Here is a 71,872-nt window from a genome sequence, read left to right as displayed (position 1 = left end):
ACGGGAGCTGGAAGTTAATAGCGCAGAGGAGACAAGGCTCGATTCTTGTATACGCACGGCCAAATACCTTGCTGTTTTGCGCAGGTACTACAACAAGAACGTTAAAGAGCGTTTCTTCGTGGTCGGGGACTTAGTCCTAAAGTGAAAGATGAACTAGGCTGGTGTCCACAAACTCGCAACCCCATGGGAGGGACCCTTCATAATCAAGGAAGTCACACATCCAACGTCTTACAGGTTAGCTCACCTGGACGGCACGGACGTTCCAAACTCATGGCACATCGACAAGCTTAGACGTTTCTATGCTTAACTACTGAGATATGTACTCTACTTGTATTTTTGATTCACTTTAATAAAGCAATTATGATTTCTCCGACCACTCTAATGTGTCACTCCAAATTTTATGGTTATTATAACTTAGCCAGTACAAGCCGACCACCACTCCTTCTACGGTTTTCGGAGCCGACCCTGTCTCCGGTTCCTCCCAACACGTGCATGGGATCTGCTCTCTACATTGCGGGTGATCGGTAGGTCCTCCCTGGTTTGACTTGTTCGCGTCCACGTGTGCATAGGTCATAGTACCTCACACTCTGGCCACATGCCAAACTAGAGCCGCACAAACTCTTCGGGATGATGTGTCGAGCAAAACGGTACAACTAAACAGAACGTTAACACGTTCCCACTTAGTTACACCAACAAAAATTTCAAGCTTAAATATGTTTTGTATAAAGCAAACAAGCTTATAATGATATACAGTTACGTTATTACAAGCTTGCCTAAAGAGGCTCCAGTTTACAATAACACAACTATGTCCTCCTTCTACAGCTCTAAGCCTACTACATTGGCTGGTCGGGGCGCATGGTGTTTACTGCCTGCCGCCTCTGATACCCTACTCGAGTGTCGGGGACTCTTGCGGTAGTCGAGCTGAAGGGGATGGCCCCGCCGGTGCCTGGCTGGTCAAGACCGCAGGCTTCGTCGGTTGGCTTGCAGCTGATAGCATTTCCAGCTGGCTTGTCGATGGCATACCCTGTACAGGTGCTGTTCCACCTCCACACAGGTTAATATCGCCAATTATCTTTGACGACAAGTCCAGTTGGGTCGTCCGAAGCTCTTCTGCCTGGTCTGGGTCTATCTCCTTCGGGTACCCAGCCTCCAGGCATTTGAGATCGATCAGGGGGTAGTGAGCACGCACCATGCTTAGCACATGGGCACCTGTGTACTCACCTGCCTCCTTCACGAACTCTTAGAACCATCCCCATGCTTGTTTGCACCTCTCGACTAGTCCGAGCTGAGGCGTCCTTCGCTCTTTCTCTATGAGCGCCGGGTCGATAAGGTCGAGGACGGGCACAATGCCAGTTGCCATTTCTTGGCACCGCTTGTTCCATGTGTCCCGCTCCTCGGTGGCCTTGAGGCATCGTGCTTTCCAGTCGTCACGCTTCTTGATCACAACCTCTAGGTGCCTCTTGGCATTGACTTTCAAAACTGAACGCAGTACAAGACATCAAATGTGATGACACAATAAGGCAAGGTGGGTGACAGAGTGAGAAAGGTGGTCTGGAATGCTTACTTTTCAGGTCATCCTTCATTTTGGCAGTATGGTCTTGGAGTTTAGACTGGCTGCGTGCCAGTTTCTTGTTGTCCTCCTTCAGGCGACCACATTCTGTGGTCACACGGCTATTTTCCCCCTAGAGGCGGGTCACTTCAGCTTCTAAACCTGCATTACAGCTGTTACTGCCAAGAACACAATAACACAAGTCCTGCACTTGCTATGATAAGGCAAAAACTTACTTGTTTTCTCTAGCTCTTTGTTATTAAGCTGGCCGACCAGGTTTTGGTTCTGTGCTTCTCGCTTTGTCTTCTCCTGGTCAGCGGCTTCAAGTTGGCGCCATAAGCGTTCCACTTCGGCCGCCAGTTCCTTATTGGTCGCCGTGATTCCTTCAATCTGGTCAAAGCACCTTTTTTGGTATTTTGTGGTTTTCAGCAAGTCCTGCATACAGACAAGCTAAGTCAGATAGTTCGACCACATAACAGGGTCAAGGATTCAAGCCAAACATACCTGGACTTCTGTCACCAGACGCTTGGCCGCCCGTTCGACTCTTAAGGTCTCTTCGACCTCTGGGATTTCCTCATGCATAACCCATTCGTCGTTCCGATAGCGCGACACATATACATGTTGTCGCCTATCTTGGGGGTGGCCCAGGACCTCTTCTACTTCTTCTTCTTCAACCTCCTGTTCGGAAGGCGGCGCTGGTCTGGAGTCTACAGACTCCACGACCACCAGGGCTTTTCCACGAGCCGTCGCATCGGCAAGAACGCTCTGGGCCACTTCTGGCTGCTGCTCCTCGACTAGATCCGGTTCCCTTGGCGCCATGTTATCCGCCTCAGCAAGGTTCGTGCTCGGAGCACTTGTACCCTGCTCGGTTGTCTTCTCAACCAGCCGCTCGGGGACTGGCGTCTGGTCGTCTGCCTGCTGAGGTCTAGGCGGAGTTCCTACTACGGGCTCCTCCACGGCTGGCTGCTGGGCAGTTTGTCCCGTTGTTACTGACGACGTTGCGCCACACCCGGCTAGCTGGTCGGGGCTCTCGGTGGATGCCGATCTAATGCATCAGAGACAATTTCAGAAGATAATAGTATCTAATGCCAATTGCAAGCTTACATCAAAAATATAAATACTTACAGTTTCGACTTGTGGAATGATGTGGCGAAGGAATGTCTCCTCGACCGCCCCTGCTCTGCTTGCTCGGCAGTTTCCATCGGGGCCCTTTCCACCTCCGATACAGGCGTCGGGGTATGATGCTTGACGTTTCCTTCGTTTGTCCTCTGTGTTGCAGTGGTCGGTGATGTGACCACTGCTGGCCCAAAGGAGCCGGCAGATGTCCGCGTCCTCTACTTCGTCGTCCGATAGGTGGAAGATGGCTTGGCGTCGTTTGCTGGTAGCCAGACGCTTGCCAGCGGCTCTGGTCGATGCGTCCTCTACAGTCTCGAGTACCGCCCAGTGGACGTCGTTGGTCCTGGCGCTGGTCTGGGTGGCTGGGCCGGTAGCTTGTGGCCACTCTACACTGGGGGGAGGCGACACGAACACTGTTGCCCGGTCACGACCATTACACTGAGACACAAAACGGGGACAAACAGTTATTTTCTTGCCACAGCATGACTCTACAGTTGAAAGGTGGCATCATTTACCTTTGGGGGAGGTTGAGCCAGCTTGAAGGCGTGCTCGATGGTGTTCAGCCCGACGTAATTGGGATCGGCCAGGTTGAACAGCTCTCCAATCCTGGCCTTGATTTCCATCTTGTCAAGCGGCTCCTTCCTGGTCCTCGTTGGATCAGCGCCTCCTTGGTACTCGAAGCCAGGATGAATCCTCTTCTGGCAGGGCTGGATTCTTCGACTGATGAAGTTGCCGACCACGCTTGGGCCATCGAGCCTTCCCCACGGGATCATCCTGAGCAGTTCGGCGATCTGCTCCAAGTTCTCGGGCTTCTTCGACCAGCTATTCTTCTTTTCTGGAATCAGCCCCACGTCGCACATGGTGATGGTGTTTGGCTCTTCACGGATGTAGAACCACTTCTTGTACCACTCATCCAGTGAGGTGTTCCAGGGGCAGTGCAAGTATTGAGCCTTCATGCCGCCGCTCCCTTTCTTCCGAAGACAGAACAGGTGGCGAAAGAGGTCGAAATGGGGCTGGAAGCCACCATAAGCCTCGCAGAGATGGATGAAGGTGGAGACAAGAAGAATCAAGTTGGGATGCAGATTGCAAATCCCAATCTCGTAATACAAACAGAGACCCTGAAGGAAAGGGTGCACTGGAATCCCAAAACCCCGCTTGAAGAAATCTTCGAAAACCACAATCTCACCTGGTTGTGGATCGGGGAAGCTTTCTCCTTCCGGCGCGCGCCATCCAGCGAGTGCCTTGTTATGGAGCACCCCCATGGTGATGAGGTCTTCGATGGTCTATTCGTTGCTCCGTGACTTCCACCACTCCCTCGCCATGACTCTGCCTTTCTTCTGGGCGTCTCTCTTCGCCATTAGTCTATCCTTTCTAAGGGGGTAGATGCGGTGGCGAAGGGGCTGGCGGTGATTATCGGAGGAATAGGGTTTCGGCAAGAGGGAAACGAAGGATGCGGTGGCGAATGACAATGGGGAACGGTGTCAGTAACTTACCAGATCTACATTATAAATAACAAAGAGTTCTGTCGTTTCGTCCACCCAAGTTTCTTGGGAGACGTGCGCACGCGCAGCGGACGGTTGTTCACACCACCTCGAGATCTACGCCAATAAACGCGCCCCTTCGTTTACAGTGTACGCGCCTCTTCGATGATAAAGTGAGAGGGCCCACACTGACGCACCTCCATACAGGTGCCAAGCGACAGTTTGCCAGAAAGAGTAAGCGGGCAGAACGCCATGCTATACCTGTTTGCTTTTTTGACCAAACGTGTCAGATTGGGCTTGGCAGAATAAGGTGACAAATAAATACACCAAATAATCATACAAGCGGCGCACGCGATCGTGGACTTCTCAGACCACTACTATGCTCGGGGACTGCTCCGACCACGGTGACTTTTTTTATGACCACTGCTGTGCTCGGGGACTATCCCGACCACTACTATGCTCGGGGACTGCTCCGACCACGGTGACTTTTTTACGACCACTACTATGCTCGGGGACTGCTCCGACCACGGTGACTTTTTTACGACTACTGCTGTGCTCGGGGACTATCCCGACCACTACTTGGAGTTTTGCTTTCCTCAACAACATGTGATTTGTGCTCACATACAGTTGAGAGACATTTCTTTAGACCTTGCTACAAGGCTCATACTTCGCCTTCCAGCAAGCTCGGGGACTACGTCGGTACGATGCACCTGTCGGTGCATCTTATTTGGCCTATACGACAATCGGATTATTAACTTCAGTGGAATTTCTTTTTAGACCCTGGCACCACGTGCCTACGTCACCTACTACCAGGCTCGGGGACTAAGTGGGCACACTTCACCTTGCGGTGAATGTGTTTGCTTTTCGACCCCTACGCTTCTGATGTTCAAGGACACTATGCTTCAAGACCACTTATATTTCTTTTCAGAAATACAAGTGGGCACACTTCTCAGGATAAGAAATCTTTTTCTTTTTTCTTAAGAGCACCATACATTCTTTGGACAACCTACTTTTCCGGTGATGACGGTGGTCGGAGGCATCAAGGGCTCAAGCCTCACTTGTCGGAGAAGAGTAAAGTGGCGTGTCGCAGCATAATATATGATGCTCGGGGACTAGCTGTGGGGGTATTAACCCCTATACCCTTACGGCTAAGTTCGGGCTGGCCCGGATCGATGGGTTCGGACCACCCGAAAGGCGACGTGCAGCCCAGTTAACCTGATCGGAGTCCCGCACAAGGAATCAAGATGGATTTGGTGACCAAGCAGGATCTTGGTCGGTTAGAATAGGAATCATTATCCGGCCACATATGGCAATTATAACTGACTAGGATTAGTTTTCAGATCTGTAACCCTGCCCCCCGGACTATATAAGGCGGACAGGGGACCCCTCTAAAAATCATCCTTCATTGACATACAGCAATACAAATCAGACGCAGGACGTAGGTATTACGCCTTCTTAGCGGCCGAACCTGGATAAAACCTCGTGTCTGTCTTGCGTCACCGTCTTGTTTGGGGCTTGCGCACCTGTCTGCCGATAATCTACTACCTTGGGCATACCCCTAGGTAGACTGCCGACCATATTTTGTCGACACAGCATAGTGCAGCACGGGTGTCAGTCGTAGGCACAGCGCCGAGCACAGCGTCCGGTAACCCCCGCCCCGTCCCGTCCCGGATGGCATGGCATCGATGTGACTCCCATCTCGTCGGCCACTCCGCTGTATCGAGCCGTCGTTCGGCTGATGTCGCGGGAGTGGTTGGACGTGTTGGTTGGATGTGATGTCCTCGTCCGAGGCGTCATGGCGTGGGGCCTCGGACGAGGCGGAGAATCGGTACCTCGCCCGGGGCCTTACGCGCGGGGCCTCGAGCAAGGCAAACAATCGGTACCTTGTCCGAGGCCTTATGGGCGGAGCCTCGGGCGAGGCGGAGAATCGGTACCTTGTCCGAGGCCTTATGGTTGGGGCCTCGAGCGAGGCGGAGAATCGGTACCTCGTCCGAGGCCTTAAGGTTGGGGCCTCGGGCGAGGCGGAGAATCGGTACCTCGTCCGAGGCCTTACGGGCGGGGCCTCGGGCGAGGCGAAGAATCGGTACCTCGTCCGAGACCTTACGGTTGGGGCCTCGGGCGAGGCGGAGAATCGGTACCTCGTCCGAGGCCTTACGGGTGGGGCCTCGGGCGAGGCGGAGAATCGGTACCTCGTCCGAGACCTTACGGTTGGGGCCTCGAACGAGGTGGAGAATCGGTACCTCGTCCGAGGCCTTACGGTTTCATTTTGGGCCGAGCCCGGATATTGTTCGAGGTGGGCCGGGCGGTCCAGCCGAGCCTCGGATAAGGTGGGGGTTTGACGGTGGTTGTCTCTTGGCTTCAATTTTTACAAGGTCTAAGCGATTTTTTTGATTTTTGCTTAGGAGGGCCCTTTTTATGGTACCCGACAAAGTGGTTTACTATAACGTTACGGTAAATATCCTCATTTGTTATAATAAGTCAACTATCGTAAATATGTATTGACATCATCGTAAATTTGTATATAAAATTATCGTAAATAAAGGTGGCTACATAATAGCATATTTTGTAGCTGGCTACTGAATATACTTTTCCTATATATAGATATATATATAACCATAGTTGCAAATGACTCCAAAAATATGCCAGCGAATTTTTTTTCCCTGCATCATTGTATGCATCTGCTCAGCATCGATACCAGTAAAGATCACCACAACAATATGACCGTACGCAGTACGCACGGGCTGTCAGAATGTAAAATGTCAGGCGGTCAAGAGCCAAGGCGCATCAGTAAAATAAATGGTCTGAGCCAGCAGGCCACATATACAGTCTGTGTACATGACAGTCTTTAACATCCGGCCACTACGTAAAAAATGATTTTTTAGTAACGTAACAAAATTTTTTTAGGGGCAGCTGGTGATGTAGCTACCTCTACAGTGATGTGTTAGGGTGTCCAGACACCAGCCGTCCTTACAAATAGAACAGCAGGGGCGGCTAATGATACGAGCCGCCCCTATAAATGGGGTTTGATTTGTACGGGCGACTCAATCACCAGCCGTCCCTGGAGTCGCTATTTGTAGAGGCGGCTGGTGATTGAACCACCCCTATAAATTCCCCTATATATATTGCTCCGATTTGTAGGGACGGCTCAACCACCAGTCACCACTACAAATGACCCACATATAAATCAGCTGCAGCACCTTCTTCCTCCTTGGGTCACGCACTCCAACCCGTGAAAGAAATGTGGAGAGGCCTTGGGCACCTCTCAAAAATTGCTCCACTAAGGGAGAAGGTTTTGGTCTCAAATCCTTTAGTGGAGAGGTTGTAGAAGATAAGAAAATGCTATTCCACACTTTTTTGAAGTTTTAATGGTTGGTTAGTGGGTAATTAGAGTTTTGTTTTTCTCTCTCTTCTATGGTACTTGAGCTACTTATGAAGCAAATTAGACCCAAGTTTTAAATGTACTAGGGTAAATTAGGGAGGGGAACAAGATCATACCCTTATTTGGTCCATGTTTCTTGATTTTAGTGAACAATTAGTTAGTTTTATGAATGTTTCATGTGCATATGGATCTAGATCTAGGGTTTGGTTTTTTATTAATTTTGTTTTTGTAAATTTATGTTTGATGAAATTGGACTAAGGTTTGTATGAAAGATATTGGGTAAAGTATAATTGTTGCTAATTGTTGTCTTTGAAATTATTTATTATAATTAATAAATATGTATTTTAATTAGATATGAATAAATGGGTCATTAATTATTTTTTCTCTACCACGGTGTGTTTGTATACTTTATGTAATTATATTAGATTTATATTCATATATATCTGAAGTATATATATAATTATTCTCAAGTAATTATTAATTTGTTTCGTTTTTATATATATCCGAATAAGTAGTCATTTAATATTTATTTTGTTGTTGTTGTAAAAGATGGAGTACAGGAACTCTTGGATGTATGGTTCGTTAAGGTTCAAGGCAGGTTTCCGTGAAGAGGTGGATAAATTTATTGAAGCCGCAAAGAAGCATGCAACGATATTAAAAGAGAATAAGGATATAATTATTTGCCCATATAAAGATTGCAAGAACCGTATGGCATGGATAGATGTGACTATCATCAGATCATATTTGATTATGCGAGGATTTGTTGAGGACTACACAGTGTGGATTCATCATGGTGAAACGGTTATTGTTAATAATGAGGATGAGGACGAATACGGTGACAAAACCATAGAATCCCTGTCCAAATATTCAGCAGAGCTTGATGTACGAATGTATTTCGAGTTTGGCAATGAACAAGATGGTGATGCTGGTGGTTGGGATGGTAACGACGAAGGTGATGCCAATAATGATGGTGGAGCACGTGTCGGGGATGAAGATGATTTGGAGGACATGATTCGAGTCCTTCGACCAGAGATTTTACTAAATAGCCCAAAAGGTCTAGAAATTTTGAAAAGAGTGACAAAAGCATCGAAGAAGACTATGTATGGTGTTGAAAAGGGTTGTCCGACACATTGGACATTGCTACGTTTTGTGCTTGAGCTGCTCATCTTGAAGGCTAAGTACGGTTAGTCAGACTGTAGTTTCAATGATCTATTGCATCTCCTATCATGGGTGCTGCCACAACCAAACTCAGTTTCCGCCAACACATACCAAGCGAAGAAGGTCATAAATCCATTAACAATGGAGGTTAAAAAAATCCATGCATGCCCCAACCACTATATACTTTTTCGTGGCGAAACGTTCAAGTCATTGGATAAATGTCCCGGTGTGGGGCTAGCCGGTACAAGAACAATGACCTTTATAGTGGAGATGAACCCTCCACGAGGGAAAAAATAAGAAGGGTACAAAAAAAGTGGTACAAGAATCTCAGTCCCCACAGGACACTCCATTAGGCAATGATGTAAAGCAGAGAAGAATTCTTGCCTTAGTAATGTGGTACCTACCAGTGACCGACCGCTTGAGACGTATCTTCCTAAACCCTAAAGAAGCCGCACTCATGACATGGTGGGATGATGAGCGCAAGGTGGATGATGATAAGATTGCACACCCGGCTGATTGTAGTCAGTGGCAAAGGTTTGGTGAGAAGCACAGAGAATTCAGCAATGACCTAAGGAATATACGGTTTAGCTTGAGCACCGATAGAATGAATCCCTTCAATGAGAGGATGAGCGACCACAGCACATGGCCAGAGATCTTGACCATGTACAATATCCCAACATGGTTGTGTCAGAAGAGAAAGTACCTTCTCCTTAATATTCTTATTTCTGGCCCTAAACAACTAGGCATTGATATAGACGTGTTCCTCGAGCCTTTGATGTAAGAAATGGAGAGGCTATGGAGGCACGGGGAGCAGATGTACGATGCGTTCCGAAAGAAGGACTTCATATGTCGAGCAATAATATTTGTTACTATCAGTGATTACCCCACGTTGTTTGCTTTGTCTGGACAGATCAAAAGAAAGACAGGATGCTTGGTTTGCTTGGATGGTACTACAAGGTGTACCTAGATGTATCCAAGAAGATAGTTTACCTAAGGAACCGACGCTTCTTAAAGATAAGTCACAAGTACCACAATAAATTATTCTTTAGATTTTATGACAACGCCCCAGAGATTGAACCCCCTCCGGAGAGACGTCATAACGGAGAACAAGTATACAGAATGGTGAAAACATAGCGTCATCTATGGAAAGAAGAATCTGGATGGGAGGAACAGAGATAGAAGCCAGCTCCTATCGAAGGCGTACCTTTCAAAAAACAATCAATCTTCTTTCAGTATCTCCCTTATTGGCCAGACTTAGAGGTCCCCCATGCCATTGATGCTATGCACGTGCAGAAGAATGTCTTTGAGAGTCTTATTGCTACCTTGATGGACACAGGCAAGTCAAAGGATGATCTGAAAGCACCGAAAGACATGGTATAGCTAAACGTGATGCCACAGCTTCACCCGGTACCTAAGGCTAATGGAAAATACACTCTACCCGCGGCGTGCTTCAACCTAACACTAGATGAGAAGAGAGCTATATGCACTTTCCTGAGGGGGATCGAAGTCCCGACTGGGTTTTAGCAAATGTGAAAAAGCTAGTGTCGATGAAGGACTTGTCAATAACACACTGCAAGGCTCATGATTGCCATGTGATGCTGACAGTGTTTCTACCTATTGCAATTAGGGCTATAAAGCCAGAGTTCTTGAAAATGGCCATCACCCACATGTGCTACTTCTTTTCGAAGATCTCACAAAAGACGATTGGCAAGCAAGAGTTGAGTGACCTACATGAATTTGTGGTAGAAACACAAAACCAACTAGAGATATGTTTACCTCCTGCTTTTTTTATATAATACCACATCTCATGATTCACATGGTTCATCAAATACAGGCGCTAGGCCCTTGCTACTTGCATGAAATGTGGTCCTATGAGCGGTTCATGTCGACTCTAAGTCGATGCGTGCATAATCGAGCATACCCAGAGGGCTCCATGATAGAGGGTTATAGTACTGAAGAAGTCGTCGAGTGCTATCAAAAGTACCTAGAAGTACAGAAAGGGATTGGTAAACCCGATTCTCGTCATAAGGGTAAGCTAGCTGGGAAGGGCACTAGTGGTAGAAAAATGTTCATCAACTATGATTACAAAGAGGTGAGTCGGGCGCATTACAGTGTCTTACAGAGTATATAACTGATGCAATCGTACATTGATGAACACTTGGCTATCATTATGGCAGAGAGAAATGGTCGTTCGGATGATTGGGTCATGAAACAACACAAGCAATGACTAACTACATGGTGGAAGGACCAAAACATACCGCCTGGAAAAACCATAGTCTCTATTACCATCAGTAGGTAAGCGGAGGGGCCATCGAAACAAGTGATATCTTGGAATGCTTATGACATCAATGGGTATACGTACTATACCCATGCAAAGGATAGTAAATATATAAACCAAAACAGCGACGTTCGAATAGAGGCTCTCGATGGATTGGGATGAAAGATCCAATACTTTGGCATCATTAAAGAGATATGGGAACTTGACTATAGAAGGGATATAACAGTGGCCCTATTTCGATGCCGCTGGATCAAACAACATCAACTGAATGAGATCGGATTGAGAGTCCTGGACCTCAAGAATCTAGGCTACCAAGATGACCCTTGGGTGCTCATTTCACATGTCGCACAGGTTTTCTATATGTCTGACCCACAAAGTACTCTCCCTCCGAAGAAGAAGACAAAGCATGTGGTTGCCTCCGGGAAACAACACATTATTGGAGTTGATGGTGTAGATGATGTTGAAGCTTACAATAACTACGATGAGATGCTGCTATTCATAGACTTTCCTAAGAAGATCGGTGTTGTGGAAAAGAACCTCCCCAAAAACAATGCCATGAGAACGAAAATGTGTCAAGGGGAAAGTCATTACAGCGGGCTAGCTAGTTGTTGAACGTGGGGTGTTTGTGTAAGTGTGTGTTTGTAAGACTTCATTTATGCATGCATGTGAGACTATATATTTATGTACGTGTGTAAGACTATATATTTTTGTATGTGTGTGAGACTACATTTTATGCATGTGTGTGATACTACCCTTTACAACATTCAGATGACACTATTTGAACATCCACACTATTACTACTAAAACTTTATGAAATCACTTAACACTTTATAAAATGAAGAAATGACCAAAATAAAAGTAGGAGATCTTGATGAGTTATACAACTTTTATATTCATCACCTTTACAGCTGACATCATTTAGTGTTTGAAAATCAAGTTTGAAGCTATCATTTTCTGAAATTTAAAATTTAAATTGTTCAAAATTAGTGACAAAGATAGATGACTAGACTAAAATAATAGAGCATGATTTTAGAAAATTTTATGGGAAAAACCATCACGTTTGGAGTTAGTATGAGGGAGAAAAACTAGTTACAAGTTTCAGCCACAGATTAAAAAGAGAAATCACATTTGTTCATCATTGATCATCATGAACAGTTGTGATTTTTCTTTTTAATCTCTGGGTAAAATTTGTAACTAGTCTTTCTCTCTCATACTAACTCCAAATGTGATGATTTTTTTTCTAAAATTTTCTAAAATCTTGCCCAATCAAGTTAGTGTGTTGATTTGATCATTCTTTTCATTTGACAAAGTTTGAGCACTTCAAATTTTTAAATTTAAAAAAATAACATGTTCAAACAAGATTTTCAACTATTAAATGATTTTAGCTGAAAAAGTGATGAATACCAAAGTTGTATAACTCATCAAGATCTACAACTTTTATTTTGATCATTTCTTCATCTGACAAAGTGATAGTAAACATTGTTCACAAATCAATATGTTTCTCGTATAGTTCATGAAACTATGAGTCATAGGTGAATTTATAAACAATGTTTACTAATACTTTGTTACATTAAGAAGTAACCAAAATAAAAGTTGTAGATTGTGAGGAGTTCAACAACTTTTATGTTCATGACTTTTATTGTTGAAATTATTTAAGGTTTCAAAATTTTGTTTGAAGTTGTCATTTAGTGAAATTCAAAATTTTAACTGTTTAAATTTAGTCAAATAAAAATATGATCAAAATAAAAGTTGTACATATTGATGATTTCTACAACTTTTGTATTCATGAGTTTTTCATCTGAAATTATTTACTCTTTTAAAATATTGTTTGAAGTTAAAATTGTTTGAATTTCAAAATTTGAATTGTTCAACTAAAGTCACATGACAAGATAACCAAAATAAAAGTTGTATATGTTGATGAGTTATACAACTTTTATGTTTACAACATTTTCATTTTATTTCATTTAATGTCATAGAATTGTAGTCGAAGTTTTAAAATTTTAATATTTAATTTTTGTTTTTTTTGTTTTCTATATTGTTTTGACTACAATTGTTTATATATATATTTCTTCATATATAGAACAATACAAAATATTATATTTGTGCATTTATATAATTTTTTTATATTACTTTGTGTTTTTATGATATAAAAAATATAGAATTTATAATTTTAAAAAATAGAAAATATTTGTAGGGACGGTTGGATCAGGAACTGCCCCTACAAATGCATTTGTAGGGGCGGCTGAATTAGGAATCGCCCCTACAAATAGCCCCGAGTATAAATAGGAGGGTGCACGGGAGTCATCTAGTCTGGGAGTTGTCTTGTTCCTCCAACGCCATCAGGCTGCCCCGTGCGCCTAGGGTTTTCGCCGTCGGCCCCGTCGTCGGTCCTACGCCCGCGCCTGCCCACACCAGCCCCCGGTGCTCGGCGTCCTGCACCCGGCCCCCGGCGCCTACCCCCGTGCGTCGACGACGCAAGCTCCCGGCGCCACGCGCCCAGTGAAAGGTCCTAATGGCTAGAGGGGGGTGAATAGCCTAATAAAAATTTCTACAACAACACTTAACAAAAGGTTAGACAATTTTGAGGCGAAGCAAATGTTGCGCTAGCCTACTAAAAATACAAGCCACCTACCATAATTTTAGTTTAGATAGTGTATATTCACACAAAAGCTATGACACTACCCTATATTAGTGTGCTCTCAAAGGCTAACTAAAGAGCCGCACCAACCAAGCAAGCAAGCTCTCACAACTAGCTACACTAAAGAGCTTGACAACTAGTTTTTGATAATGTAAAAAGAGTGATCAAGAAGGTTATACCACCGTGTAGATGAAGGAACCAATCAATCAAAAGGATGAATAACAATGGAGACCAATCACCTCGAAATCAATGATGAACACAATGATTTTTATCGAGGTTCACTTGCTTACCGGCAAGCTAGTTCTCATTGTGGCGATTCACTCACTTGGAGGTTCACGCGCTAATTGGCTTCACACGCCAAACCCTCAATAGGGTGTCGCACAACCAACACAAGATGAGGATCACACAAGCCATGAGCAATCCACTATAGTACCTTTTGGCGCTTCGACGGGGAAAGGTCAAGAACCCCTCATAATCACCACGATCGGAGCCGGAGACAATCACCAACCTCCGCTCAACGATCCTCGCTGCTCCAAGCCGTCTAGGTGGTGGCAACCACCAAGAGTAACAAGCAAAATCCATAGTGAAACACGAACACCAAGTGCATCTAGATGCAAAACACTCAAGCAATGCACTTGGATTCACTCTCAATCTCACTATAATGATGAATCAATGATGGAGATGAGTGGGAGGGCTTTGGCTAAGCTCACAAGGTTGTTATGTCAATGAAAATAGCCAAAGGTTATGAGCTACAGCCGGCCATGGGGCTTAAATTAAAGCCCCCATGAGATAGAGCCATTATATCCTTTCACTGGGCATAACACGGGCTGACCGGATGCTCTGGTCAGTTGATCGGACGCTGAGCCCCCAGCGTCCGGTCACTCGTAGTCAGCCATGTGTCTCGACTTCAACGGTCATCTGCCTTGACCGAACACTGCTCCTGAGTTGACTAGACGTTGAACACCCAACGTCTGGACATTTACAGTAAGGCTCCAAAACCGATTTTTGCCTACCGGACGCGTCCGGTCATGCTTGACCGGACCCTACCAGCGTCCGGTCACACTGTGATTTCTTGCTATGCTGACCGACAACATGACCAGACATAGTCCTTCAGCATCCGGTCGTAGAGTGACCCAGCGTCCGGTCATTTGACCGACGCCAGCATCTTCGCTGCTACATCTAACCGGACGTGCCGGTCCAACTGAGGCCAGCGTTCGGTCACTTCCAATGACCTCCGTCTTTTCTGTCTAGGGCGCCAGTGGCACCGTCGGACTGTCCGCACTCTATGGGCGGACACTCCGTCGGTGGAGTTACTTACCCTTGCACCTAAACTTCACCACCCTTGATCAAATGTGCCAACCACCAAGTGTATCACCTTGTGCACATGTGTTAGCATATTTTCATAAACATTTTCAAGCCCAACATGTTCTTCATGGCATTTGAAAGTTGAATGTCTCTAACATCTTCCAAGTTCTCATTCTCTACTTGTGAACCCTTGGTTTCATAAAATTCAACATCACGAACTTTCTCAAGAGTACCACTATCCAAATTTCAAACTCTATATGCTTTGCTTATAGTGGAGTAACCAAGTAGGAATCATTCATCACATTTCTTGTCAAACTTGCCCAATCTTGTGCCTTTCTTCAAGATATAGCATTTTCAACCAAAGACAAAAAAATATGCAATGTTGGGCTTTCTACCATTTAAGAGCTCATATGGTGTCTTCTCTTTTAATCGGTGATAATAGAGGCGGTTGCTATAATAGCAAGCCGTGTTGATAGCTTCGGTCCAAAAGGATTGACTCACAATGTACTCACTAAGCATAGACCTTGCCATATCAATGAGTGTTCTATTCTTCCTCTCAACAAGGCCATTTGATTATGGAGTGTACTTGGCCGAGAATTGATGTCTAATTCCAAATTCATCACATAACTCATTAATTCTTGTGTTCTTGAACTCATTACCATTGTCACTTCTAACTCTCTTGATGGTTGTTTCAAACTCATTGTGAATGGCCTTGACAAATGATTTGAATATTGCAAACACATCACCTTTATCCACTAGAAAGAATACACATGTGTATCTAGTATAGTCATCCACTATCACAAAACTATATTTGTTACCACCGATGCTAGTGTATTGTGTTGGCCCAAATAAATCCATGTGCATTAACTCAAATGATTTACTAGTGCTCATCATGCTTTTCTTAGTATGGGTGTTTCCCACTTGTTTTCTGGCTTGACAAGAGCTACAAAGCTTATCATTTTCAAACACAACATCTTAAACCTTTAACTAAGTCTTGCTTAACCAATTTGTTTAATTGTTTCATTCCAACATGACTAAGCCTTCTTTGCCATAACCAACCCATGCTAGACTTAGTGAATAAGCATGTAGATAATCTAGCTTCACTAGCATTGAAATCAACCAAGTATAGATTCTAATATCTAAAATCTTTGAAGATCAAGTTAGAGCCATCTACACTTATGATCTCTACATCATCTACCCCAAATATGTATTTGAATCCAAGATCACACAATTATGCCATGGATAGCAAGTTGAAGTTCAAGCTCTCTACTAGCAACATATTGGATATACTCATGTTATTGGATATTGTAATCTTACCAAGCCCTTTGACTTTGCCTTTGCCATTGTCACCAAATATGATACTATCATAACCATCATTGTCATTGGTGTTGATTGAGTTGAACATTCTTGCATCACTGGTCATGTGTTGAGTGCACCTACTATTAAGAACCCAATACCTTCCTCCAGCTTTATAATTGACCTAGAAAAGAAGATCAATTCTTTTTAGGTACCCAAGCACATAAGCAAGCGGTCCTCACCACCATAAGCCTTAGCCAAGGTGTGAGTGAGCTTATTGACCTCCTTCTTGAGGTTCTCATTCTCAACCACTAGTGAAACATCACAAGCGAGACCATCACTACTAGATGAGGTAGAAGTAGAAGTACTACAAGAAGAGTTAGTGGGAGGAACAATGATAGACATAGATAATGATTCATTAATTATGTCACAAGTTAAACCTACATTGCAAGTTTCAACATGCTTCTTTTTATTTTGCTCATCAAGCAAAGATGAATGAGCCTTTTCAAGCTTTTTGTGAGCTTTGCCAAGCTTTTTATTGGCTTCCTCTAGCCTCTCATGAGATGCATTGAGCTCATCAAAGGCTTGCTTAAGGTCTTTTAGTTCCTTTCGCAAGCTTTTGCATTTCCTTCTCTTGATGTCAAAGTGTTCTCTAGCATCTTCTAGCATATCAAATAAATGATAATTCATCTTTAGTGGGTTCATCATTATCACAATCACTATCATTTTCATTTTCATCTTCATTTTTATCATCATGTTCTTCATCACTTTCATCATCACAAGATTGTACCTTAGTGGCCTTAGCCATGAAGCATGATGAAAATTCGAAGAGAGAAGGCTTCTCATTGATGGCAATGCTTGCAAGAACCTTCTTCTTGGTGGTCTTGTAATCATCACTATCATCAGCATCATCACTTGAGAAAGCATCACTATTCCAAGTGACTATATATGAACCACCCTTCTTCTTCTTGAAGGCCATCTTGTCCTTCTTCTCTTTCTTTTCCTTCTTATCCTTCTTGTTCTTCTTGTTGTCATTATCATTGTCACTATTGTATGGGTATTGAGCAACAAGATGATCTTTGCTTCCACACTTGAAGCACCTTCTTGACTCTTCTTTGTTCTTGGATGAAGACTTCTTTCTTCTAGCACGGTAGCCCTTCTTCATCATAAACTTACCAAATCTCTTGACAAATAGAGCCATCTTCTCATCATCATCATCATCATCATCTCATGATTCATCTTCTTCACTTGATGTTTCTTGCTTTGCTTTGCCCTTGGATAATGTGGCTTTGAATGCTACGCTCTTCTTCTTCTCATCCTTCTTCTCATCTTTCTTCTCCTTCTTTTCTTCCTTCTCATCATCATCTCTATATGTATCATCGGTCATTATATCTCCCAACACTTGGTTTGGTGTCATGGTGTCCAAACCACTCCTCACTAGAATAGTAACCAATGTATCAAATCTTGAAGATAAACATCTCAAGAACTTAAGTGAGAAGTCCTTGTCCTTCACCTCTTCTCCAAGTGCTTTAAAATCATTGACAAGCACTTGAAGCCTATGAAACATCTCCGGCATACTTTCATCCTCCTTCATCTTGAAGCTTGCAAAGTTTTCTTTGAGGATGTATGCCTTTGCACCCTTCATGGCTTGAGTGCCCTCAAATGATTCTTCCAACTTCTTCCATGCCTCATGAGCTATTTCAATATTTTTGACTTGCTCAAATATTCTTTCATCAATTGCATCATGAATAGCACTTAGAGCAATGTCATTGTTTTGGAGAAGTACTTCTTCGGCCACGGTGGGATTCTCTAGATCTTCAATCTCAATTTTGGTTTCTACCATCTTCCAAACCTTCCTATTGATTGACTTAATATAAGTTGTCATCTTGGCCTTCCAATAGGGATAGTTGGAGCCATCAAATTGGTGTGGCTTCTTGGTGTTGTTGATTTAAGCCATTTTAACATCGAAGGTTGTTAAGCCTCAAATAATAGTGACCTCAGCTCTGATACCACTTGAAAGGTCCTAATGGCTAGAGGGGGGGATAAATAGCCTAATAAAAATTTCTACAACAACACTTAACAAAAGGTTAGACAACTATAAGGCGAAGTAAGTGTTGTGCTAGCCTACTCAAAATGTAAGCCACCTACCACAATTCTAGTTTAGATAGTGTATATTCACACAAAAGCTATGACACTACTCTATGTTAGTATGCTCTCAAAGGCTAACTAAAGAGCCGCACCAACCAAGCAAGCAAGCTCTCACAACTAGCTACACTAAAGAGCTTGACAACTAGTTTTTGGTAATGTAAAAAGAGTGATCAAGAAGGTTATACTGCCGTGTAGATGAAGGAACCAATCAATCTCAAGGATGAATAACAATGAAGACCAATCACCTCGAAATCAATGATGAACATAATGATTTTTACCAAGGTTCACTTGCTTGCTGGCAAGCTAGTCCTCGTTATGGCGATTCACTCACTTAGAGGTTCACGCGCTAATTGGCTTCACACGCCAAACCCTCAATAGGGTGTCGCACAACCAATATAAGATGAGGATCACACAAGCCACGAGCAATCCACTAGAGTACCTTTTGGTGCTCTGCCGAGGAAAGGTCAAGAACCCCTCACAATCACCACGATCGGAGTCGGAGACAATCACCAACCTCCGCTCAACGATCCTCACTGCTCTAAGCTATCTAGGTGGTGGCAACCACCAAGAGTAACAAGCAAAATCCGTAGCGAAACACAAACACCAAGTGCCTCTAGATGCAAAACACTCAAGCAATGCACTTGGATTCACTCCCAATCTCACTATGATGATAAATCAATAATGAAGATGAGTGGGGGGCTTTGTCTAAGCTTACAAGGTTGCTATGTCGATGAAAATGGCCAAAGGTTATGAGCTATAGCCAGCCATGGGGCTTAAATAGAAGCCCCCATGAGATAGAGCCGTTATACCCCTTCACTAGGTATAACGCGGGCTGACCGGACGCTCCGATCAGTTGACCGGACGCTGAGCCCCCAGCGTCCGGTCGCTCGTAGTCAGCCACGTGTCCCGACTTCAATGGTCATCTGCCTTGACCAGACACTGCTCCTGAGTTGACCGGACGCTGAACACCTAGTGTCTGGTCATTTACAGTAAGGCTCCAAAACCGATTTTTGCCGACCAGACGCGTCCGGTCATGCTTGATCGGACCCTGCCAGCGTCCGGTCACACTGTGACTTCTTACTATGCTGACCGACAACACGACTAGACGTAGTCCTTCAGTGTCCGGTCATAGAGTGACCCAGCGTCCGGTTATTTGACTGACGCTAGCGTCTTTGCTGCTACATCTGACCGGACGCATTCGGTCCAACCGAGGCTAGCGTCCTGGTCACTTCCAGTGACCTCCGTCTTTTCTGTCTAGGGCACCGGTGACACCGTCGGACTATCCGCACTCTACGGGCGGACACTCCACCGGTGGAGTTACTTACCCTTGCACCTAAACTTCACCACCCATTGATCAAATGTGCCAACCACCAAGTGTATCACCTTATGCACATGTGTTAGCATATTTTCATAAACATTTTCAAGGGTGTTAGCACTCCACTAGATCCTAAATGCATATGCAATGAGTTAGAGCATCTAGTGGCACTTTGATAACCACATTCCGATACGAGATTCACCCCTCTTAATAGTACGGCTATCAAACCTAAATATGATCACACTCTCTAAGTGTCTTAATCACAAAAACAAAATAGCTCCTATGGTTTATACCTTTGCCTTTAGCTTTTTGTTTTTCTCTTTCATCTTTCTAAGTCCAAGCACTTGATCATCGTCATGGTATCATCATCATCATGATATAATCTTCATTTGCTTTATCACTTGAAGTGTGCTACCTATCTCATGATCACTTGTTAAACTAGGTTAGCACTTAGGGTTTCATCAATTCACCAAAACCAAACTAGAGCTTTCACCCGGCCCCTAGCATCCCACCCCCGCACGCCGACGACGCGGGCTCCCGGCGCCCCACGCCCAGCCCCCTGCCCCCATGCACTGATGACACAGGATCCGGTGCCCGGCCTCCTGCGCTGCCCCTGGGCCCCGTGCATAGCACGGGCGAGCTCAACCCCACCTACCATAAGCTCCCGACGCCGCCCCTAGGCTCAGCTCAGGTAAACCTCACCGCTTCGCTCTTCTCGTGGCGCTGCCCTCCTTGAATCTAGGCACGGTTTAGTTGTTCGAAGAGGGGCTTTGCTTGCTCGGTCGGGATGGGAATTGGGAACATCCTATAGCTTGACGCAGGTATAGATTTGCTAGATTCCTAATTGATTCACATATGTTTCTAGTTCAAAATCATGGGGGTATCTAAGGCAGCTTGATCCTAGTTAAACTGATGCTCATGGGTGCCTGAATGTTTCTGTTATTTCTGCTTGCACTTCACAGTGAGGAGTGGATGTGTAGGCCTGGAGCTGGATCCAACATTGAAAATTTAAGACACTAGCAATAGTTTTTATGAGACATTCAGTTCTCAAGTTAATGATGCGGATTTGTTTGTGTGTATCTGTGAACCTCGTGTGGTTTATTTGCGTGTTAGTTTTTCAATTGTCTTACTGCAGATAGAAAGCTATATATCACTGAAGAAGGGGGGTGTTTATCCAATTTCTCATGGAGTTCGTAACACGTGGAAGGCTGGATGGAGTGTTGGTTTAGTCTGGTTGCTTCCTATTACTTTGTTTTGCATTGTTTTGTCCTTGGTCAACTATAAGGCAAAAGTTGAGATGTGATACTGAATGTGACGATTGTTCCGATATGTGTGAGCAATTTCGATGGGCATTTTTGTGATAGTAACACGAGCTTGGGCATTCATATACTGCTCGTGTTACTAACACGAGCTTGGGCATACATATACTCAAGTTGAGATTTGGGCATACATATACTCAAGTGCTTGTTCGATTATGTTTCTTACTTCTTACAAGACAAAAAGAATAGAGTGCTGCACTACAACAATATTCACATCGGCTTAGAATTAGTAGGTCTTAAAATCCTCAAGGATGTATTGGAGCAACCACTTGAGTTAGAACTTAGAAGGAACATCCATCTGTAGTTTGGCATGATGGGCACACTGACTAATGACTGCAATAGTTGTTGGGCCAGATCTCAGACTCATGTCTGCTCTGTACACTATAGGCTACTATACTAGAATTTGCTACTGTTGTTTGATTTGTGCTAAAATTGTTTGTGTTTTGCTGAAGCTATGTTGACATAGCCACATATATGCTTCCTAAAATTCAAATTACCTTAGCTTCAGTATATGTATGCCCAAATCTCCTAGTGTGCCAAGCTGTTATGATGGAATTAATGGTGAAAGGTGTTCTGCTACTAAACTTTCAAACTTTCTGACAAATCTAGAAATTAGCTCTCATATCCCCTAGACTTTCTTAGTCATTATAGAAATTTTATATGGGTAGACTGTTGGTAAATGAGAAAAATGAAAATTTATTGCTTCCAATTCCAATGTAGTGTGTCCTAAGAGTCCTTCCCACCTTTTTTCTGTTGTCTTGTGCTACTTGCTCTTTACTTATGTTCAGTAGGGTCGGTCACTTGATTTGAACTTGTTCAGTAGGGTTGCTCTTTTTCTGTTATCTACCAGTAATTTGCCTAACAAAAGTTCTAATATATGCACATGGCTCTGCAGTGATATATATTCTTCTTACATTGTCATTTGTCAGTATTATGATGATCCTTAAGTTTTAGTAAAAATTAAAAATACACTATTGTGGCTGGTGGCTACTAATCTTCTCTGTACTTGCTGTCTTCTCTATACTCCTTTTCTACTACTACTCTCCTCTACTCCACTCTACTCCTCTCCTCTCCTAAGCAGCTGTTGCTTTTTTTTGCTACTTCTACTACTTCCCTACTACTACTGTCTACTACTTCTGATTGTCCAATCTGCTTATCAAGTTTGGAAGATATTAAGCATATGATGTTCATGTGTGATCGAGCAACGTCAGTATAGCAGCTATCCGATCTGCTTACTTAGGAGTAGTGTGACGAGGAGGAAGGCCTCGAAGGAGAGGCTACTGAAGGCGAAGAAGAAGAGGATAATGATGATGATGACTCAGAAGAGGGATATGAAAGTCCCGAGGATCCTTTCCCACGTGAAGCCAGAAGGAGGCCAACGGAGGAAGATTTGGACAAGGATTTTGACCCGAACGAGGAGGTAGGAAAAAAGTCTTAGCTTGTAAATTTTGCTAAAGTTTTGGCTGTGTTACCTCTGCTAACACTTTAACATATTGTATATACAGGTCCCTCTTAAAACTCAGAAAAGATGACATCGACGTCCGCGACATCTCGCTGGATAAGACGGAGTAGAGGAAAGGAGAGCAGAGGCAACAACCATAGAGACGGATCACGATGCCTCTGCTCCACAACCTCAAGACACAACCATGACTACCATACCTAAGAGGAAACGAGGGGATAGAAAAGGAAATCTATATCTAGATAAGGCATGCTATGTGATAACGGAGGTCGGGCCAGCAGGAGAGATCCTTGAGCCGAAGGAATTAAGAGGACGATTCCATAATGCAATCGGGGTCCTAGTAAGAGATAAATTGAACCCAGCAATCCCTAACTGGAAAGAGGTACCAGAGAACACAAAGAATGCACTATGGGATAGGCAGTTGAAGCTCAATTTTAGATTTCCAGAGGGTAAGCACGAACTGGTAAAAAATACTTTCAGGATGATGGGAGAGTCATTCCGATGTTGGAGGATCGGAGCTCAACATGAAGTATATCCAAAAGGGGTTAACTCCCTTCAACGAGTTCGGCAAAACAACTCCTAGTCAATGGGAGGAGCTCGTGGCTCAGAAGACTTCACCTGGAGGCATTAGAGCTCAGTGCCCGTAACACCGAGCTAGCGAAGAGGAACAAACACCACCACCATCTAGGCCTCGGCGGCTACTATGCCAAGGAAAGAGCAGTTTAGGAAGATAGATGAAGAGGCCACAGCTGATGGGAATATCGATGTGACGAATTTGAAGGTACGCTTAAGGAATTGGATATATGCGAGGAGTATAGAATCATCCGGTAGTAATCTTAAGTTTGATAAGTCGAAGACCCAAGAGACAGTGTCAAGGATACTGAAATATGTTGAAGATAAGGAGAAGGGCTCATTCAATCCTTCCAGAGAGAGGGACAAGCTTAGCCTTGGCTTAGAAAACAAAGAGCACACAGGCCGCACCAGGGGGCTAGGGAAAAGGACGACCTGGAAGCAAGGATTCGAAGAGGACAGGCACATGTACAAGAAACATGGCAGAGACCGAGAGACTAGTCTTGAGCTCCAAGTGAAGGCTCTAGTTATGAAGACACTGGAGGAGTAAGGACTGTCTATAGAGCCATGAATATTAGTGACGTCGCCGGGAGAACTGACATTAGTTGGCAGCCCTTCGAAAGTTCCTAGCAGTCAAGGTTCCACTGCAGCCACAACCCCCGTCAATCGCATATGGAAACCAACTAGTTGCACCTTGGTGTTTCTTAGTGGCCGGCAGAACACTGTAATGGAGGTGGCAACGAGTGTGGTACATTCTCCTGGTGGCTTACACCACAATAATAAGATACCACCGGACTACACTAGGGTTGAGGTGCATACAGTGAAGCTTGAGTTTATGAAGTAGAGGATAGACTACACAACTCCCGAGGGGCTGGTGTTACTCGGAGATATTATGGGGCAGTTCATCCTCTGGCACAAACGGGACATTATATTGACTGCTTCTTCACCGTCTCTCTCTCTCCCAAATTTGGAGCGAGTTGTTGAGGTCGAGGAGATATTTTCACCGTCTCATGACCACCACATTTCTGAGATGCCACATTCTTCCCCGCCTCCTAGCGAGCATATGCCTGATGAGATGCAACAACCTTCTCCTAGCTCGTATGAGCAAGTGTATGATGAGATGCCATAGTATTCTCAACAAGCACAACCGATACATGAACGAGTGCCTCCTGAAGAAGGGGATGCACAAGAAGATGAGGACGTGCCTGAATGGGAACTTCGAAAGAAGATTCCAATCAATATAAGGCCAGTTTATGTTCCGATCAAAGACGTCTCGTCGGTGTCCAAGTGGTATTCCTATGACCAGTTCAAGCCTGAGAACCAAGTTAAAAAGTTTCATCACGGAGTTTTGAGGAGGCCATCACTAGCAAACTCCACCAAATTGCAAAGCAGTATCCAAATGTTGATGTCATTCGAATGGTCAAAGGATTGTCTGAAAACATATGAAAGAGGCAAGCCCTTCCTACCAAACCAGGACATCCAGCATCTACCACTTGGAATGAGAAGGTTCCTATGATTGGTACTTGTGTGTTCTCCCAACAAGCATAGATCTCATACAAGCATGCTTCCCCACCGGCACATTTGGAAGCCTAGCCGGGAAAATTATCTTTGACTTCGATGACAGGCACACATGCTTTCACCTAGTGAGAAATGGAGATGAATCTAATTCGCACGTGGTGCCTGTAAGTCCTTGTCCTCCTGATATGATATGAATGTAATCTTTAAATTTTGTTGTAACTGACCCTACGCCGTGATTTATAGAATGCAAGTACACATTATCAAACAAATGCCAAGTGTAAAGCCGGGTATCTAGACCCTCAAGGCTATAGCACAAACAAATTTTAATTATCCTAAACGGTGGACACTGGATGCCAAAGAGCTAGCTACTGCAAAGACTCTTCGGGAGAAAGAGCGCATCCGTACGACGAAATTAAGGGAAGAGTCCCTTAAGGTTGCGGCATATATTGCCCTGGCTTTCAAAAATCTCCAACAACACTCTACTATATGGTTACCATACAACTTCGAGTAAGTTCAACTCTATACTTAAAGCTTTATTTGATATATTTTATTCGATGCAAAAGCGCTTATCTAGTTCTATGATTAAATCCATGCAGCAACCACTGGATTTGTATAGGCGTCGATATCGGGAGGAGCATGACATGGGTCTTTGATTCATTAGATAGGGACGTGGTGACTATACAAAGACTTCATATTGATTCTCAAGACGTATACATATCGTCAATCCTCATTAGCTTATATGTTTGTATACATACTTGTAACATTTAATTTTGGATACTAACAAGTTGTATTTACTAAAATAATTCGAACAGGGCATTTAGGTTCTATGTCACTAATCATCATGGAAGGCATGATTCAGCAAGGAAGGAAAAGCTGGCTATAAAAATACAATGTGCGGTAAATGTAACTTACTTCTTCAGTACTCCGTTACATGGCTGTCAAAAGCATTACTTAATATTTTCATATGCAAAACACACAGTGCCCCAAGCAGAAGCCTGAGAGTGTACATTGTGGATACTATATATGTTATAAGATGAGTAACACCGGTGCCTACAGGAGACACCCCTTAAGGGTAAGTTTGAACCTCTTCACATGTAGTATAAAAACTTCGTACATGGTATGAAATACTAAACCGAAACTTGTTCTCTTATAGTGGAGAGAAGAAAAAAGAATGAAAAGAGACCCATATAAGGATGATCAATTCTTAGAGCTCGTCGGCGACCTTTGCAACTTTATATTGGATCATATTGTACACGTCAGAGGCGCCTATCATGACCGAGAGTCTGAGTTAGGTACAAATCCTCAGTACCAACATCTTCGTGAGACTGAAAGGCTAGCACTAGGACGTTGATAACAATGTGTATGGAATTTGTATATTTAATGATGGATTGTATATATTCTTGTTAATTGAACTTATAATTAATTGTAGTTTATAGAATACTCTTGTGCTTGTAGTCGCGGTCGCGGGGCATTCGGTAACGCGAACAGCGGTTCGGAACGTTGGTCGCGGGGCGTTCGGCAACGCGAACGCGGTTTCGGAATGTTGGTCGCGGGGACGTTCGGCAACGCGAACGCGGTTCAGAACGTTGGTCGCGTGGCGTTCGGCAACGCGATTTTAAATTGTAAATTTGAATTTTTTTTACGGGAAAACGTACTGTAGGGGCGGTTGTAGATTGAACCACCCCTACAAATACCTGTTTGTAGGAGCGGCTGGTACTACAGCCGTCCCTACAAATCGATTTGTAGGGGCGACTGGTAATACGAGCCGCCCCTACAAATCGATTTGTAGGGGCGGCCTAAGAACCACTCCCTATAAATACATGAATTTGTAGAGACAGTTCGGTAAGGACGACTGACAAAACCGTTCCTACAAATGATTACGAGCCGCCTCTAAAAATCGATTCTGTAGCGTCCGGCCGGCCGGGCGCACGCCGCTCCAGTTCACTGCTTTCTAGTTTCGGATTCCAAGCTTGTTCGTGTTGCAAAGGCGCGCAGCCGGTCCCTGAGCTAGTGAGCTGAAGCCTGAAGGTGAGCAGCAACAGCAACAGCAACAGGGACAGCCATGCATGCGCCTGTCTTCAGAGTTCAGACTCCGGCGCTGACCAGGCCACCACCAGCCGCCGTCGCTTTTGGGGAAAGATGGCGCGGCGCCGGTCCCTCTGCAACAGTCAGTGCATCAGTGCATGCATGCATGGGATGAGCCCCAGGCCCCAAGCCCCAGAGCCCGGGCCATCGCCAAGGAATCCGATGCTGCCGCTGGCTAGCTGCTGGTCACCGTCACCGGTTGGGCTCGCCAGGTTGGTGAGGCACACCGCGCCACCGCACGAGAAGGACAGCGAGCGGCGACGGGTGGATGGGCGCCAACCAACCGCGCCCAACTGCCGAGCGACCCAGCCGGCCAATGGGCAATGGCACGGCAACGTCGTCGGCACAGCGCAGCGGATCAGGTAGGCACATGCGTGCAATGGAGTGTTAGAATGATCTCAATCCCGAGTTGGGCCCAACGGCCCAACTCGGGCCCCTTGACCCACGCGCCCTGATCGGGGGCGCCCAGCCCACTATGGCTGGAGGGCCCCTGTCACCCTGCGCTATAAAAAGAAGGTGGGGGCCGGCGGCTCAAGGCACGAGGTTCACCGTGAGCCGCCACACCCACCTACAAACCCTAACCCGATCCTAGGGGCGCAGCCAGTGACGGGAAGCACCTCCGCCCCGCCGCCACTGCACTGCACCATCGTCTACTACTTCACCGACCGACGCACCTCCCCTCTGCCCCAACGCGATGGCCGAGGGCAGCTCCTCCGCCGCCGAATCCTCTTCCTCCGCCCCTGTCAAACCCTCTGGTAAACTCCTCCCACTCTTCCTCTACTTCTCTCTGTCACTGTCTACCGATCCCAAAGTTGTACCCGCTAGATCACTGCTAGACGATCCTAAAGTTATAACATTGGTATCAGAGGCCTACCTAGTCAGTGGATCTCGAGTTTGGGTATACAAGAATCAAATCAAAGTTGTTGACCCGATTTCAATCGGATCAAGAAAGTTGAACCCTAACCCTAACGGATCTGGGAATGGGAAAGGAAAAGAAAGGAGACGGGAGGTCCTACCTGGGCCTACCTATGCTCACCGCCACCGGCACCACTCCCTTGGTCCGGCGGCTGACCGCCGCCGTTCGCCGGCGCGCGGGTCAGAGGGCAGCGCCGCCGCCTGTGTGCGGTGTGCGCATGCGCCTGCTACTGGGCACCGTCGCGAGGCGGATCGACGGTGGCGCGCTCCGCCTAGAAGGAAGGAGAGCACAGGGAGACGCCGGCACCTGCTCCGGCCGGGCCGCCGGTGAGCCGGCGGCGGCGACCCGCAGGCGGCTGCCATGGGTGCTCGCCTTGCTCGGCTGCTGCGGCTGAGAAAGAAGGGAGAGGATGGAAATGAGGAGTTAGGGTTCCGGGGCGCCGGCTCGCTGTTTTTGATCCGGCCGAAATCGGCGCTCGTCCGTCGGATGGTTTTGGGCGGCCGAGATCGCTCGAGCCAACTTTTGGCCCAGGCGGGCAGAGGCGGCAGGCCGATTAGCCGGCCCAGGCCCACGTTAGGGCCTGGGACCGGATCGGCATGTGGCGCTGGCGGGAAAGGCCGGCTGGGCCGGGCCGAATTCGGTGTCTTGGGCCGCAAACAACGAACAAAAAAAAAAAAAAAAAAAACGGGGGCCGCTGCGCTGGCCGGGCCGCCGAGCTGGGCTGGGCCGCCAGCAGGCAGCAGCGCGCGCGCGCGTGCGGGAGGCCGTGGGCCGAGGCTCCACGTTGTGGGCCGAAATGGTTTTTTTGCCTTTTGGAAATTACAGTTATGGTTTTTCTATTTTCCAGAATCATTTTGATGCATATTTGAATGCATTTTGAATTGAAAGATGATAATTTTTCTGCACAAAATTGTCCAACGATAATTTGTTCAGACAACAGTAAAGTTATTTCTCAAATGTTTCTGGAAAATTGATTATACAAAAGTTAAAGTTTCCGCTGCGTATTTAAATTGTTATCGTTTTCATTATTAAATTCGAACCAACGGGAGAGTTTAATATTTGAAAATGGATAATTTTACTGTGATTATAATGTTGTTATTATTCTGACCAACGTTGATTAATAGCAATATTATGATGTGGATTAATAGTTGTTGCCTACATTAATTCTATTTCTGCCCAACGGTGATTTAGAATTATTGCAAAGTAAATTTTATATTATGTTCTCACCTCATAAGAATTGTAATTTCAGGTAGTTCCTCCCTGATGTCTGCCCTGAGAGAGATTCCACCACTGAGGGGAGACAACTACCTTGAGTGGAAGAGGAAGATTGACTTCACTTTCACTATAGCTGAGGTTGACTGGGTGCTCACTGAACCGTGTCCCACAGTGCCTGTGGAACCGGTGCGGGAGGCCAGTGAAAGTAATGAAGCATGGGACAAAAGGGTGAAAGATTTTGGACCCATAAAGATGGCTTATGACATAAAGCATACTCGATGGGTCAGTGACAACAAGAAATGTTGTGCTGTCATTGAGAATACAATTGACCCAGCTCTTACAGGGTCAATTGAAAAGTGTGACACTGCTGTTGCTTACTTTGAGAGGATCAAGAACCAGTTCACTGGTTCCTCCAAAGTGTATGCTACCCATTTGTTCAGGCAATTGACAAATGAAAAGTTCAAAGGAGGTAGCATACGTGACCATATCCTGAAAATGAGTCACTTGGCAAATAAGCTGAAAGGAATGGAACTGGAGATACAACCACAGCTCCTTATCCATTTTGTTTTAGCTTCCTTGCCTAGAGAGTATGAGAATTTTGTCATAAGCTACAACATGCAGCCTGAGAAATGGGACTTAGACAAGCTCATTGCTCAGTGTGTTGATGAGGAGCTCAGGATCAATGGCCAACCTGGTGGCCAAGCGAACCTGGTCAAAGGGAAGGGCAAAAGGCCCTTCAATCCTGGCTCCCCAGCAAAGAAAGGTCCTATGCAACAGAAACCACACTTTCAGCAACAGGGCAAGCCACAGGTAGGTGAAAACTTGTGCTGGCACTGTGGAAAGGAGGGGCACAAGAAGACTGACTGCCCTGATTGGTTAAGAGAGCTCATGAAGAAAAAGGGTGAGAATATTATTTCATTTGTAAATGAATCTCTGTATGCAAAGTTTTCAAAGTCAACATGGTTTATTGACTCTGGTGCAACTATTCATGTTGCAAACTCTTTACAGGGATTCATTTCGACGAGAACTACGCTAAAAAGAGAAGAGGCCATTAGCGTTGCGAATGGCGTACAGGCTGCAGTAGAGGCAATTGGAGATGTAGCATTAGATTTACCTAATGGCTATAGTCTTACTTTGAGAGATGTTTTTTTATGTTCCTACACTGCAGCGCAATTTGATAAGTGTAATAAAGTTGGATGATTCAGGTTTTACCTGTAATTTTGGACATGGCAAATGTGTCATTTGGTTTAATGATATTTGTGTTGGTCTTGCCTTCCGACAAGACGAATTATATATGTTATCGCTATGTGAAAGTGTGAATTCCATATGTAATGTGAATGATAGCGTTTCCTCATCTACAAATGAGAAAAGAAAAAGAAAGCGAACTACAAACGCAACGGCGAAATTATGGCACTGTCGTTTAGGCCATATTTCGAGGGGGAGAATAGAAAGACTAGTAAAGAATGAAATTCTTCCTCCTTTGGAGTTCGCTGAATTAGAGCAATGCATCGATTGCATAAAAGGAAAATATGTAAAGCAAATTAAAAAGAATGCCAAACGAAGCACAGGAATATTAGAGATCATTCACACTGACATTTGTGGTCCCTTTCCTGTAAAAAGTGTGGATGGCTATGACTCGTTCATTACATTCACAGATGACTACTCCCGGTTTGGCTATATTTATCCAATTAAAGGAAGAGATGAAGCATTGGATAAGTTTAAAATATTTAAGGCTGAAGTGGAAAATCAGCATAGTTTAAAGATTAAGCTAGTCCGGTCCGACCGTGGGGGGGAGTACTATGGTCGGCATACCCCATATGGTCAAGTTCCTGGACCTTTCGCAAGGTTCTTACAGGAAAATGGTATAGTTGCCCAGTATTCCATGCCAGGTGAACCTCAGCAAAATGGAGTAGCTGAAAGGCGTAACCGTACCCTGATGGATATGGTGCGCAGTATGATGAGTTACTCTGATTTACCATTGAGTTTATGGATAGAGGCATTAAAAACCTCCATTCATATTCTCAATAGAGTGCCAAGTAAATCGGTGCCCAAAACACCGTATGAATTATGGACAGGAAGGGTACCTTCACTAGATCACTTGCGTGTGTGGGGGTGTCCTGCTGAGGCTAAAGTGTTTAACCCAAATATTGGGAAACTTGATCCCAAAACAGTGAGTTGCCATTTTATTGGCTATCCTGAAAGGTCAAAAGGTTATCGTTTCTACTGTCCCGATAGACTCACAAAGTTTGTGGAAATGAGACACGCTATATTTTTAGAGGATGAAATGATGAGGGGGAGTATGGCTGCTCGGAAAATTGATCTTGAAGAGAAGCGGGTGTGTGCACCCAATCCTGTGATTCAGGAGCCATTTTTCGAGCTACCTATTGTTCCTGCACCAATAGTGCAAGACACTGTGGAGCAAGAACCTGTTGTTGTTCCTCCTGTGGTAACAATAGAGGAAAATGAGGAACCTGTTCAGCAGGAACCCATTGAAAATGTTGCCACAAATGAGGGGGAGCAATCTCAGCCTCCAATAGTAGATGTGCCAAATGTAGAGGCCCCTAGAAGGTCTCAAAGAGAAAGAAGGCCAGCTATCTCCAGTGATATATATGAGTTAAATAATATCACTGAAGAGTATCAAATGGAGGGTGATCCCACCTCATTTGAACAAGCCATGAGAAGCGATCATTCATCCAAGTGGTTTGAAGCCATGGAAGATGAAATGAGATCGATGAGTGCCAACGATGTTTGGGACTTGGAAGAAATTCCCAAAGGAGCCAAAACAGTAGGCTGTAAATGGGTCTACAAAATAAAATATGACTCCCAAGGGAAGATAGAGAGATTTAAAGCGTGACTTGTGGCTAAAGGTTTCACACAAAGGGAGGGAATTGATTACACTGAGACCTTTTCTCCAGTCTCATGTAAAGATTCTCTCAGAATAATAATGGCATTGGTGGCACACTATGATTTAGAGTTGCATCAGATGGATGTGAAGACGGCATTCCTAAATGGGGATTTGGAGGAAAATGTATACATGGCACAACCGAAAGGTTTTGTCGTGGAAGGCAAAGAAAAGATGGGATGTCGCCTAAAGAAATCGATTTATGGGTTAAAGCAAGCCTCAAGGCAGTGGAACTTGAAGTTTGATAAAACTGTAAAGAATTTTGGGTTTAAAGCAAATGTCGAGGACAATTGTGTTTATACAAAGTTTAAGAATGGGAAATACATTTTCCTAGTCCTGTACGTAGACGATATTTTACTTGCAAGTAATGATATGAGTCTACTACAGGAGACAAAAAGATTTTTGTCCTCAAAGTTTGAGATGAAAGATGTTGGTGAAGCTTCCTATGTTTTGGGCATAGAAATTCACCAAGATAGAAGAAAGGGGGTATTAGGACTGTCTCAAAAGGCATACATTGAAAAGGTCTTGGAGAAATTCCAGATGCATAAATGTAGTCCTTCACCTGCACCTATAGTCAAGGGCGATAAGTATGGGGATTTTCAGTGTCCCAAGAATGAGTATGAGCTCAACCAAATGAAAAGTGTTCCATATGCTTCAGCTGTTGGACATTTACAGTATGCTCAAGTATGCACACGCCCTGACTTGGCTTATGTAACCGGGTTGCTTGGCAGATTCCAAAGTAATCCAGGTGTTGAACACTGGAAATTAGTAAAGAAAGTTTTGCGATATTTGCAAGGTACAAAAGACCTGATGCTAACATACAGAAGATCTGAATCCCTAAAGATCTTGGGATACTCAGATTCTGATTATGCGGGAGATGACAGAAAGTCCACATCTGGATATGTGTTCACTCTCGCAAAAGGAGCTATATCATGGAAAAGCTCAAAACAAACAGTTACTACAAACTCTACTATGTATGCCGAGTTTGTGGCATGTTATGAGGCATCAGGGCAGGTGAATTGGCTAAAGAAATTCATACCCGGTTTAAAAGTGGTCGATGACATCAATGGACCAATGACTCTATACTGTGATAATAATCCAGCTATAGAGTATGCTCACAACAATAGGTCAAGTGGTGCTGCCAAACACATTGACATAAAGTACTATGTTGTGAAAGAGAAAATCCAGGATCGTGTTATAAATCTTGAGCACATAAGCACTGAAAAGATGCTCGCGGATCCGCTTACAAAAGGCTTACCACCCAAAGTGTTCGTTGAACACGTAGCCGGCATGGGTTTAAGGAGAAGCCTATGATTCCTGGATAATAATAAGGGCCCAAAGATAAAGTATTTATTTATTTCAAACCAGAGATGTGTATTGTAGCTGTGAAATCCAACGGCAATAGACTGTGACGATGAAACATGTTCTATGCACAAATCTGAGATGGAATAAGTAAAATGAAAAGGTTAAAGTGAAAGAGTAAAGTTAAAGATAAAGTTAAAGATGAGATCAAGGGGGAGAATGTTAGAATGATCTCAATCCCGAGTTGGGCCCAACGGCCCAACTCGGGCCCCTTGACCCACGCGCCCTGATCGGGGGCGCCCAGCCCACTATGGCTGGAGGGCCCCTGTCACCCTGCGCTATAAAAAGAAGGTGGGGACCGGCGGCTCAAGGCACGAGGTTCACCGTGAGCCGCCACACCCACCTACAAACCCTAACCCGATCCTAGGGGCGCAGCCAGTGACGGGAAGCACCTCCGCCCGCCGCCACTGCACTGCACCATCGTCTACTACTTCACCGACCGACGCACCTCCCCTCTGCCCCGACGCGATGGCCGAGGGCAGCTCCTCCGCCGCCGGATCCTCTTCCTCCGCCCCTGTCAAACCCTCTGGTAAACTCCTCCCACTCTTCCTCTACTTCTCTCTGTCACTGTCTACCGATCCTAAAGTTGTACCCGCTAGATCACTGCTAGACGATCCTAAAGTTATAAGACGTAGCTTGAAGACACGGACACCGTGCTAGCGCGAGGGCGTCTGGCTGTGCCGCCTGTGCTGAGGTAGCCGCTTCCGGCCCTCCCCTGACTAGTCCCCTTCACTATATATTCCAAATTTCCAATCCCGTGGCGGTGCGCGCGCGGCACGTACGTGGCCCAAGGCTGAAGCAAAGCGTGCCGGGGAGCTTGCCGGAGCAGTGCAGGCCAAGTCACCATCGTGCGCAAGCACCAACTGCCAACTAGCTCCTCAAAGCGGCCGGCTTTAGCCGAACGGAGGCTTGGCGATCAAGGCTAGCCACCGCGGCCGCGTTGCCGACGGGCCGGGGAGGGGGCCAAGCGCAAGCGCGCGCGCCTGTGCACATCGCCGCAGCACAGCACACGGCAGCTGTGTGCTTTTCCACCCCTAATCAGTCACGAACCGACGTGATTTAGTGGTGCCTATGTGTGTCTCGAGCGCAACTGATCAGGGGCTCGGACGAGACAATCTGGAACTGGAAGGAGACCGTCGTGTCGTGATGACACCTGGCCTCTCCGGGCTCCGGGGGCGCGTACGGCGTACGTAACGGAGCGAGGTGTTCCTTAAGGCCGTCAGCTACTGCCTGCTCAGCTATTGCCATATCGATGAGACGTCGTTTTTGTGTTTAAAGATTAGTGCCGTTTTGACCTATCATGGGCCCCTTGTAGCATGTTTGAAGTACTTAAAAAAAAAGGCACTACTACTCTTCACCGTCTTTTCAAAACCCCCCTTTTCCTTGGCAGTAAACGCATCACAAGCTGTTCTCAGAAGCTGAAAGTTCAAGACCATCTACAATAATCACCTTTCGCTAATTGGAAGGCGGTCAATTAACCATATTACTAGTCACAACCTCAGGCATTATTCTGTAGTACTCTGCCCCCTCTGAATCTGATGCCTGAACCGCTCCCGCGTCTGACAAATCTAGTCCATCTCATCTTCAACTTTTTCCTCTTTTGACTGATGATTTGATTTGACACCCCTGATCTCGAGCCGAATTAGCGCGGGAGGATGTTTGGGCCGCATGCATGAGCGAGATGAGCTTTGAGCTTTCACATTTCCTTCTCCCTACAACATGCGATCCAGGAGTAAAACTAGGCCTTTAGACGTTTCGATGGACCCATCCCAGACTTTGGGCCCTAATTCGGCCGCATGCGCGAGTGCCCCACTGTAGCAGGTTTTTCTTTTTCACGAATGCAACTGTACCGAGAGAAACAAGAACCAGATAGACCAGTATGTATACTTGCGATAAGCTGCAACCTGTTGATGTTTTTCTTTGGTGAGCAATTTGTGATAGCCGTTGCTGGGTGGTACACCGTGCATATTTAGTTGTACAGTTTTTGGATCTGGTTTTATCCCCACAAAAAACTAGACAAGTCACTCTAATTTTGAGATAAAATTTGTGCCGCCTCCGCCTATTTACGGAAAATAATAACCTGAAAGGTGCAAACAACCCAGTGGAAAATGTGAGATCAATTTGAATTTCCGATGATACTCCCTGATATGTTTGCTGGCCGTTGCCAGCAAGGCACAACAGTGCTTGCAATGCTTCTGCCAATTATTAAGGCTGTGTTTAGTTGTAGGAATTTGGATTTTGGGGCTACTGTAGCACGTTCGTTTTTTTGGCAAATAGTGTTCAAACATGGACTAATTAGGCTCAAAACGTTCGTCTCGCAATTTCCCACCAAACTGTGTAATTAGTTTTTCTTTTCGTCTACATTTAATGCTCCATGCACGGGCCACAAACATTCGATGTGACAGGTACTGTAGCAACTTTTTAAAAGTTAAGGTAAAACTAAACAAGGGCTAAGTACGGTTGCAGGCTTGCAGCCTTGCGTTTTTGGATGGAGTAGTCCGGGCCGGTAGGCTATAGCCCACGAGCTGAGTGTAGCCCTGACCAACATTTATATTTGTAGGAGTTTCTGGTTCCTGAATTAATTGATTCTGTAGTCCATGATGCAGTCTGCAGCCTGTTTCGTTTGCTCGTATAAAATCATGGATTATAAGCTATAATAATATTTTTTTTATACTAAATTAACCAACAGTGAATAATTCACAGTCGTTCATGGTCTGCCGAAAAGGCTGCACGTTGCACACGGTTGCCGGTTGGGTTGGGCGATTGCATCGTCGGTGTGGTGTACCGTGTCCCAGTGTGTACACATGCTGTTGCCAACGATCGACATCTATCGAAACCTCAGAAGCGCTGTGGTTGGAGCTGAGTAGGGCTCGTTTGTTTCGGCTCCGACGGCTCCGGCTTCCATCGACACCGGAGCCGTTTTTTCCTCTTTTATACTGTAGCAACACTGTTCATTAAAGCTGTTTTTCTCTCTCCTACTTTTGCGTCTCACTGTTCACTGGCACTGTTCACAAAGCCGGCGGAGCTCGTTTTTCAGCTCCTACGGCTCTGGCTACAGTACGTGAACAGTGCCGGAGCCGGAGCACGCAAGAGCGGTGCCAAACTAAACATGGTGACCATTTTCTTTTTATCTTTTTGTGTTGGATTTGGGAGATCGCGTGGGTAAGGCGGATAGCGTTGCAGCAGCTGGCGTATTCTGGTACGGCTGCTCCATCTATAGCTAAATCATAAAAAGGCAAAATTACTGTCGCGTTTTTTTTTCTGCCTCTCTTTTCCCCGTATCCGTATTTGTTTCTTCATTCTCGTACGGTTCGGAAGTAAGTTCGAGCACCCACACAAAAAGTCCCAACGAGGCAACGAGCACCCACACACACACATGGAAAAAAACGCTAAAAATTGAAGCGAGCACCCACATACATGTGAGAAAACGATAAAAAGCTAAAAATAAAAGCCACATGTGAGGGATTGAATCATCGGCCTGTTCGCTGGGTGGTTTCTGGGCTGGTTTGGGCTGGCTGATGCTGGTTTATTGTGAGAGAAAAACACTGTTGACTGGCTCGTTTGGGCTGGCTGAAACCAACAAGCGAACAGCATATCTCCAATCTCCATCTCCATCAATAGAATAGCAAGTGCTTACCACCAAACCATATGTTTTATGTGATGTATAACAAAATCTTTTCTATTTATTTAATCAGTAGTTAACACCTTATAGCTCCTAGTACCAGAAAACAAAAGTATAAAAATATATAATGCCCAGGTTAGCTAGAAAAATTCGCATCCGTGCATGGTAGAGAGTCTGGTCTGATCTGATCCAAGATGAAATGAAATTAATGATGAATTCGTGCACCCTGTGGAGTCTAATTCTAAGGTAAAACATGTCCATACAAATTAGATCAGTGTCATCATGCGGTATTGAATCATATTCTAGAAATGAATTAGAATTAGAATAGATGACACCGGCCACCTCCCTCTAGCTACGCGATAGTGAAAAGTTTCTTCCGTGTCACTTACACCCTTCGTATTTTATATGTGATCCAGACTCATTTGACCCGTACTCATATTACCGTGCTCATACGAGTTAGAAAAACTTACGCCCATCGATGATGCATACGAAGTCGCATTCGAAGACATATCTTATATGTAACTCAGACTCATGAGCTGTGTTCATATGAGTTATTAGAACAACTTGCGTCTATCGATGATAAATAGTTCGATTCTAATATGTATTGGGTTTTTCGTTGCAACGTACGGACATGTTTGCTATTTCCAACTCTGTCCCGCCTCTAAACTAATCTGCACGCCGTGTACGTGGAGACAACCGGAAACCGACTCCCCTGTAGTACTCTACACGTTTCTTTGCTCGCACGATTTTTATCATCAACTTCCAATGATCAGGGAATACAATATGATCCTGTTTGGTTTCTACAGGTCCTCTTAAAATTCCTGTCACATTGAATATTTAGACATATGTATGGAGTATTAAATATAGACTAATTATGAAACTAATTACACAACTTACGACTAATTTGTGAGACGAATCTTTTAAGTCTAATTAGTCTATGATTTAACAACGTGGTGTTACAGTAAACATGTGCTAATAACAGATTAATTAGGCTTCAAAATCGTCTCGCAAATTAGCCTCCATCTATGTAATTAGTCTTATAATTAATCTATATTTAATGATCTTTATCAGTATCTAAACATTCGATGTGACATGAATCTTAGAAATGACTAAAGAACCAAACACCCCCTATGGCCTCGTTCGCTGGTCTGAAACTTGGCTGAAACTGGCTGAAAAATACTGTTCTGGCTGAATTGTTACGAGAGAAAAACACTGTTCCGGTTGAAAAAACAAGCTGAATATGGGGTAAGCCGAACAAAGCCTATATACATCATCGGTCCCCGTGCATGAGAAGCACAGATCATTCAGAAGATATAAATAGTCCTGCTGTGATGACCCGCGAGAAACTGGCGCTCTGTTTGTTTGGGCGTATTTTTTAAGTCAACGAATATTATTTTTCTCTCATAATAAATCAGTTAACAATATTTTTAGTCATGACTTATCATACTAAGCGAACGGGACATGGATCAATCCATCGAAATGGACAGCGAGATTCCGCGACGACCCTGCAGTTTGACACAGTTGTCAGAAGATATAAATAGTCCTGCTGTGATGACCCGCGAGAAACTGGATCAATCCATCGAAATGGACAGCGAGGTTCTGTGACGACCATCGCCATGTTTGTTTGGGCTGGTTTGGCTTATAAGCCATGGCTGAAAGTACTATTGGCTGATTTGGTGTGAGAGAAAAATACTGTCCGTTGACTGATAAGTCATGACTTATAAGCCAGATACGAGCAAGCGAACAGGCTGCCTGCAGTTTGACACAGCTCTTGTCAGGATCTTTGTAGTCTTCTCTCAGCCCACCTATATAATAGTTAGCTTTTTATTATTAAATCTGGTCCACTTGTCTCTCTCAAAAAGTTTTTCGGTTATTGTGTCTAAGCCAGCTATAAACTTATGGCCGGTGTCTCTTCTCTCTCCTTTCCTTTCTCCTTCATCTCAGTATTTAATCGGCTTATAACCTGCTATAATACTTGTTCTTATGCTTCTGCTACAAGCTACAACAGCTGCAGCTTAGCATAAGCCAGCAGGCCGTATACGTATTCAAGGCCATTGCCTGAATTTGGCGCCGCAGAAAATACTGTAGCATACTGTAGCTGCACGGTAGCGTTTCGTTTGTATTTAGTAATAATTGTTTGACTAATTAGGCTCAAAATGTTCGTCTCGCAGAGTACAACTAAACTGTGCAATTAGTTTTTATTTCGTCAACATTTAGTACTCCATGCATGTACCGCAAATTTGATGTGATAGAAAATCTTCTTTTTGCATAGTGTCAAAGTTAGGAATTTAGGGTGAACTAAACATGGCCCAAGATACGATAAAAGGGCTAGTGACACGGAGCAACATGTGCCGAAATCGAATCCCTCGACGAGTAGCCTAGTGGTGCCTCCCGGTTGTTTACCTGTGTGTGCATGTTCAACACCGATGAACAAGAAGCATCCACAGATCGGACTAGTTTGATGCATGCGTATCCATCTCAATTCATATATGTTGAAGTGGAATGAAATGTAATTTATTTTAATTTCACTTCAATCCACTTCAGTCCACGTGGATTGACGTCCATATCCCAACAACACCTCATGTTTAGTTTCTAAATTTTTTTCCCTCCTATAGTAAAAGAGCATGTTTGGATACATGCATGGAATACTAAATGTAGACGAAAAAAAAACTAATTGTACAGTTCTCGGCAAAATTGCGAGACAAATCTTTTAAACCTAATTAGTCCATGAAAAGCCTTAAGTGCTACAGTAACCCACACGTGCTAATGACCGATTAATTAGTATCATTAGATTCGTCTCGTAGTTTCCTGATGGCTTCTGTAATTTGTTTTTTTATTAGTATTCAAAAACCCCTCCCGACATCCTTCCGACACATCCGATGTGACATCCAAAAATTTTCACCTCCCCAACTAAACACACCCTCAGCAACGGCGTGCTACCGTGTTGGAGCCAGTCGATGAGTACTAGGAATATACACTCCTATATACTTGTAGTCTTCCTACATCAACTGATGACGCTGATCGGTAGGTCTAGGCTCTAGCAGGTTACCACTATTAGCAACTAACCTTACCATTGACGAAGCACTTCCAACTAAACTCCCAATAATTTTCGTTCTCGTCTCGATGACAGGCACTCGACAAGAAAACAGCATATATATGTACTCGATCCAGTAGAGCGCTACTTTACCTTGCCAATTAAAACAAATCTGTACCTTCTACAGTTTTGATTTGGATTTGAATCCGTACTGCACGGCTGTGGCCGTCTTTGTAGCAGTAGCACGGGTGTTGCACGGATCAGCTGCTTCGCTCATCGCAGCGCTGCCACTGCCATTCCGCGCCGCGCAAGACACGGGTACCGTGCCCACAACACAACGTTCTCGCGGAATCCACTGGGAAGGACGGAGTTGACCACGCGTGGCTTCCCGTCCCGCAGCATGAATGCCTCCGGGCACCGGCCCCACGCCTTCAGCCACGGGAGCCGCCCCGGGCCCCGCCCCGGCCGTCGGCCTCCCCTCCCTTCCCAGTTCCCACAATCCAATCTCCTCCCCCACTGCGGCACGGCACTGCATCTCTATCTCTTGCTATCCCGGTCATCAATGCAGGCGTCCATGGATCCTCCTCCCGCGAAGGCAGAGGCGGCGGCGGCGCGGTCCGCGGCCGTGACCGCCCCGCCGGGGAAGCCGGAGAAGGCCACGACGATGGCGGCGAGGCCGACGACGCTGCTGGACGTGCAGGAGGTGGAGTGGATCACGCGGGAGCTGGAGCGGCTGCTGGCGAAGGAGCAGAGCGGCGATGGCGTTGGCGACGCTGGCGCGGCCGGGCGACACCGGCGGAAGAGGGCCAGGCTCAGCCCCGCCCCCGCGGCACACAAGGGGGGCTTCCTGGCCGACCTTCTGGGGAGGCATGCCGTCTCCATATGCAGCGGGGACACCGTGGACCACAGCACCGCCGCCGCCGCGGACAGAGGGCGCCGGCGAGGCGGCCGGGGCGGCTTCCGCGAGGTGGAGAAGGTGTAAATCATCGTTAGCGACTTTTTAGCATCGTGTTGGCAGTTGGCACGGAGGCGTAAGTCTCGTTCTTCTGTAATCATCACATCAAATTGCTCCTCCGGTGACACGAACACCAACTCTCTGTACTCTGGACCATTGGTGTCCAGTGATTCACTGGTTTGGGTTTGCCAGCTACAGCCCGAACTGCATTAGGTCCAGCCCAATCGCGACATGCTCCGCCGTCATCGACCCGTTCAGCTGATTGAACCCGGCCCAAAACAACCAGAAGCCAAGCCTTGGAATTGGAAGCGTAGAGAAGCGAGACCCGTGGTGCGGAGTGGAGCTGGCAGCCGAAGAGACCCCGAGAGAGAGACCGAGCTAGGTGTGGTGACCCAAATGGAGGCGGCCGCCACGTCGCCGTCGCCGGAGCAGCCGCTGCTCCGGCCCCCATCCCCGCCGCCGAATCCCCGCGCCGACGCCAGCTCCGGCAACCCGGCTTCGCCTTCTCCCTCCGCGGCGAGGCCGAGCCGCCTCGCGGCGCTCATCGGGCGCGCGGCGGGGCGGCGCGGGCCCTCGATGTTGGTGCGCGAGACGGCGGCGCTGCAGCTGCAGCGGAGGCGCGCGGACTGGGCGCACTCCCGCCCCGTCGTCGCGCTCGACATCGCCTGGAACGTCGCCTTCGCCGCCGCCGCGGCCGCCGTGCTCGCGTCCTCCGCCGAGGAGAGCCCCGTCAAGCCGCTCCGCCTGTGGCTCGTCGGGTACGCCGTCCAGTGCCTGGTGCACGTCGGGCTTGTCTGCGCCAACACCCGCCGCGAGGCGCGGCGCGCCCGGGGCTCGGCCTCCGACGTCGAGTCTGCCGGCGCAGGGACGGACAGCTCGGACGCCGACAGCGAAGATGACGAAAGGGCGGAAGGGAGGAGCAGGTGGGGCACGATCTGAACCTCAGCCTCTTATGTTCTGTGATGTGCTGGGATTAGGATTAGGGTTTATTCAATGGACTCGAAACCATGCTTCCTTATGTGTCATGTGTGTGTATGTGTTGACTTTTTAACTGTTCTTCGTTATTTGGCTAACTCTCACAGCCGTACAAGTCGTTGCGAGACGATGAACACGTTGATATCATTTCTGTGGTGGATCATTGGATTCTACTGGCTAGTGTCAGGTGGGGAGGTGCTCGAGTACGGCGCTCCAAGGCTGTATTGGTACGCTACGTTCATTTTGCTTGCATCTTGATTCTCCAATGACAACATGCAATTAGTTTGGTTGATTATACCAAGGTTTGAATGAATATGTCATACTGGATGTTGATTAGAATACGTGAAGTGCAATATACTCCCTCCGTTCATTTATCTCCGTCGTTTGAGCGTTTTCCTTTTTTTTTTTTTGTCCATTAGTCTCTGTCGTATTAGCTTCTTTTCCCGGTTTTCTCGGTAGCGTGGGCGTGCGACACCTTGTTTCATCTGTGGAGTCATTACTACACCGCTCCTTCCGTTAGCTCTTATACATATCTGACATTTCCTCTGTTAGCCCCCTCCGTGACCGTGACACCGCGCCATAGTGGCCTCTTGAGCCATGGATGGCCAGGTCGGCCCAGTCGACGAGAAGATCGTTCTTGGTGTGAACTGGGTGCCGGATTCATGCGACGATGAAGAAGAGGACCAGCAGGAATCGCCCGTGGTAGAGAAGCTTGTTTGTGGTGTGAACTGTTCGCTGGATTCATGCGATGAAGAAGAAGAGGATGTCCAGGAGAAGCTTGTTCATGCAATAAAGAAGATGATCACCACTGCCGAAGGAGATGATCCTGACATCATTCATGCTCTAATGCAACTTGCATCAACTGAGGTAACCAAGTTTCAATCAGACAAGGAAAGAAGATTACGCTAGTAACATCGTTTGGAGCGCGGTTAGCGGCAGATTCATCGGAACATCAATCGACGCCAGCGCAATTAAAACAAAAGTCCAGATTTGTTGTCAATAGGGACTTCTTGATCGCGATATTGGTCACCGTGCCCGAGCCAAATACGATGGAGATAAATGAACAGAGGGAGTATATCTTATGAAAGGCCTAAAAGCCGTTAAATATGTATCTATAAGCTGCTTTGTTTCCATTTCAAATACTTTTCAGTCAATACATGCATCTATATTTTCCCATAATTATGATGTGAGCTGTTCTGCTTCTCATCCTAAGTTCCTAACTACCTGCTTGGCAATTCATTCTGCAGGTTAACCATTGTGTTTCTGGCCTTTGATGTGTTTTTCGCTGTGTTTTGTGTTGCTGTGGCCTGTTTCATTGGGATTGCACTGTGTTGCTGCTTGCCCTGTGTCATTGCTATCCTGTATGCTCTGGCTGGCCAGGTAAGATCAATGAACTCCGATCTCAAGAAAAGAAGTTGTATCTGTACTGTTTCCATATGTTATCACAGAGTCCTTAGTTCCTTTCATATTAAATATGTAGCATTTCATATTAAATTTGTAGGAGGGTGCATCAGATGCAGATATTAGTGTTCTTCCGAGATATAGATATTCTGATCCAAGTGAGGATGGTGAGAAGGGGAGTGATGAAGGACTGATGATCCCTATCCTGAATAATAGTGGAATGTCAACAAGTGAGCGTATTCTCCTTCGTGAGGATGCTGTAAGAACTTTTGTTCCATGCTATATCTGTGTTCTTTCAATGTCTTTTGCACTATGTTATGATCTTTCTATGCTTATTAAGGCACATCCAAAAAATTTCCAAAAAGGAGCATGGTGTTTATGTTGGCATTTTGTAAGGCATCAGTGCGCTGTAAATTTTGCTTACCCTTTGTCCATATTGGCATGCCGGAACAAAATTTTCAACAATACGTTTTTTTTGGCTAATTCTTCAGTTGACAAACAGATTGAACAATGCTTATGTTTTTCGACGTTTCTCTTGTACTTTGCTGACAGATCCTTTGTTCCTTCAGGAATGTTGTGTCTGTCTCTCATCATACGAAGATGGAGCTGAGTTATCTGCTCTCCCCTGCAACCATCACTTCCACTGGACTTGTATTACCAAATGGCTGCGCATGAATGCGACATGTCCACTCTGCAAGTATAACATTCTCAAAGGCAGTGACAGTGCATGACCAACTTATGCTGACATAACTTACGCACACAGCCTGTGCTCATCATCTTCTTTCAAGTGACATTCTCAAAGCAATGCAATGTCTTCGTGATTCTGATCTGGTTGTATGCTGTTTTAACAGCTGTGTTTTTAAGTGACAGTGATGTGTGTTTTCCTGTTTAGGATGTGGTGATAACCTGTAAATGGATGAAACCTAACTTACAGTTGCGCTTGCTAATATTGCTTGTAAATATCTTTGGAGTTGTTTTCTGCGTATGATGGAATTGGAATTGGTGAAATACTTTGTGATTCTGATCTGGTTGTATGCTGTTTTAACAGCTGTGTTTTTTAAGTGACAGTGATGTGTGTTCTCCTGTTTAGGATGTGGTGGCAGCCTATGGATGAAACATAACTTACAGTTGCCCTTGGCCCCTTGCTAATATCGCTTATAAATATCTTTAGAGTTGTTTTCTGCGTATGATGGAATTGGAATTGGTGAATACTTTGTGATAGGTTCACTGATCGCAAACTTATTTATGAGCAGCTGGACATTGTAATATTGAGAATGATGCAGCGCTTGCGAAACTCCTTAGCTTTGTTCTCTGCCCTAGATGGGGACATTGCTGATGAATTCAGACTATAAAATCATGATGCTGCTCATGTCCATCAGGCAGCATCCTGTACAATTAATTTTCCATTTCATATCGACGATGAGATTACTTCTGCTACAATATGGTTATTCTATTCTGGTTGGATCTCATGCAGTATAATTCAGGGACAAAAAGAGAACTATTAACACGGATGGTACCACAACCTTTGATTTGATAAATATTTTAGAACTAATGAATTGAAAAGCTGACCTAGAATGTAGATAAATATAATCACATTCAAATCTAAAAAGAAATAGAAACAGGTGCTCGGAAACACCTGTTAACCAGTATGAACACACAACTTAAAAAAGTATTGGTGAAAATATACTTTTCTTTCCTCATGCCTTTGTCACTGAAGATGATGCCTTATCTCTTAGAACAGTTACAAGACAACATACAAGTCACTGATGTTAGTGATAAAAAATACACTAAAACCTACTAATTCTTGCTTACACCCAACAGAGTATCTGCATCTAAGATGTCTATCCACAGTATCTCGCATATTCAGACTCTAGTGCATAATGAGCCATTCTATATTGTCCTCAGATCAAGTAGTCGTCTCCATAAACCTTGAAAAATGCTTCATACACATGAAAATTCCTCTCTCTGATCAAAGTGCAAACATTGTGAGCATCCCGCCATCGTTTACACTTGAAGTACATATGAACAAGCAAAGTCTGTAATACAACATTCATTTCAGAACCAGTCTTGATTAGACGAGCATGTATCTGCCTTCCATAACGCAGAAGACCTTGGAACCGGCACAGGTTTAGAAGACCCGCCAAAGTGTAATGGTCAGGCCTAACACATGCCAGCTCCATCTGACGGTAAATGTTTATCGTGGCAACAGGCTGTCCATCCCCCACGTAACCTGAAAGCAATGTGTTCCATGATATCAAGTTCCGCTCATTCATCCTGAGAAACAGTAACCGAGAAACTTCAATACACCCACACTTTGCGTACATATCGATAAGCTCAGTTTCCAGTACTACATTCATCTGGTTTATGACCCTTATGGCATGGCCATGAATTTGCCTTCCATATTCTCTGTACCTTCTATCACCACAGAGCCTCAGAAGGTTCGTGAAGGTATGTTGGTTAGACTTTATATTTGCAGACTCCATTTGTCTAAAAGTGTCAAGTGCTGAATCAACTAGCCCATTTTCAACGAACCCAGACAAGAATGCATCCCATGAAACATAATTCCTCTCATCCATCCTGTCAAATACCAAGCGAGCAAGATCCATGTAGCCGCATTTACCATACATGTCAACAAGTGCACTGCCCCGGATGACATCAGTATCTAACGCCCTTCTAATCAAATAGCCATGAAATGCACGACCACTGTCTATGTCAGCCAAGTGGGCACATGCTGCAACTCCGCTGCCAAGAGTGAAACGATCAATAGCGAAACCAGACTCCTGCATCTGAACGATCATTTCTAGCGCCTCTTCACAAAATCCAAGACGAACATAGCTTGAGATGATCGTATTCCAACTCACTTGATCCCTGCTGATCGTTGTGTCAAACACCCTCTTGCAACTCTCCATGCTGCCACATTTTCCATATATGTCAATGAGGCAGTTCCACACGGTGGCATTCCTTTCAAATCCGAGGACAACTGCCATCGTGTGCATCTGCTTCCCTCGGACCAGGCAGCCCAATACACCGCATGCCTGAATTGCCATGACAAGAACAGAAACATTCGGAAGCAAGCCCGAACACTGCATCGCCGAGAATGCATCCCAGGCTTTGTCCCACTGAGAAGAACGGGCATAGCTGCCAATGATCACACTCCAAGAGACCGCATTGGGCTGTCTTATATCACTAAACACCTTACTAGCATCATCTACCAAGCCAAGATCAATATACGCAGCAGCCAACGCAGTGCCGACGACCACATGCTGACACAACGAGCAGTTGATGACCAGGCCGTGCACGGCTCGGAGCATCCTGATGTCCCATAGGGTGGCGCAAGCTCTGAACACACTCGGGAGCACAAACCTGCTCACCGGGACCCCCTCCCTCCGCATACTGCGAAAGAGCTCGACGACCTCCCCATGTCGACCAGCGTGCGCCAGCGCCACGAAGGCCGCGCTCTCGCTCTTCCTGCCGCTCTCATGAGGATCATGTCCGCTTGCTCTCTGGCCGCCCGTCCGAAGCCTTTCGTCCAACAGGTTACCTGCGCTCGAAATCTTCATGGCGCTCCTCTCAGGCATTCCGTCCAACAGGTTAGGTGGGTTCACTGGGCCGGGGTTCTGGGTGGTTCTTGTGATGGGCAGCGTGATGAGTTCTCGCTGCAAGGTAGACGCGGAGGCGGCGATGCACCGGAGAAGGTGGCGGCGCCGGTAACGGCGCCGGCGGCCAAGGTCCCATTCGAGGCGGGTGGGTTGATGGGAGGCGGGATTGGGATCGGCGCGAGGGGCAGGGAGCCCCGGAGGATAAGGGCGCACGAGACAAGTGGTCATATCCTGTTGCTGTTTGGCTAAGAGCAGCACGAAGCCAGCGAGCCCCGACTACAAGTAGCGTGCTCGCTCAGCTCCAAATTAGTATTTACTATATCAAATTAGTATTACTAGATATTATAAAATATATCTATTTGATGTTGTTAGTATAGTTTTTTTACAAAATTTGTTAAACTTAAGATAATTTGACGTAGGCCTTGTTTGGTGTTGCTCTCGTTTCGGCTCTAGCACGAGTGAAGAGCTACAGCTGCACCAAATGGACGAGGGGGAGGAGCGCTTTTGGCAATGGCGGAAGAGGAGTCGAATAGTAGTGTTTGGAGGTGAAGCCACGATTTGGGTGCTTTATACTCCGGCTATGGCTTCTCTGATATCGAAGCCGAAGTCGGAGTGACACCAAATACAGCCTTAGAGTTCTTTTAAAAATTGATTTATTTTGAAACAGAGGGAGTACTCCGTTATCTTATTTTCTTTTTTTATTTGTTGTTGTTTTTTTGTTTTTGTTGTTGATGGTGGTGCTGTTGATTAAAGAGATATATGGAGGGAATAAATCATCAAGTCAAATTTGGTATTTTTGCCAGTATTAGTTAATCAAATGGCCATTTGCAATTATGCACTAACTTTTATCTCTACCCGTACGTTTGCCGCCTTTTCTTTCTATCAAAAGTAGCAAAAGGGCAACAATGTGTTGACTTGACCCGGGAGCAAAGTTGAAAAAGGAGCAAAGATCGTGTAGAGGTTAAACTGAATGCAGCATCTTTCTAATTATCCTTTAGTCAAATTATGGGTATTCTATGTATAAAGGTTAGACAACAACTCTGTACATTTATAATTCAAACTACTTCGGTAGATGTCTAGATATAAACTACTACTCACAGCACTACTACTCACAGCGTGTTTAGGACAGGACAAATGAACTAGGTCAGTGTCCTGTTCGCTTGTCTTATAATTTGTACTTTTTAGTTTGTTTTTTTTAGCCAGAAGAGTGTTTTTCTTTTACAATAAATCAGTCGAAACAGTGTTTCGACTTGTTTTTTCAGCGAAGCGAACAAGACCCATTTTTCTTGTTGTATACATCAAGTAATCTTCGCTTGAGAGAGTACACATTTTCTGTGAAAACAGTGGTTACAGTCTATGTTGTTTTTAGCATGCACTGTACACTCAGTAAACTCCTGTCTTTTTTATATGCCCTGAATAATTTCGTTTCCTAAGTATGCCTTTTTTACATTCCATTTTTGTTTAAAGGGGAAAATTATATGGCACAACGTATAGCCAATTCACAAGCGGCAACAGTTTCACGCACGCTCAGTACACAGATAACATGGTCATAACACTTGCACATTCCAGTAGGTGCAGCTCTTCATTCTTCTTAGATAATATACACGAGGAGAAAGGTCTACATGCAGTTCCTCACCAGACCTAAAAGCCCAAAACAGCTAGACCAAATATATAGATGAACCATCTGTCTCTCCTAATTGCCTCTTCTCAGTGCAAGAGTAGCTACTGTTACACCTTCCTACAGGGCATAGATCCTCTTCTCATGATCAGAGAAGGCTTCCAGATCTGAAAAACCATCATGGAGTGACCAGGAGAAGGACTTGCTGCCGCTTGCCCTCTTGATGCGGCGCTGTCTGTCTTCGCCGAACTTGAACCGTGGGCGCAACAGCAGATAGGCTAGGAAAAGGAGGGTTCCAATCATGATCGGCCCTCCGATGGCTGATACTGTGAAGGCCATCCAGGCATGCTGCGGGCCAACTACAACATAGGCCAGCGAGATAAAAGCCGCACCTGTACTAAGGCATGCCGTCCACATGAGCTTATTTACAATCTTGATAATTTGCTTCTGGGCACCAGTTTCCCAGGCAACCAAGGTGATCTGCACAAGGACCACCGCGAGGGAAATGAAGAGAGCAGTGGCATTCAGAAGGCAGAAGAGACGAAAACCAGTAAGCTTGGCTATGTGAGCCTCACCAATGTCCCCCCCACTATTCACATCTTGGAAGTATTGACCTGGCAAATTGAATATGGCAACGAAGGCAATGGAGGCAATCAGGGTTGCTACCATGGTGACTGAATTGATGGTGTTCTGAATAGCTTCTCTATGCAGTTTCTGCAATTCTTTGCGAATCCCAGTCACTCGTTTATTGGTCTTAGCATTCTCGCTAAGCTGTGCCTGAACATTGTGCTTGATATCACTCACAGTTCTCCTCAGTTCTGATGCTTCATCAATTTTCCCCACATTTCTGGCATTCTTTGCACCAGCCTCTGTCAGCCACTCTATTATTTCCGTTTTAGACTCACCATAAGGAACTTTGTCAGCCAAATCCATAGCTGTTTCATTTTGACTATTGATAGCATTGACTTCAAGTGTTTCATAGCTAAGAAGAAGTTGTACCATCTGAAAACAATAGTGACCATCAAGGTAAAATAAACTTGGCAAGTCAAAGCAAAAGCATGCTTGGAATCAAGTATGAACAATTCCCACAAATAATATAATCATATGTTCAGAGTTTGAGTAAGGTAACTTAGAACGCTAATTTCTGTCTCATCATTAGATTAAAAAAAAAAGGGCGTACCCAGTGCAGAGAGCTCCCGCTCTGTGCGGGGTCTGGGGAAGGGTGTCAGTGGCAAGCCTTACCCTCGCCTGTGCAATGCGAGGAGACCGCAACTCGAACCCGGGACCTTCCGGTCACAGGTGGTAAGACTCTACCGCTTGCACCAGGCCCGCCCTTCTGTCTCATCATTAGATTATACGGAGTATTTAGTCTAGCTTCCATAAAGAGTTAAAACTTAAATACTCCATTAAATAGAAAAGCAACCCATCATTCTGCGAGTTTGTGGATGCCTATTTCGGGTCTTCCTTTAATACTCAAGGTTCATTTTTATAATATTTTAAGGCCTATGTGGAGTGGGCTGGACTGCTAGAATAGTGTGTCGAGAAGTCACTAAACTTCCACTATAGTAATACCATAATATTAGCATCCAGATACATTCCTGAGCCTTTGCAATGACTTAGTAAGACTAGTGGCAGACAGTTAACAGCAGCAGCACTAATGTCTTTATAGTGTTCAATATAAGATGGTTATGCATTCTTAGATATATGGTTGCACTTTCTATAGATGCTCTGCTCCACTAAGAAACCACCATTGCTTATGTACGACATGTTTTTCACATTGAGAAATTTTGAACAAAAAAAAAGTACTACTGCAAAATTCGAACAAAACTTGAAAAAAAAAATATACTATTGTTGGATCCTCAAAATCGAGTTTCTGGCTCCACCCCTAAAAACTGAGCATGGCATTCTAAAGGCTCTTAATTCATATATTACTCAATAAAAATATTATGCTTACATTTGGTATGTTGTGTTTAACAGATGCATAATATGATTGATCTCGGGTTACCCTCTGCATATCTCCATGTACTGGTATCCTCTCAAAGATATAAACAGATCAGAAGTCCTATCACCCAGCATGCACATCATGTTAATAGTCCTGATCTTCAAATGCTTATTTAAAATTAATGTGTGCACCTCATCTCATACCAGTCTTAGGCTCTAAATATTCACAACAAGATATAACCTTTGAAGTTTTTACATTAATACTGCCACAAACTCTACCGATAAGAATTGGAGTTGCAACTTGCAACTTGCAACTAGACAGTATACTCTATACTGTACACGCCAACGAGCAAACAACAGTGTGGTGATGAAGTAGCAGCTCAAGGGGGGCAAACTTTCCAAAAGTGAGGGCAAACAAATAACAAATTGGTTACACACTAAAACCACGCCTTACAGATATAACAGTGCTATAGCTCTCAATGCAGGTTATAGTCAGCTAAATCTAAAATAGCAAACTACTTGTAGAAGACCCTTGGAAAGAACCATACCTGGGGCCTCCATTTCCGTGTAGCTATGTGCAAGGCAGTATTTCCTTTCTTGTCGCGCACATTGAGAATGGAAACATCAGCCATCAGTAAATCTTCCACTACATCTGTATTTTTGCCCTTCACAGCCATGTGAAGCGCAGTTTGTCCCTTCCTATCCTTGATCGGAACGATTCCTGGATCCCTCTCAATGAGTGCTTGGACAATACGATGGTATCCAATTCTTGCAGCAGTATGTAGGGATGTCTTCCCATTTTTCCGCACAATCCTTATGCAGCTATCATCAGTGTCCAGTATAGCATTTACCACATCCAAGTGATCCTTGACAGCAGCGGAGTAGAGAGGACTAGTGTTGGAAGAGTCACAAACTGAGCAAAGCCCGGGCCACCGCCCCAAGAACTCTTTCACAACCCCTGTTGCCAATTTTCAGATCACCTATAAGTTACTTTGATCAAGGATAGGGGAAAAAGAACAGACTGGCTACATTTCATATGATCCTGCTCATGATACATGAAAATACAATGCATCATTGACTTGTGTAACTCGGGATGCATATACTATGAAGATTTGAATAGTATTAAGTTTCATATTAAATTATCAGTACTAGCCTATGCAGCATAGTTAGCATTTTATCATGACAACAACATGTATTACTATACTATCAGTCTATTTACCACGAGGGAAGTGCATAGGATTTCTTGCTATTGCTAAAGTGTTACGGTAGCAGCCTCATCAGCAGTGAATTTGAAGTACTAGCTGACAGTGAATCAGCTTAAAACAGCCAGAAACAGTTGAACCGTCAGTAGATTGGGGATCACCCGCAAAAATTTCTACTTCCCCTTTGTCAATGGAAGTGCAGAACATGAAAATTTCCATCTACAGCCCGCCCAATCACTGCCAACAGCTTGAACTTCGAAGCTCCGGATGTCAAATCCCAGCGAAGACCAGCTGAATGGTGCAAAGGGTCAAGCCTATCAAGTATCACCTATTCACCTGAAGACAGCAAAGAGTCCCGCACTCCCGCCCATAGAAGGCGAATGAATCCCCGCTGATGACCTATAGTATATATATATATATATATATATATACTCCCAACTGTTCGACTACACCCTGGCCTTCTTCAATCCGCTCCCACAACACCAACAGAAGGGGAGCTCACCGGTGTGGCCCTGCTTGGCGGCGACATGGAAGGCGTCGAGGTCGAGGCGTGAGCGGACGGTGGCGGCCTCGAAGTCGTAGAGCGGGAGGAGGAGGCGCACGACCTCCTCGCTGCCGGCCTCCGCGGCGACGTACAGCGCGGTCTCCCCGGCGTCCGTCTGCGCGGCGGCGAGCGCGGCCAGGGAGGTGCCCGACGCCTCGGCGTCGGCCAGGAGCGCGCGGACCGCGGCCGCGTCGGCGGATCGGACGGCGGCGAAGAGCGCCTGGTGGGAGAGCGGCGGGAGATCCATCGGGGGTTCGCCTCCGGCTCCGGCTCCGGCGCCGCGTGGGCGTGGTGGGCGACTGGTGGCGTTGCCGCCTCTGTCACTCCACTGTGCGGTGCGGTAAAGGTCTAGTGGACCTGGCGGTGGTGGTGGACTCGGTTTGCTTTCCTGGGCACTGAGGTTGCTTTGCTATTCGGCTTTATTCCTTTCTCCGCAGAATATCAGCAAATGGGCGAGAAAGCGAAAGGAGCGGCACGCGGCAGGGACCAACAGGAAGAGAGAGATCGACGCGATCACCCGGACGGGACGGGCACCCGATGCGTTCCATTCCATGCGCATTATTCGCAGTTTCGCACTCGCGCCTCGGTTTGTTGCAGCGAGACTGCGAGAACGTATTGCGTCTGCCGCTCCAGCAAAAACTAGAAATTTTGATATTTAACCTGGTATTCGGACGTCCCTCAACATTTATACCCTAATTCGCAGGTCTTTTAAAATATAACCATGCGTCTACGAATTATTTTGATATTTAGTTTTTTTAGATTTCTCCCTTTTATTAATTCCATAGACCCCTTTTCACTATTTAGGACACGCGAAAAGACCGGACTGTCCCTCTCTAATTTCACTGGTCTCTGTTGGACTCCCCGCGACTCACACGAGTCAGGAGTCGGACGCCCCCGACCGTGCCTCCCTTGCCCGCCGCCGGTCGTCCTGCTGCTCCTCCACCCTCCCCCTGGCCTTCAGCTCCTCCAGACTCGCCCTAGGCCAGCCCGACCAACTCGGCAGGCAGAGGTGCTAGGGTTTGGGGCCCTGCATTGTCCAGCTAGGTGTCGCCCCCTTCGCCCTCCATAGGCCAGCGGGTGAAGGGGCCGCGACCGCTCTGCTCCAGTGGCTCCATGGCTTCTCTAGGGTAAGAGTCTCAATCCCAGACCTCTGTACTGCATGTTTAGGGTTCCTAGTGATTTGGGGAACAATCTAAGTTGTGTCTCTTTTATATTTTGTTGGTACCCGGTAGAATCGATCTGGATCCGGATGGAGCGTTTAGGTTGTGTGTTCAATTTTCTCCATTCAAAGCTAAGTGAAATGATGACTGCTCTGTTGATGTGCCACTGAAATGTGATGAATGGGTTGTGGATTGTCGATGTTATACTCTAGAGATGCTACTCAGAGATTTAGAAGAGCTAGGGTGAACTGGGGAAGCAGGCAGCAGCCTGTTGGTGGATGATACAGACCTGTCACTTGCATTTGCTGAAAAGATGGATGATAAGAAGTTGTTCTTGTTTGTTGATGTTGAGGACAAACCCGTAGAAATGTTTTCCAACTCAGCTGTTACTATGGGTGAAAATGGTACGCATATTTTCCGACCGTATTCGATACCGAATTCGTTTAGAGGGGTTTAAATCTGTCTGTATCCGAGTCCGGATATTCAACACCCGATATCATATCCGTATCCGAATCCTCAAATCACATATTTATGATGTCGATATCCAATCGTATCCTATCCGGCATGGTTGACACTATCCGTATTCGAATCCGAATCCAGACAGAAATATGAAAACAAATGTAATATCAATGATATCCGTTCGTGTCCGATCCGTTTTCATCCCTAGCTGTTACACAGGCAGAGGCTGCAGAGAGTAATGTGGGCGATGATAATGCCACGGAACTAGGAGATTGGAGCAATCCTACAGTTGTTTCTCATGAAATTAACTTCTCTTACAGAAGACCAGATTGGTACTGCACTTCCTGCAATGGATGAGGATGCAATGTATGAGTTTGTTGGGCTTAGAGCAGAGGATGAGAGAGCTGAACAAGCTCGGATGGTGGCTAAAAAGGAGAATGAAACTAATCTTGATGATGTGGAGCTACAAGATGCAGAGTTGTTAATTGATGATCACATACCTGGTGAGGATTATGTTTTCTATGACAAAGAAAACCCTCCAATGAAAGTTGGAACCATATATGCTAGTATGGATGAGTTTTGGACTGCTGTGCGACAGCATGCTATAAAGGAACAATTTCAACTTGCAACAAAGAAATCTTGTAAAGAGATGTTCAGAGGAGTCTGCAATGTTGAGGGTTGTCCATGGACTATTGTAGCAAGCCTGATGCGTGATCAGCAACAAGTCAGGGTACTAACACTTTTCATATGCAGCATGGTAACTTAATGTATTATGCACTCTTGTAAGTCATGCATGGTTGTCTAGTTACTAACATGTTTGTTTCAATTTGGCAGGTTACAGTGAATAAAGGAAAGCATTCTTGTCCATCTACCGCGAGAGTGAAAACCAAGATGGCAAGTTACAAATGGGTAGCAGATAAGGCAATCCCTTTCCTAAAGAAGGATCCAAACATGAGTGTAAAGAAACTACAAGAGGAGTTAGAGGATAAGTATCAAGTCAAAATTGGGTATGCAACTGTGCATCTTGATTTGGACAAGGCAGCAGAACACATTTATGGCACATGGGAAGAAAGTTTTGGCTATTTGTTCAACTTCAAGGTAGAGATTGAGCTCAGAATGCCAGCAAGTATTGTAGAGATTGTGCATCTTGATTTGAACTAACACATACTTGCTTCATATTTTGTACTCATCTCAATTTTACATATACAGAAAAAAGTCAGCCCAAGAAGGGGAAGGCAGGTAGGCCTGCTGGTTGTATCAAAGATGATGCAAAACCTAGTACATCCAAAAGGCAAAAGGTTCATGTGCTAGAAAATTCAGTGAATAATAGTCCCGATCCTATTACAAGATGGTAACTGAAATTTAACTTGGAACTTCAAACACCAGTCTCCTTTTTTAAGGCTAAACGTTTGTCTCATTGTTTAGCCAAATGCAATTAGCAATGGTGAAAGTTGGAGGGACAAATCATCTCACTACAAGTCCCAGAGCAGTGACAATAAGGTAAAAATAATTCACTCTGTTCAACATATACGTGCTTATCTTACCTCATGTACTGAACCATTCCATGTACCTCAGTCAAATTGGAGAAGGACCAAATAATACTATGACCACTCCAAGGAAGAGTCCAAGAAAGAAGAAAGAGGCTAGGTCTCAAGAAAAAACTCACTCCAAAAAAGGGGAAGAACATGGATGTTTGAATAATCTTACAACGTCATGAGACTTTTGCTTGTTTAGATTCCCAGCTAGCTTTTGTGTATATGAACTTGTAGTCCTAAATTGGCTGGATGATTCTAGTCTTTGTGTGAACCTATTTACAAATTGTATGGCTGTTTTTATTGAACTATGTGAACCTGGATGATTCTAGTCTCTATATGGATGTATGGCTATTTTTATGTGAACTATGTAAACCTGTACTCTTATTAATTTGGCTAGATGGTTGAATTATTGATGTGGACCTATTTACTAAATTGTATGGCTGTTGTTATTGTCTATGCTGAAATTGTGTGGCTGTTTTTATTTCTATAAGACAATGTTTATATTTATTTTGACCATAGATATTAGATATGTGTAAAATTTTAGTCTTGGAGGAGTATGGGAAGTGCTAGGAAGGAGAATGGACAGGATGAGAAAGAGATCAGACCACTTGGGAACGCAACCGAGGGGTTAGGCGGGCTTCCAGGCCATCTTTATTGAGAGGGGCAGTAACGTCTTTTCCCCTATCCCAAATAGTGAAAAGATGCCCCAGTTATTACTAAAAGGGAGGAATCCTTAAAAATCCTAAATTTCAAAGCAATTCGCAGGCGTAGGATTATATTTCAAAAGACCTGTGAATTAGGGTATAAATGTTGAGAGGCGCGCGAATAACGGGTTAAATATCAAAATTTCTCTAGCAAAAATAGATTCAGAATTTCAGACTGCGAATCACTGTTTTGGGTCTCGTATGCAGATACTGAAGCATTAGGGATTCCCGGTGTTTTCGTTCAGTACTGGCATTTGCAGTTGACAACTAGTGTTTAGACAAATATGCCACCTTTAAACTTCCCTCGTCTAATTATTTTTTTAAAATATTAATAATATATATATAAGTTCAAATAAATATATTGTTAAGATATGCATACGGAGAATGTAATTAACCTAAATTGATGTTGGACCTATAATTTGAAAATGGGCTCAACCAAATTCTAGCATGCAAATCCCCATCAAATCTAAGGAGCTCTGGCAACAATCCGCCAGCGAGGGTGGTTCTAGAGTTGCGGGGACGAACCAAGCATTGAGCAGAGGTGGTTAGGTGGAGGTTCTCCTCCAATAGCACATTCAAAATCTAATCAATCCCAAGGACGACCATCAGGACCACCGCAAGCAAAGACCAGGACATGAGACTGTACAGCCGCAGACGAGCTCGAGGCCACAAGCCATGCTAGCCACGACAACGATAACAGGTTAGATGAGGCTTGCATCATATATAAGGCTGGACGTAAAATTCGAAGCTCGCTAGCTCGCTCGGCTCATGATGGCTCGACTCGGCTTGGCTCGGCTCATTATGATAACGAGTCAACTCGAGCCAGCTCGTTAGCTATAATGAGTCAACTCGAGCCAGCTCGCGAGCTAAACGAGTCAAGCTTCAAGGAAAAAAGTATCAAAACTTATATTAATTTTTGTATTACTTCATGTCTTGTACTTTACAATTGACTGGTAACTGGTCTAGACCCTGTAAATTGACTGGTAACTGGTCTAGATGCATTTCTTTTATATTATTATTATTCTCAAACTTTAGATAAATACAAATATTATATTTTATGTATTTTTTATACCTAGCTCGCGAGCTTAACAAGTCAGTTCGAGCTTTTAACGAGCCGAGCCGAGCTGGCTTTCCGGTTCGTTAGGACAACGAGCCGAGCCGAGCTAGCTCGTTATCTTAACGAGCCAGAACGAGCCGAGCCGAGCTGAACCGAGCCAGCTCGTTATCCAGCCTTAATCATATATCGTGGCCGATAAGATATAGGTTGAGTGAAAATATATTTAAAAGAATGTTTGGTGGGATGAGGGGATGGTTGTATGGACGGATGGAAAAAAACTAATATGACCCCGTTCGCTTCGCTGAAAAATAAGCCAAAACACTGTTCTGCCTGATTTGTTGTGAGAGAAAAACACTGTTCCGACTGAAAAAACAAGCTAAAAAGTACGGATTATAAGATAAGCGAACAGAGCTATTGTTTGGTTATGGTTGTACGGACGGATGAAAAAAAACTAATATGTTGTTTGGTTACCTGCATGAGCAGATACAACGTGTCTATCCTATGACGTGTGGGTTACCACCCTCATCCTGCATCCATGGGCCAAGTTCAAAAGTAAAGCTCAATTTGGGCGTATCCTGCGAGACTGCATCCACCCATGCAATGCATTCGTCCATGCAAGCACTGCAGCGCATGCAGCCAACTGAACAGTGATGATCCAGGATAAAAGTTTAGTGGGCTCAAGGTCAAACTGTGCCAAAGGCGAGGCTACGACTTTAGCGAAACTAAGGTCTAAACAACTATATAGTTTTCAACGGTAGAAATAATCATCTATATTATATTATATATGAAACAAATAGGTACATATGCCGTGATACAACTTTTGGGCCATATTTTGAAGTTGTAAATAAATTAAATATAATGCAAGATTTCTAAGCATAAGACATTAAAAGGGGTCATTCTTTTGTTAGAATTTTGAGGAGGAGAGGAGCATCATGCCACAACTTCTAAGTCTACGGAGAGAAGAGGAGCAGCAATCCTTTTTGTTTTATGAATAATTATTCATTTGAGACAGATAGTATTATCACTAATTGATTTCAATTTGTTATCACACAACAAACAAGGGGCAAAACTGATTATTCTATAGAAGATGAACACAACTTCTAAGTTTACGGAGAGAAGAGGAGCAGCAATCCTTTTGGTTTTATGAATAATTATTCATTTGAGACAGATAGTAGTAGCACTAATTAATTTTGATTTGTTATCACACAACAAACAAGGGGCAAAACTGATTATTCTAGAGAAGATGAACGGGGTTTTTCTTAAAGCCAATGAATGGGATTTTCTTGATTAAGAAAAAGTAAACAAAGAATCAAATGAATGCCCATGTGACATTGTTGCGCGCGGTTGAGACCTTACCGTCTGGCACAACCGTTCTTGCTATTAAGGCGTTGCTGGCTGCTAGGCATGCCTGTCTACTATGTTGATCACCCAACATGCCGGCGAGCGGCCTGCGCCTATGGTATGCGGGTTCGGCGTGTTGTTCCCTAGCGTCCCTAGTAAAAGGATCAAGATGCCAAAGAGGAGGTGGATTAGGCTAATTCTAAATTTCTTGCAATAATTAAGCCCTACACTTAGTCCATTTCACCCTCTTTTGCCTAAAAGTGTCTCTATTGTTCTACCGTACAAATTTTTTGCACCATAGGTTCCAATCCTACTCTAGCATGACGATTCTAATAATGTAAAGACATGTATTGAAATGCTCAAATGTAATTGCTCAAAGTAAAGAGAGGGAGAGGACCGCGGCGATGTTTTTCTGAGGTACCGGAGAGTCGACACTTCCCACTAGTCCTCGTTGGAGCACCCGCGCAATATTGCAGCTCCCCCTTGATCCGCACAAGGATCAAGTGCTCTCTACGGGTTGATTCTTCGACACTCTGTCACGGTGAATCGTCCACAACCGCTCACACCATGACTTGGGTCATCCACAAGCTCAGTGGATGATCACCAAGTTTTCAATCACCACCGAGCCATCTAGGTGATGGCGATCACCAAGAGTAACAAGCATAAACTCTCACTTGACCAAGATAAGCCTAATGAGGAAGGTGGATGCACACTTGCTACTCCTTATGCACTAATGAGGTCCTTAATCTTGAATTCTCAAATCTCAATTACCCCACTAGGCTCATGCTCTCCCTTGCACTCCAAAGTATTTCCTCAGCTGAACAAATAGGCAAGAGAAGGGAATTGGACGAGTAGGAAAAGTATAAATACCCCCCACTCAAAAACATAACCGTTGGAGCCAAATCCCCTTTTCTACGAAGCAACCGGATCAGACCAAGGTGGAACCGGACCAAGTCCCCATGGGTCCGACCCTCACAGACGCTACAGCGCCTGAACTGTGTTAGACAGGACCGTTGGAGGGTCCAGACCCAAAGCCATGGTCCGGATGCCCCAACCGGACCGCGTCCAAAGGCAAAAAGCATCTTTGTTCCCTCCTTGTGTGACTCCGGACCGAGACCGCGCAGGGTCCGGACTAGATGTGCACTGGGTCCGGTGCTCCCTAGGCACATACCCTAACAATCGGACCGGGGTGCCAGGGTCCGGTTGACCCTGAACCCAGGGGCCAGTTCACCCTGCGCTCTGAGAAACCCTTTGTGATTGCCACGTGTCCTCCGAACCCATCACCATAGTCCGGTTCAAACAAACAGTCAGGGTCCGGTTCACATTAAACCCCCCAAATCACATCCAATTCAAAAACTTTGTGAACGGGGTTTGTTCCATTTGATCGTTGGGCTATCCCTGAGCTATCTAGTGCTAAGTTTGACAAGTGTGCACCACACCTAACACATTAGACTCACCTAGGTGAAGATACTAGTTTATACCTGTGGTAGAACCGCCTAGAATAACACACTTTTGGAGGCGTTCGTCTTCTAGTAGACACTAAGCACCCCCAAAATTGACTAAAATGGCAGTTCCATCGAGAACACTCTAAAGGAGAGCTCGAAACAATCTATGTTTTACATCTAGAATCCAATAATGAGTACGAGCTTACAATACTTAGTCCATTTCATACAACATAGAATTTTGGAAATTATTTATTGCAATACTAGAGTTCAGAGTGCAAAAATTAAACAGCGAAATCGCAATAATATCTAGCAGAAATGATACACGGATCCATCTATGCCCACTAGAAGAATCCTCCACACAAGATCTAACTCTTCAAGCTGTACCTTTATCAGGGTAAAATAAACCCTGAGTACACAATGTACTCGCAAGACTTACCTGACTAGTGGGAATAATTTTCCTGAATCTCAAGGATATGATAGGCAATATGGTTTGCTGTGTTTCTTTTGTTTGCAAAAAACATTACTAATAGTGTGTCCTTAAGGTCAAGTTTTATTAATAGTCATGATTACTTTATTAGCTAACCATTCTAGGTAAGCTCCTGTTCTACCTTCAAGCAAGGGTTGAGTAAATAGAACCATTTTACCACCTTTCATATTCCAGTTGTTACTACGGTGCAAGACCATAGTCAAGTCATACTGTCTCACAGAAATGGCGATTTATGAAACAATGTATCCCATTTGGGTACACCAAAACACACGCCTCGCTTGTATCCCAGGCATAAACGAGACCAACCCATTTCAATCCTGTAGAGCGGTCCAGGTCCCCGTCCAAACTTGGATTTCAAGCCCCCACACTTGAGACCCGGTCTCACTGTGGTGCTTAGACCTCCACCTTTCCCCGTCTCCAATCAGTCGGTCTAGAAAGAGCCAAAACCCATAACAAGAGCGCAATGAGCCTTCCTGCTCTCATAAGTAAGTATGTGCTCAGGATAATAAGTCTGTGACCTGACTACCATCTATAGTAACGAACGGTCCTCAATTGACACAAACAGGGAAAATAGTGTAACCAAGCTAAGCCCCGTGGCCGCGGGACACACTTGTTGCACCCACCAATACCCCATGCCATATCCCTGCCCGGTCTCCATTTTCTTTTCACCATTTTATTATGAGACTAATAATAATCACCTATTGTGAGTAACGATAGGTTACTCACGCTATCGACAACCTAAGCATAGCAGCTACTCGAATCTATACCAGTAGGACCTTGCCTTGGGTAGGCGCGGTGTTAGCTGAATCAGTCAGTGGCAGCTCTGAGACTTTCTCCTACACGAGAATCTCCTTCTCGTACTCCTCAATGACCTCCTCGAACTCATGATCACCGGTGGTCACAATCTTCACCGACTCATTCTCTTTATGCATGCGATGATGATGATGCAACAACTTAGTATTTAGGCAACAACAATTTTTAAAATAAGGACACATATGCCATACTAACAAGCTAGCTCTAATGACTAAAATATTAAGCTAATCATCAGCTCTATCAAATCAAGTGTCAAGCTCACCCTAACAAGTGCTTCATTTCATAAGTCAATATTCTTCCCTTATTCATATTAAAGGTTACTGTGGACTCGATCGAAGTGATCGTTGGGGTAGAGGATGATGGAGGAGGGCTGGCCGCGTGTGGCTGAGCCATGCGGCGACACACCACGGCTGACATGGCCATGGCGATGGCGTCGGGGTAGTGGTAGCGGTTTGGCTGACAAGCGTAGGGCGAAGAGGGAGTCAAGGCAAAGCTAATGGCGTAGCTGGGCCAGCCTCTCACGGCTTCGTTGGCGAGTTACCACCCACACCGGCTGGGCATGACCTTAATGGCCCGACGGTAGGGAAACGACCAAATTGAGGCTTGGTCGGGCTCAACTCAAGGCGTGATGGGGTCAGGCAACTAGGTGGCTTAATGGCGAGGCTGCGGACGCGTTGAATCGGATTGAGGTGATCTCTCTCTGGCTAATTTTGTAGGCGTGGCTCAGACGGCAGAGGCTGAAACGACCTAATTTCCGCGAAGGGAAATCCATAGAGTCGAAGTGTAATAAGACCGTTGTAGATCATATTACCCAAATTTCTAGTCGAATACCACATCCATACAACGATAATATCAGAGTACAAATAGTGCGGAATTACATAATTTATTACATCGCCGCATTGGCGGAATTAAAAGTAGCATTCATTCAGAACAGCTTGAAGATAGGATCACCAAACTCGAGCGTAGGAACAAATCCCTCAACCATCAAACTCCTCGAAGCTATACTCCTCAGTAGAACCTATGTGCCAAAATGTATCAGTACGATTTGTACTGGCCACTCCCACCCTATGAGCATTGCTTTGTGGAAATTGGATGCAAGTTGGATATAATCAAAAGAAACCTATAGGGCTGGGGTTTCCTATGTTTTAGCATATCAAGTATATAATGATAGTTGGTCAAGTTTTAACACCATTCCCACACACATTCCACCACATTCCCTTTCCAGAGCCAGGTTTCGATCCAGAGATCAAAATACCACCATCTCCACACCTTCACCATACCATCGCTCAGTCGACAGGCCAACTACCTCTCGGCACTATCTCAAGGCCCATAGCCCCAGGCTATGACCGACACTCTCTCACGGGGGGAAGAAAAGAAGGACTCATCTCACTATCTAGTTTAAGCGAAACCCATGAAAGGTCTATAGCCGACAAGTCGGCACATGTATCGATCGATCAACCATATACTCTACAGAGGTTTTACATAACCACAAGATCTGCCTTCTTCGCTGACCGTCGTCAACTGGGCTGATTCCGGTCGCTTGCTAGCCTAGGATAATGCCACTCTACCATTCAGCCCTGGTACACCCCAAGTCTAGTCTAGGGTGGCTAAAACTATGAGTCATGAGACGGGTCCACAAGGCCTCCATGAAGTCTCGGAAGGGTGTGGGGGAAATTCTCCACGCCTCGTACCTCCTTACACTGTCCGCTATCAACCTAGCAGTAGTGGCAAATATCCTACCAAGTAGTTCGGTCGTCCCGCACCATATAGGATGAGTGGTACATAAGGCTTCCCAGTGAATCTGAGTACTAGTAAGTCCTTAGGGATGACCAAGTCAGAATGTCTTCATCAGGGTTTCCATTTACCGTGCCACCACAACACCTCCATCCCGGGCTCGTCCCATCACAGGTTCACACCCAGGACCACCTTATATACCATTTACCCACCACAGGTATCCATTTCCAGGGGTGCCCAGGTAGCACCCCATGGCAAGACTTGCTCTAGGCTCGTCGTATACTCCAACTTGGTCGACACAACCCTCACCCTCCACACACCCAAGTCACACACGCAACACTCTCCCCATAGTCCAGATAACACCAGTTTCCACCATACATTAATGTAGTATAAGCATAGTAGAAGTGTAAGCAATGATATATAGCAGTAAGCGTGTGTCTAGCCTAATAGTAGGGTATGCAGGGGTAAGGTTGCGTCAAGGTAAAGGCCATCAAGTAAGCATACTACCATGCAAGTCCTATCATTGTATGATTATAACAGTAAGTAAAGCAATAGCAGTTCTATATTAGCCATGTGTAATAGGTGCTACGAGATTGGGTGGGATGTGGCACCTTTAGTGTAGTCGTCTCCGTTCTCCTCACGGTACTCACGATCCTCGTCCGTCTGGTTCTCCTTTGAGTCTGCAACGATCGCATTATAGTCGCGTCAACGACGTTTATAGAATAGCACAAAGAAGCAATAAAAATTCAAAAGAGCCAAATACACTCAAGCATGGGTTCATTGCGTAAAGCTCGATTTTAGATGAATTTTGGTTCTGGTTTCGTATTTTTTCGAGGTCGTACGAATTAGTTATGAATTTCCGAAGTTTAATTCATCTCTGAAAATGGAAAAAGGCTGAATTAATCCTGGACTGACACGTGTCACGTTGTGACTGGTCCACGTGGCATGCTGACATCAGCATGATGTCATCATCTCGATTCCGAGCTAACATGTGGGGTCCTGCTGATGTCAGCTTGACGTCAGCATGATGTCATCAACGTCATCCGTTCCGACAGGTGGGGCCAAGGTCCCTTGGGTCACTGACTTGTGGGTCCGATCAAAGTCAACGTCAAGTCAACAGGTGAGTTAACGGTCAACGATTCATAGTCACTGACGTGTGGGGCCAGGGCTGCTAACGTCAGCAGCTGACGTCACCATGACATCAGCATGACGTCACCTCGGCTGTGTTGTTACTGATAGGTAGGACCCGCGTGATGTTGTCATGACGTCAGCATGATGTCACTTACTAACATGTGGGTCCAGAGTCTCTGTGTCGCTGACATGTGGGACCAGGCCAACCGTCAACGTTGACCGATCAACGGTCAACCAGGTTGGGTCTCGACTGGGCTTTGGTGGGCCTGGACGGGGCTGGATTTGGGTCGAGCGGGCCCACCACGTGGCATGTTGTGGCGCTACCACGTCGTAGCCAAGGGCCCCCACTGGGCTTCGTCTACCATTCGGCCCACACTGCATGGTTCACGGTGGACTCATGGTCATGGTCCATGGACCGTTGGCTGGTCTTCGGTGGACCGAGTCCACCCTTCTTCCCTTTGGCTTAGCCGACGTGCACCAATTGTAGGCACGTGCGGCCGGTGTGGGGAGCCCTCTGCTTCCATCCCTGGCGCGCTCTCGTTGGTGGTGTGCTCACCGGTGAGCTCCTACGGCGGCGCTGGCGTCCAATTAAGGTGGGGAAAAGCTTCACCAGGCCTCGGAGAACACGGTGGTGGGGTCTAGGTGGTGGCCAGGGCTTCCTAGGGCGTTGGCCACGGTGGCCGATGGCTTGGTCGTTGCGGTGCTCGCTGGCAGGGCAGCTAGGGGCTGTTCGAGGGGGTCCGGGTGCCCCGTTCCCATTCATACGGCTAGCGGGCGACAGGGTAATGTGTCGACGATGACCTTTGGGCGTGGCGGAGTCTGCGCGCGGTGATGGTGCACGGTGGAACTCCGGGCGAGGTTCGGTGCTCGTGGCCAGGACGCTGTGGCCGGCTAACGGGGTCTCGGTCTATGCGGCTACCCTCCGGGCGTCACGGTGGTGCTACGACTACATCCTAGTCTGGCTAGGCGGCCGGGCGCGCTAGTGGTGGCCTCGCCCTGACGGCGGCATCGGGAGCGCGGCGTGCGTGTGCTCTGCTACGACGTCCAAGGGCTGGGAGGGGGTCTCAGCCAAAAGACTCACCGAGCGGTGCTGGCGGTGTTCGGTGGTGGCGCGGTGGTGAGGCGCGCTATCGGGGTAGGCACATGGGGCGACGCTCCGGCTTCGGCGATCGGCGCCTCCGAGCTCTCTCTGCTCGCCTCCCCCTCTTCCAAACTCCTTCTCGGCCCTCTTCTCTCGGTGCGGTGCAGGCTGTTGGGCCACCAAGTGGTGGTGGTGGCTAAGGAATCCCTAGGGCTCTGGGCGTTGCTTTATAGCCCCAGGGTCCAAGCTCCATCTATGGCGGACGGGGCGGACGACTGGCGATGCGTCGAGGGCATCGAACGGCATCACGGGCGTGGGTGGTTAGCGTGGAGGTTGCGTGGGCGCGGCACCAAGGGAGCAGGGCCAGATGATTCACGTGACCTCGGGCCCGCGCCTATCACTTTGGTCGGGTCTCGGTCGGAGGCAGTGCCGGTGTGGGGAGGAAGACGACACTGTGGCAGGGTGTGGCTGACGCGTGGGGTCCGGTGGCAGTGGCAGCAAGCAAAGCGGGGAGGCGCGCGGGCGTGAGCAGCACGCTGGCCGGCTTGCTAGGCTAGCCGCATGAGTTGGGCCAGCCTGCTGCTGCGCGCGCAAGCTAGGCTGGCTGGCTGCTGCTGCGCGCTAGCGGGACGAGCAGGCCGAGCCAGCAGCGGGCCTTTTCCCTTTCTTTCCCTTTTTCTGTTTTTATTTTTCTTCTCCTTTGTTTAAATTCAAATTTGATTTTGGAATTTGAATTCATAATTGGTGTACCTTATTCATTAGAGTTTTTGGTATGAGGTCCATAACATTTTTTATATATATATTTGGAATTTATTTAGCTATTTTGTATAACAAAAATATAAGTGTAGTTTGTTATACAAGAAATAGAATTAATTTTCTCTTTAAGCATTTATTCTTTGGTTTGATTTATAATTACTTTATGGTTTATTACTTTAAAGGAAGTTGTTAAGCATTACATAAAGCAAATGGAAATCCAAATCACCATTTGAATCAACAATGTATGCTACCTTTTATTTGTCAGTATTTGAATAAACATAATTAACAAATGACATGCCATGCTCATGAAATTGTCTAGTTGGGTTACTTCTAATGCAACACCTAGGGTTGGCTCCTACTGATGTCACTCAACATTGCATGGGGTTATAAAGAAAAATTTTTGTAGTTGTGATTTTTGGTGTGTGGATTTTTGGGTTGTTACAGTCCTACCCCCTTAACAGAATCTCGTTCCTGAGATTAAAGCGTAACGTACTCTTTGAAGAGGTAAGGGTATCGTAGCCGGAGGTCAGACTCTTTTTCCCATGTTGCTTCTCTCTCAGTATGGTTGCTCCATTGGATCTTGCACATAGGAATAGTTTTGCTTCAGGTCTCTTTGGTATCTCTTCCTAGAATTCTGATAGGATGTTCTTTATACTCGAGGGTGTCTTGAATGTCAAGTGTATCAGTTGGAACTACTTCATCAGGCACTCTCAAACACTTGCGTAGCTGTGAGACATGGAATACGGGATGTACACCCGCCAATTCCTCAGGTAGCTCAAGTTTGTAGGCGAGCTTTCCAATCCTTTTACAGATCTTGTATGGCCCAACAAATCTAGGGGCTAGCTTTTCTTTCACATGGAATCTGACAATTCCACGTAGCGGGGATACCTTGAGATAGACGAAGTCTCCCACATTGAACTCAAGTTCTCTTCTTCTTTTGTCAGCATAGCTCTTGTATCGACTTTGAACAATCCTCAAGTTCTCCTTCACTTGAGCAACTCCTTCGGCATCTTGAATCTTAGCGGAGTCAAAGAACGATCTTTCTCCTGGTTGGGACCACATCAAAGGTGTCTTACAAGGTCTGCCATATAGAGCTTCAAATGGCGACATCTTGATATTGGCTTGGTAACTATTGTTGTAAGAGAACTCTGCATAGGGTAGACATTTCTCCCAATCAGAGCCATAGTTCAGCACACTAGCGCGAAGCATGTCTTCTAAGATCTGATTTACTCGTTCTGTCTATCCATCTGTCTGTGGGTGATAAGCAGTACTGAAATCAAGTTTGGTTCCAATGGACTTGTGCAGGGCTTCCCAGAATTAGGACACAAACTAAGGACCATGATCGGATACAATACTAGAGGGAACTCCATGCAGTCTGAGAATATGCTCAACATATAGATCTGCTAATTTTTCGGCATTGGTCTTGGTCTTAACTGGTACAAAGTGAGCAATCTTGGTCAAATGATCAATAATCACCCAGATGGAATCATTGCCTTTCTGTGATCAGGGCAATCCAACTATGAAATCCATGGATATGCTCTCCCATTTCCACTCAGGAACGTCAAGAGGCTTTAGCAATCCTGTAGGCCTTTGATGTTCAGCCTTGACTCTATTATAGGTGTCACATCATGCCACATGTCCCACAATGTCTGTCTTCATGCCTTTCCACCAAAAATGTTTCTTCAAGTCTTGATACATCTTTGAATTTCTAGGGTGGATACAGTACTTAGAATCATGGGCTTCGGACAGAATTTCCTCCCATAGTGCTGGATCAGAAGGGACACAGATTCTGTCCTTGAACCAGATGGTTCCTAGTTCATCTTTATGGTGGTTGGTCTTGTAGCCTAGTTTCATCAGACCACGGAGATATTCGATCTCTTCACAACTTTTCTGAGCTTGACAGATACGATCTGTGAGATCATACTATATGCGGAGCTCATTTAACAAGCCATGCGGTAGTATCTCAAGTTGGAAATCTTCAATCTTATCCTTGAGCTCAGGTGGTACGGATTCAGTGATCAAAGTGTGGTAGTAACTCTTGCGACTGAGAGCATCTGCGACTACATTAGCTTTTCCCGGATGATAGTGAATTTCTAGGTCATAGTCTTTGATCAATTCTAGCCATTGGTGTTGCCTTATATTCAGATCTTCCTGAGTGAAAAAGTACTTCAAGCTCTTGTGATCGGTATAGATATCACACTTGTTGCCTATCAAGTAGTGCCTCCAAATCTTCAAGGCATGCACAACTGCTGCTAACTCAAGATCATGGGTTGGGTAACGGTTCTCGTGTTCTTTCAACTGCCGAGACGCATATGCTATCACTCTTCCATCTTGCATCAGTACACAACCAAGTCCTTGACGGGATGCATCACAATAGACCACAAAATCTTTACTGATATCAGGCAATGCTAGCATAGGAGTTGTGGTAAGCTTCTGTTTTAATTCTTGGAAGCTTTGTTCACACGCGGGCATCTATTCAAACTCCTTAGTCTTCTTCAAAAGGTTGGTCATTGGACGGGCTATGTTGGAGAAGTTCTCAATGAATCGGTGATAATATCTGGCCAATCCCAAGAAACTTCTGACTTCTGTCACATTACGGGGTTGATCCCACTCTTTTACAGCTTCAATCTTGGCCGGGTCAACTGCGACACCTTCAGCTGATAGTACATGGCCTAAGAAGGCATCTTTCTATATCCAAAATTCGCATTTGCTGAACTTTGCGTAGAGCTGATGTTGGGCTAGTTTCTCAAGCACAGTTCTTAGATGATGTTCGTATTCTTCAGTGGTGGGTGAATAGACAAGGATGTCATCAATGAATACTACCACGAACTTATCCAGTTCATTCATGAAAACCTTATTCATCATGTTCATGAAGTATGTGGGAGCATTTGTGAGTCCAAAGGACACCACGGTGAACTCAAACTGCCCATACCTAGTCACAAAAGTTGTCTTCAGGATGTCACTCTCTCGAATCTTCATCTGATGATAGCCAGATCTGAGATCAATCTTAGAGAAATACTTGGCACCTCGAAGCTGATCAAGCAAATCATCAATTCTTGGCAGGGGGTACTTGTTCTTGATGGTGACTACGTTCAAGTTCCAGTAATCAATGCATATTCTCATTGAGCCATCCTTCTTCTTAACAAACAGAACAGGGGATCCCCAGGGTAAAGCACTGGGTCTGATATATCCCTTCGAGATGAGCTCATCAAGCTATTTCTTGAGCTCGGCCAGTTCATCAACTGACATGCGATAGGGTCTCTTAGCAATGGGTCCTGTTCCCGGCAAAAGATCAATGATGAACTCTACATCACGGTCTGGTGGCATACCTAGTAATTCTTCAGGGAATACATCAGGATAGTCTCTGACCACAGGCACATCATGAACTATCTTCTCCTCTTTCTGTGATTCTAAACTGGTTTTAAGGGCACATAGGATATAAGTGGACTTTCCGGACTGGGGTTCACATCTAATAACTTGGCCTGATGGGTGGGTCACTTGGACGTATCTAGGTGAACATGATATGATACCTTGGTGAATAGTCAGCCAATCCATACCTAAGATGACATCTAGGTTTGTGGAAGGTAATAGGGTTAGGTCAGCTTTAAAGGTAAGACCCTCAATGGTAAGACTCACTCCCTTACAGATGTGTGTGCACTTTAGGTCTCCTAAAGGTGAACTGGTGATGATAGGCTTTTCATGTGGGGTTACAGGCAGGTCATGTTCTCGTGCAAACTTAGATGATATGTAAGAACAAGTTGCTCTAGAGTCAAATAGAACTGATGCAGTATTGCCATTAACTAAAAACATACCATACACAACGTTAGGGGCAGCCTGTGCCTCCTTGGCGTCCAGATGGTTGAGACGTCCATGAGTAGTAGATCCCTTGGACTAAGACTTTTGAGCGACTGAGTTCTGTGGGCACTCAGTGGCTTTATGACCCGGTTGGCCACAAGCGAAGCAGGTGAAAGGCGTACCGCCGGTAGGGGTTGGCGCAGGTGCCTTCCAGTTTCCAGTGCTTGGTGCGGAGCAGTTCTATGCTGGGTGTTCGTTCACAGAGCGGGAACGGTTGAAATGGTCCTAAGCGTTGCGGTCTTGAGCATAACGGTCCCGGGTGTAACGATCCTGAGCAGGGCGGGAGTATTTGGTGGTGTAGCCTCCACTACCCCTACTCGATCCAGGGTTGTCATCCCTGTTGTGGCGAGAGCGTTCTCTGGATGGTGTATCTCTACAGAACCTCTTGTGATCACGGCCACAGAAGGACTCCTCAGTCTTATGCTTCCTCTCCCTGTACTCCTCTCTAGCTTCAGCACGGTCCTTCTCAATCTGAATGCAGTGATCCACCAGAGCACGCAACGTGCTACTCTTAATACCGCCAAACTTCAGCTTGATGTGTGGGTTAAGTCCCTTGCGGTAATAGTATAGCTTCTCCTTCTCAGAGTTCACAACATAGGAAGGTGCATAGCGCAAAAGGTTGGTGAAACAAGTAGTGTACTCAATCACCCTATCCTTTCCCATCTTGATGTTGCGGAACTCCTCGGCTTTGGCCTCTATGATACCCTTGAGAATGTGATACTCAGTGAATGCTTCGGCGAACTCTTCCCACGAGATGTTGGCAGGGTCCTCATGGGAATCACTGAAACTGTCCCACCAGGCACATGCTACACCTGTGAGCTAGTGTGTGGCAGCTCCAACACACTCATCATCGGTGAAAGTGGTGAGGTCAAGCTTCTTCTCCATCTCCTTGAGCCAGTCATCGGCTACAAGCGGGTCAGGGTCGGTGCCATCATAGGTAGGTGGCCTTAGCTTCAGAAATCCTTCCAGCTTCCTTTAGAAGTCATTCTACTAGCCTCCCTGGCGACGGTTTGCTCCGTCTACAAGAGCTGCAAGAAGCTGGGTCTGTTGTGCCATCACCTCTACCAGGGTCGGTGGTGGTGGCGGCGGAATGTTCTCCTCATCAAGTGGCGGGGTATTCTCTAGGTTGAAGGGTATCCCTCCACGTCCATAGCCACGGCCTTGGCCATGGTTGTTGCCACCACGCCCCCCATTTGGTTCGACTGGTTTGGGGGTGGGCGCACGTCCACGGTTCATTAGACGATTAGATCGATAGTTCAGCATCTGCAACACAGATCATAGGAATTTTAGTGTGTGTGCCATAAGTGCTTATAATTCAGAATGATTACATGGTTTTGACGATTTAAAGAAAAACATTTATACTATCCAACACTCATTACAAAGAAGCAATAAGATTCATAAGATGCAATAAGATCCAAAACATTTATTACATGGGTTTTATTACATAGCATCATCTCTAGTAGCTACACTTGAAGACTTGCGAGAATCGTACTATGCATAGTGTCACATATTACATCTCATAAGGGGTACATCATGGGGTACAACTTATGGAAGCCACTGACATGACTCATGACCATGCAGGGTCATCTACTCTAACTCGTACACCACAGCTGGGATATGACTGTTCTCGATCTCGATCTCCTCGTCAGACTTGTGAAGTCGGGACATGTACTTCAAGGCCTCGGTGAGTTCCTCAGTAGGCTTGGCTCCAGGTAGGGTAGGGCAGGCGTCTAGGTTGAGGCAAGTCAGGGCTAACTCAAACTCCTCTATCCTAGGCTTCGTCTTGCTACGAATCTCCTTGGGTAGCTGATCCCACATACCCTTCATCTCCCTAAGGCGCTTCCTGTCAGACTTCTGCCAAGCCTGTCATGTCCTCTCACACTTATCCTGTAGGTACTCGTTCTGCCTGAGTGCCTTGATCAGGTGACCCTGGTTGCGAACGGCCTTCTTCCTAAACTCCTCTAGATCCTGAGTCATGGTCTTGTTTTGAGATTGGATTTTTAGCATATCAATCCCCTTGGACCTTTCTCTGTCCCCTCTACGGTTGAACTCAGCCTTCTTGTCGTCCAACTCTCTCTGCAACTCCAAGACCTTGCTGTCGAGGTAGCAGTTCCTATTGCCTAGGTCGGCGGCTTTGTCCTGTAAGTCTGTGACATCAGTTCTGTGGACTTCTTCATGACGGTTGAGCTCGTCCTGTAGCTTGGCGACTGTCTCATGTAGACTAGCTCGCTCCTATGCTCCCTATGAGTCTTGCTCCTAGTACTCCCATAGAAGGGCCTAGTCCTAATGTCTCCTCTGCTCTAGCTGGGTCATGTACCTATCCTACTCCAGTAGGTGGATAGCCGAGACACGAAGGCATCTATCCTCCTCAGCAAAGATAACTCTGTCGGCTGCGAAACTCTGCTCACTAGGGG

General features: G+C 45.6%; 4 protein-coding genes across 4 annotated transcripts; 2 read left to right on the top strand and 2 right to left on the bottom strand.

The window, feature by feature from the left end:
* Positions 1–39,962: 39,962 nt before the first annotated feature.
* LOC136467689 (uncharacterized) lies at positions 39,963–40,918 on the top strand. The gene is made up of 2 exons (XM_066466454.1): positions 39,963–40,696; positions 40,813–40,918. The coding sequence occupies exon 1, from the start codon at positions 40,066–40,068 to the stop codon at positions 40,645–40,647; it is 582 nt and encodes a 193-aa protein (XP_066322551.1). The 5' UTR covers positions 39,963–40,065; the 3' UTR covers positions 40,648–40,696; positions 40,813–40,918.
* Positions 40,884–43,962, top strand: LOC136467688 (E3 ubiquitin protein ligase RIE1-like). Its single transcript, XM_066466453.1, has 5 exons — positions 40,884–41,543; positions 41,703–41,822; positions 42,843–42,975; positions 43,097–43,255; positions 43,566–43,962. The coding sequence occupies exons 1-5, from the start codon at positions 41,017–41,019 to the stop codon at positions 43,725–43,727; spliced, it is 1,101 nt and encodes a 366-aa protein (XP_066322550.1). The 5' UTR covers positions 40,884–41,016; the 3' UTR covers positions 43,728–43,962.
* A 709-nt stretch (positions 43,963–44,671) lies between these two features.
* On the bottom strand, positions 44,672–46,852 carry LOC136464395 (putative pentatricopeptide repeat-containing protein At1g69350, mitochondrial). The gene has a single exon (XM_066463349.1). It carries the CDS (start codon positions 46,821–46,823, stop codon positions 44,898–44,900), a length of 1,926 nt encoding a protein of 641 aa, XP_066319446.1. The 5' UTR covers positions 46,824–46,852; the 3' UTR covers positions 44,672–44,897.
* A 1,234-nt stretch (positions 46,853–48,086) lies between these two features.
* LOC136467687 (ankyrin repeat-containing protein At2g01680-like) lies at positions 48,087–52,297 on the bottom strand. The gene is made up of 3 exons (XM_066466452.1): positions 51,859–52,297; positions 50,703–51,112; positions 48,087–49,215 (listed from the first exon to the last, which is right to left on the bottom strand). The coding sequence occupies exons 1-3, from the start codon at positions 52,145–52,147 to the stop codon at positions 48,334–48,336; spliced, it is 1,581 nt and encodes a 526-aa protein (XP_066322549.1). The 5' UTR covers positions 52,148–52,297; the 3' UTR covers positions 48,087–48,333.
* Between the last annotated feature and the right edge of the window lie 19,575 nt (positions 52,298–71,872).

This window comes from Miscanthus floridulus, chromosome 7 (assembly GCF_019320115.1).
Source record: "Miscanthus floridulus cultivar M001 chromosome 7, ASM1932011v1, whole genome shotgun sequence".
NCBI classification, from domain to species: domain Eukaryota; kingdom Viridiplantae; phylum Streptophyta; class Magnoliopsida; order Poales; family Poaceae; genus Miscanthus; species Miscanthus floridulus.
This window is presented reverse-complemented; position numbering and strand designations above follow the sequence as displayed.

Bases quoted from the DNA above. Each gene is read 5' to 3' on its own strand.
- LOC136467689 (XM_066466454.1), top strand. From the start codon at position 40,066: ATGAATGCCTCCGGGCACCGGCCCCACGCCTTCAGCCACGGGAGCCGC.
- LOC136467688 (XM_066466453.1), top strand. From the start codon at position 41,017: ATGGAGGCGGCCGCCACGTCGCCGTCGCCGGAGCAGCCGCTGCTCCGG. The intron at 41,544-41,702 runs GTGGGGCACGAT...TAACTCTCACAG, and splicing joins AGGGCGGAAGGGAGGAGCAG to CCGTACAAGTCGTTGCGAGA. The intron at 41,823-42,842 runs GTACGCTACGTT...TTCATTCTGCAG, and splicing joins GGCGCTCCAAGGCTGTATTG to GTTAACCATTGTGTTTCTGG.
- LOC136464395 (XM_066463349.1), bottom strand. From the start codon at position 46,823: ATGACCACTTGTCTCGTGCGCCCTTATCCTCCGGGGCTCCCTGCCCCT.
- LOC136467687 (XM_066466452.1), bottom strand. From the start codon at position 52,147: ATGGATCTCCCGCCGCTCTCCCACCAGGCGCTCTTCGCCGCCGTCCGA. The intron at 51,113-51,858 runs GTGAGCTCCCCT...AATTGGCAACAG, and splicing joins CGCCAAGCAGGGCCACACCG to GGGTTGTGAAAGAGTTCTTG. The intron at 49,216-50,702 runs GTATGGTTCTTT...TATTGTTTTCAG, and splicing joins CACGGAAATGGAGGCCCCAG to ATGGTACAACTTCTTCTTAG.